The sequence below is a fragment of the Candoia aspera genome, chromosome 2, assembly GCF_035149785.1.
Source record: "Candoia aspera isolate rCanAsp1 chromosome 2, rCanAsp1.hap2, whole genome shotgun sequence".
Lineage (NCBI taxonomy): Eukaryota > Metazoa > Chordata > Lepidosauria > Squamata > Boidae > Candoia > Candoia aspera.
Window position 1 is genome coordinate 233,140,164 of NC_086154.1, and position 60,948 is coordinate 233,201,111.

The following is a 60,948-nucleotide window of genomic DNA, read 5'->3' on the forward strand; positions in this document are numbered from 1 at the left end:
TAAGCCTTTCAGTCAAAGAAAACAAAGGCAAAGAGATTAAAAAGTGTCACAGAAAAAAGTACTGAAATTATTGCTTGGCCTCTTTAATTAAAAGCAATGGGCCTAATTTATTACAAATGGCATACACATTCGTGTTTTAAAATGCTTTTAAACCACTTTGGTATACTTAAGAAGAAACAGCAAACTCTCCAGCTGTTGCACAGATTTAACATTTATATAAATGAAGTAAATAGCATGTTTTTTCATCTGTTTTGATGTGGTCGGTTGTGTATGTGAGGTGGACATTATATAGATTGGGTTTTTTTCCACTCTTAAAATGATTAGAGACTCTCAGACTTATAATATTTTGAATAATAGGTCCTCTCTAAATGGCCTTCAGTATAATAGGTGGGATTGGGTGATGAAAGGGATTGTTTCCAACAGTAGCTTTTGCTGATGGTATTGCTACTAGCATCAGACCTAATAGCCTTTAAGATACCTATTTCACCTCTTAAGCCCCCAAATCCCCCAAAGTCTGGACCAAAATTCTTAGACCTGCTTATTTCAAGTTCCACAAGAGCCATAAAAGTGGTACTAAACTGGATACACATGGTCTGTAGGTTGCCATGGAATTAGAACAGTATTTCTCAGCCTTAGCAGCTTGAAGATGTATGGACTTCAATTCCCAAAATTCCCCAGCCAGCCATTCTGGAAGTTAAAATCCACACATCTTCGAGCTGCCAAGGTTGAGAAATACTGAATTGGAGGATCTGCATAGGGCACTGATGATTCTCTCTGTCCTCTTCTAGCTAAATCATTAATTCGCATGTTAACGCCATTACACCCTGCAGAAAAAAACCTACAGAACAAAGACCTCTTCACCAAGTTTCAGCAGGAGGACAGCTGCAGCTAGCAAGACACCCTGCAGCAAGAAAAATGAAGGAGCATTTTTTTCTCCTATCCTACTTAACTGCCACCCATTATATAGCTACTTTTATTCAGCCTCACGATCTAAATTATATCTTACTCAGTTCCTCTTTGTCCTTGAAACTGTGGATGCTTTATTGAGTTTCAGAGATCTCAGCAATGTCTAGCATGATCTACAAGAGCTCAAAGCATTTCTGGCAATTCCTTTGACCTCATCAAAGTTCAAGTATTGAGGCAGAAGAGTTTCATCTCTCTGTTTAATCTGTATATTCATTGTTAAAAAACATGTTAAAAGCAACTTACAAACCATTACATTACAAACAACGATGTTCAATAAAAACTATTTAAAAACCCACAGATTTAATACCATTAACAAAAATCTAAAAATGTGTTAGTATGAGCCATCAGTAAGAAAACAGAACAGAAGGGATAGAAGCAGAAATAAATGAAAAACCTTGGTGAAGGGATAAATCTTCAACAGACTCAACAGGAAGTGAATTCCAAAACCAGGTGTTTCTATCAAGCAGGCCTCCTCTTGGGGTACTGCCTAGCAGATCCCTAGCAAATATTTTATAGCACCTTCCCAGTGGGCATTCCCACTAGTTCTGAGCTAACAATCAACTACATATGACCAGGAATCCAGATATTAATATAAGGACCTTGAACTTGGCTTATTAACACACTGGTAGTCAGTGCATTACCTTCAAAAAAGGTGTAATGTGTTCACAATAGATTTTATTGAGCCATCTAGCTCAGCATTAGCAAATGTTTTCCAGGATTTCAGATAAGTGTCTTTCTCAGAGAATAAACATAAGACCATTAATGCTCTACCATTGACTGTCATGCTCCCCTTGGGATCACTTCCGAAGAAGCCAGAGCAGAAGCTGGAGAAAGAGATATACAAGTCTGATTCTGAAAAACCAGGACTTAACTCAGAAATCTTGATAGAACTACCGTACCTTTCTATCTTTCCCTGATTTTGCAGAATTGGGCTCTGATGCTGATGCACTGACACAGCTTTCATGTGCAAGTGTCAGCACCACCACACTGAAGTAGCCAAATGATTTGGGTCACCATAAACAATACAAAGACACTCTTCAGACCTCTTGCTATATTCCCTACAGCAAGGCTGGAAGTTAAGAGGGAGGCATGCAAAACCAGGAATGCTAGAAGTAGGTGTGTGCTAAATACTGTACATCTAAATCAGTGTTTTTCAAACTTGGCAACTTTAAGATGTGGGGACTTCAGCTCTCAGAATTGTGGGAATTGAAATCCAAACATCTTAAGTTGCCAGGTTTGAAAAACACTGATCTAAATGTTCAAGCTGAATGACTGACTAAAGCTACAGTCAGATTGTAGATTGTTATAAATAATAAGGGCAAACAGTGTAAACATGATATAGTCCTGTAAGTGTCTACTGGAAAGTAAGCCACACTTAATTAAATGAAACTTATTGCCAAGGAAGCATTTAGAGGATCGCTGCATTTAAATGAAAATTAACTTTTAAAGATAACAAAGTTAAAGTTTTCTCAAGGCTACTTCCAACCAATCAATATTTTATTTCATCAGTAAAATATCTTTTTCCTAATACAAATAGTAAAAACCATATCAAATTAAAATATCCAGCCTAGTTCAAAACTAAAAAATCCAGCAACAGTTATTACTTAAGTCATGTCCATCTGGCAACAACCCAACAGCAGAACAATATATGTTTAAGGTTCTCCTAAAGGCCTAGCCAGTTTGGTATAGTGGTTAAGACATCACGCTAGAAACCAGGAGACCATGAATTCTAGTCCCGCCTTAGGCACAAAGACAGCTGGGTGGCCTTGGTCCAGTCCCTCTCTCTCAGCCCTAGGAAGCAGGCAATGGCAAACCACTTCTGAAAAATCTTGCCAAGAAAGCTGCAGGAACTTGTCCTGGTGGTCCCCAGGAGTCAATACTGACTCAAAGGCACCAAAAAACAAAAAAAGGCCTACCAAAGCAGGACCCAATGCTATCCAAGAAACAGTACATTCTACTCGATATGCCTCACCTGTGGGATAATATATTTGTTCATAAATATTCCTTTACATTCTCAAAATAATAATTTTTTATCCTAAAAACTGATTTTCAACTTAGACTGCTGTTCCTTCTAAGAAGCAGAAAAACCTAATGTCACTCCCAAGGGACTTTTCACCCTCATCCCTGGTTAAATATCCAATTCCCAGGAGGCAGTAACGTTTGCCTCCCCTTGTTTGAGCTTAGAAGTTAGCAGGGTCAGTCCTAATTAGTATGTGGATGGGAGAACATCAGGAAATACAAGAGCAGTAGCTGAACTGGGAAGCTGAAAATGATATCCTAGCAGACTGGAGCAAATCATGCCTCTACCATTGCCAAGTAAACAGCATGGATGTATCCATGTAGTCACAAAGAATAACACTGAACTTGAGAGTGTCTTTATCTTTTAAGGTACTCTAGAGCAGTGTTTCTCAACCTTGGCAGGTTGAAGATGTGTGGACTTCAACTCCCAGAATTCCCCAGCCAGCAATGACAAAACATGTATTGTATCACCAGTCATGTGATTAAGTAATTGTATTTGATGATGGGATGCAAGTAAAAGGTTGGTGTTTCATCATTTCATCCGTTGCAGTTTGTACTGGACACCTATGGCTACTGTTCAGGTTGACAGACGCAGGAGGATTTGGGGCAGAAGTGCAAACCCCAATTAGCAAAAAGAACAGCAGGAACCATAAACACAAAACAAAATACAGCAGAGCTAGCCATACACTGAAGAAAGAAAAGCAATACTTCACCATCTGAAGAGAAGCGACTCCTATAAAACCATTACATACAGAGTCTTGGATTACCTAATAGTATGCACCACTTTAGACAAGGCTGGGTTAGATGAACTAATGATCTGACTGAGTGCTACTTCCCATGCTATTTCAGTCACATTGTAGCTGCCTGTTCAGCTGTGGGAATACCAACGTGCTCACAAAGTTGGTCTGTCCAAACAGCTTCTCTGTTTAATTCCAGGTGCCTCCCTGGACATGCATTCTTGTGCAGATGGAATATGAATCTCTGCATTGCATTAAGGCCTGCACAGAGAGCAGCTCATATGAAAATTAAAATTATAGGAAATTTTGGAATATGCTAAACTTTATGGGGCATCTTAGAGAAAGGGACAAGCACATATTTACCCAGAGTTATTGTGCATGCTCCAATGATGCTTAGACAAATGAATCTCTGTTGTCAATTCTCTGCATTTCCACACTACATGGTCTAGAAACATAAGTTCATTCAAACAGAAGTTTAGTCAGGGCTGTTGCTAGCAAAGGTAAGAAATGTATAACAAATGCTCTAACTCAGTGTTTCTCAACCTTGGCAACTTTAAGATGTGTGGACTTCAACTGCCAGAATTCCCCAGCCAGCATGGGGAATGCATGGCTGGCTGGGGAATTCTGGGAGCTGAAGTCCATACATCTTAAAGGTGCCAAAGTTGAGAAACACTGCTCTAATCTCACTCTCACCAGAAAGGCAATTTCCAGCAGCTTTCCCATGTTAGACTTCAAGTATACCCCAGCTCTTATCTTGTAGACAAACTGCAACACAGCATACATTGGACACAGATGTGCTAAAAGCTGCCTTAGAATAACAACTGTGCAGTAAGCAGAACCAAGCTTGCCAGCTTTTTGTTTTTATAACAGCCAAATCATCAGACTAGATTGTTTCCTTGCTTTTTGAATAATGCTGCATTCTGGCTACCCTGAAATGCAATCAGGAGCATAGAACCAAACACAAGCATTACATCACCAGACTGATCTCTCATTGGATGGCCAATGATGCAGCAACTTCTGTTACCTAGCAACGTCTTAGGGTTGTTAACTCCTTTTGCAGGTCTATCTCTCACAGCACAGTTAGCCACTTTCTAGGTATCTTTCAAATGGGCTGCTTTCAGAAATTCCTACAGTATGTAGTCCAAGTCTTTAAAGATGTAGGCATTGCTCCCTATTTCCCAGTTCACCAGCAGAACACATTTTTTCCATGTGAAAGGTCCAGGCTCAACCTCCAGGTAATGGAATATTTGAACTTTGGGTCTCACCAAGCTCAGGGCAGTTGGAAGAAATCCAATAGGCTATATTAGCAGATAGAAAGAAGGCAGCTTTTTATACTCCTATGAGGCTTGCTTTTCAGTAGTGCCTTAACAGGATTATTACTTTTGTTCATTCTCAATCAAGAGCAAAAGAAACATGGGCATTCTAATGCTCTAGAGCAGTGTTTCTCAACCTTGGCAGCCATACAATGTGTGGACTTCAAAACCCTAGAATTCCCCAGCCAGCATGCCTACTGTAGGATAAGATCTCCAACAGAAGGTGACAACTGGCCAAAATTACTTTTTTTCAACATTCTCACTGCATTTATGATTTCATGTTCAAATTTTACTTGTCACTAGCATTTCTAGTGTTTGTTTCAATTCCACTTTTTGCTATCATTCCCCTACAAACCTCCAAAGTACTCTTTCCAGCATTGCCTCACATCAGTAATTTTTTCTTCTATATTTATTAGACAATGTATATCTCTAATCCTAATTTTGCAAAGATAAATTATACATTTACTGATATAAACTTGGGGTTAAATTGGGTCAATGCCAAGGGAAGTAGTAATCAAGAAATCAAATGACATATCGCGCTGGGAAAATCTGCCATCAAAGTCCTATCTAAAGTTTTCAGAAGTAAAGATGCCAATTTAAAAACAAAGGTGTGTCTGACTCATGCCATGGTTTTCTCAATTGCCACATACGCCTGTGAAAGTTGGACATTAAAGAAGGAACACAGAAAAAGAATTGATGCATTTAAATTGTGGTGTTGGCGAAGATTATTGAAAATACCATGGACTGCCAGAAGAACAAACAAATCCGTTTTAGAAGAAATACAACCAAAATGTTCCCTAGAGGCGAAGATAACTAGGCTTAGACTCTCATACTTTGGGCACATCGTCAGGAAAGACCAATCACTTGAAAAGGACATCGTTGTTTGGTAAAGTCGAGGGCCAGCAGAAAAGAGGAAGACCTTCAATGCGATGGATTGATACAATTACAGCAACAATGGATGCAAACATTGGAACAGTCAGGCATATGGCGCAAGACCAAATAGCATTTCGTTGTTATATATAGGGTCGCCATGAGTCATAAACGACTTGACAGCAACTAACAACAACACAACAATCTCATGGTCAGGAGCCCCTTTTTTAAAAAAAAGTATTTTTGGTACCCAAGAGCACCAGACAGCGTGTCAGTTTGGTCTAGTGGTTAAGGTGCTGGCCTAGAAACCAGGAGTCTCTATGAGTTCTAGTCCCGCCTCAGGCATGAAAGCCGGCTGGGTGACCTTGGGCCAGTCACTCTCTCTCAGCCCAACCCACCTCACAGGGTTGCTGTTGTGGGGAAAACAGGAGGAGGAAGGAGTATTAGGTATGTTCGCCACCTTGAATTATTTATAAAAATAATAAAGGCGGGATAAAAATTAAATAAATAAATAAATAATGTGTAATGCAAATATTGTACCTCTTAAACATATTAATATATCCTTCTCAGGCAAAAATAGGATTTCTGACACTGCAGAACAAGGACAGACTTAGAATCTGTCTAGTGACAAATGTAGACTAGCCAAAATCTTGAAGAGAAAGCAATATGCTTCAGAATAATAAATGAAAAAGAATCTTTGCTATAGAATGTGTATATTTTGAGGTGTAAAATAGATACAAACCTTTAGAACTGCATTAGTTCTACCTGGGCTAGGCTCCAACTTTAAGCATTTCATCTTTTCATTTCTATCCATTTTTTCCCTCTAACTGCTAGATCCATCAAGTATGTGATCTTAATAGAGTATTCATAATAACAGAGCACTAGGCCAATATTTTAATTGGATGTGATGGGGAGACTGGTACAAAGCACTTAATATATTATTAAAATGTATTTCAATGATAATGTAATGGATAGTTTTTTTGAACCAGTGTTTCACTGTATTACCAAAAATGTAAAAATAGAGAATACATATTTATGTTCATATAAACTTTAGACTATCATTTATTCAATAGCCTCCTGGAAGTTCAAAGAACTTATCAGTTAACTGAAAGGGAGGCTAAACAGAGCCATGGAAATCTTTTCAACAGATTATCAATTGCTGCTGGATTTTCAAATATTCCCTACAACTACTTCAGTCTGCCATTATTTGGGCTAATCAGAATATTGAGAGAGAGAGAGAGAGATACTGTGGATGAATGGATGGATAGATAGTGTAATGATTGCCTATCCTAACAGAACCAGACTCACAAGCAGGAACTTAATGAAATCTGATTTATTAAAGAATAGTGTGCAAATACAGAGAAAGCTGAGAATGAGCAAAAGCGCGCCAAATACAAACTAAAAACCCTCGGCACATTCCCCACCCCAGGTGCTGGTAACAATTTCTGCTGATGTCCTGGGAAGAAAACCTTGAACACACAAAATAACCCAAACACATTCCAATCCTGCTGAATACAGATAACATCCCAGGAGACAGAATCCTTCTCCCCTCCCAACCGAAACACACATCAGCCAAATGACATGCGAAACGTTACGATGCACCTTTAACATTGAAACGATGAACATGACAGATAGGATATATTAACTCCAACAAGTTACATAAAGGCCACATGAAAATTCTAGAATTGCATTGTTTCCTCTCTTGTCTCTACTCCCATTGTTATTCTTCAGTTCTCCTCCTGTATTTCAAGTTTAGATTGTCCCTATGCCTTCAAATATATCAGTTATTTCTTTTCATGCAAAACAGATATTGTCAGCTGTGGATAAGTTATTTCAGGCTTTTTGTGAGTTACCTAAGTGATAATAGTAGTGGTTTGATTTTTCACAAATTGCATGTAAATATTGTTTGCATCTAACTAATAAGGAAATCTCTGTAGTTATTAATGTAAATAAAACAATTCCCTTCCTTTTCCTCCAAATACCAGAGGTATCATTATGCTCTTCAAGCATTTTCTCAGGATGCCACATATGTTGAGGAGGAAGAAACTATTTTTGAACAGTCTTATCAGACACACAAAATGCCATTAGTGCCAGCCACCTGTCCATTTGATAAGGACTTAATGGCCTGTCTGGTTTCAGTAGGCTGACCATATGTCCTGTTTTGAATGGGACAGTTCCATTTTTTTAAATTTTCCAGAGCATCCCGTCATTTTAATATAAATGTCCATTTTGTCCCATTTTCTTAAAAACCTTACTTAAAAATTTGAAAGTTCCCGCGAATCTGGCAGAACGCAGTCTGACTTTGAGTGGAAGGAGGGGGAGCTCAGCAGAAACAGGAAAAAAGCCGCAGAGCTCAACCCGGCAGGAAACCTAAAAAGAAAAAAACAGGATCAGCTGATAGGCGGTGATCAAAGGGCGAGCCGATTGGCTCCTGCCTTGAAACGGCAGGAAGAAAAGAACATAAAAGCATAGCCAGAGGAGGAATGGCTTGTCGGGGACAACCATTCACTAGACTCTCCAGCCCAGCCTTGCCTCTCACAAACAAAGGAATCCGAAGATTCCCAGCCCGAGAAAACCAGAGAAGTTCCTGCCTGCCGATCCAGCCCATCGCCCAGCCCTGGCCTGTTTTGCCATCCCAATGTCCCATTTTTGTCTCAAGGAAATATGGTCAGTCTAGATTTCAGCCATAAAAGATTCCTGAGCCCAATGCTGATTGTATCATGCTTAGGTAATTCCTGTATAACCTTTTTCTGATAAGGGAGTCAATATTCTGTTCCGCCCACCTCAGAATTGGAGTCTTATCAGTCCAGAAAACCCTATGCAAAATTTTACTCAGTTCTGTTTGCTCCTTGGTGTAGGAACCTATGGGGTAAAGGCAGTAGGGATCTCAGTTAAGGAAGCCTAGCATCAGTCAGTGAGACAAAACCAGCAGTCAGAACCACAGAGCAAGTCAGAAGTGAAGAATGAACCAGGAGGCAAATCTACATATCTGGACTGAAAAACAGCCAAATAATAGTTGAACCAGCCAGAGTCCATCTTTCTTTTTAGAAGGGGACAGATTGTATGAGAGCAAAATAGATTTTACCTCCAGGTGACCCCTGAAATCAGCCTCAAAATTAAAATTATGTCATTGGGCATATCCCTTGTGATGCTTGAGGTTTGAAGGCTGTGCCTCCACTGTTTTAAAAAATGCATGAAAGTTCCTTTTGTCCAATTTGGGGTTGTGTACCTCAATAGGAATTCATGCTCTGTGGAAGAGTGAACTCACTACCCAGAATGAGAGGCATTTCTTTTCCCTTCTGGGATCCAGAGTTTTGATGCTGCCTGGGTATATATTATTTTATTATCCTAATGCATTTTATATGAGGCTGCTCTGGGAAATTATACCGAAATAAAAGTTAGTGCAATATTCTGACAGAACTACCTTGGTCTGGCTCTTCATTGCCTGACTGAAGATACTGGTGTTGACCAGGTGCTGGTACTGAGGGAAAAAACCCTCTCTGTACCATTTTGCATATATTTCCAGATCTGACAGTTCTCTTTCTCCAGTCCTCCGTTGCATTCCCAATACAACCTTCTATAGTCTCAGTGCAGCCTTCCTTCCTCTTATTTAGTTATATTTAGTATTTTATTTTATTTGGCATGCACATTCAGGACCCAACTGAATATGCACACTAAAACTGAAAATGTTAAGTATGTTTTTGGATACAAATACTTGTGTTATATTTCCCTCACATGGATTATTTTAACGCTATATTCCAAATTAGCAGCCAAGACTCAGCATACAGGCAGGCACACTTAATTTCAACAGCAATAATAAGGATTTTGCTCTTCCAGAACAAATGGAATGTTCAGCCCTGAAATTAGATGCAGCAAAATTGTCTGCCACTTTTCAGAGACTTTTTCGGTGCCTATCTTCTGGCTCCATACTATGCGCAAAGGGGGTTCTTCCCCCTCCCCACAATCCCATTTGTCATTTTTTTGCTGGCAACAATATGGGTTTTTTTCAAAGAGAAAAAACAGCTGGTGAATTTGGACAGCCACTTCAGACGAAAGAGATGGTCCAAGGCAAGCAGCCCTCAGTAGCATCTTCCCTTGATACCTGCTGGGAATACCGTTCTTCCTGTGTGTTCTGATAAAGCTGAAAACCAGTCTAGAGACCACCTGCAGCCTTTCAGAAGTCTGCCAAGAGTCCTTGCAAAGCCAGCCCCATAGAAGGGGCAAGGACTGTTTGACTCTAATCCCTTCTCTAACAAGGCTTTCATTCAGACCTTTTCCCCAGATGAGAAGCCCTGCTTCTTCAGAAACCGTTGAGTGAAAACAAGGCATTCCTGCTTTTAGAGGTCAAGATTTGATTACAGTGAGAGATCATGTATAGGTGGCCAGAGACTGATTTTAGACTTATGTTCTGCTTTAGGTTGCTACAAATAAGGGTAACAACCAGATGGAAATCTTTCTCCCTGTCACTTTTTTTTTCCTTAGATCTTTCTCTCTGATTTTGGTGCAATTGGTCTCTATTGTTTTTCCCCAAGCTTCAAAAATATGTGTTCCAAAAAGATAAAACAGAGACCTTTGTTTGCATAGGCAAATAAATCAGTCATAGATTAATTTAAAGTATTCTGGATAACTTTACTGGAATATAAAGTAATCATACTTGCATATGAACAAACAGTAGAGGAGCAGTTTTTAAATGAAAGAAATTTCTGCATGAACAGTTCCCTTGAATCATCTTTGGCTTCCAAAGCAAGGCGTGGGAATTAAAGAAATGCTACCTGAAGGTCAGAAATAATGTAGAGTGGGCTGATGTTATTTTTGACAATGTCAGTATTCTGCAGACATTGATTCTACCATTTTGAAACAAACAGGAAAATATAGTACATGACCCTTCAAATAGGAAAAAAAAAACCCATGCCTTACTAGCTGCTGCAACAGAAATCTTTTCTCCCTCTTTACTTTCCTTTTCCTTCCCAATTCTTGGGAGCAGAACTGGTTGACAAAAAAAAATTGCTATCTAATTTATCCATCTTTTCCAGCAATTAAGCGCAGATCAGCCACTGGAAGGATATAGAATGTTTGTGAACATCCTTGTTCTCAGAAACAAAACTGTTATGAACATTTGTGGCCCAAATTGGCTGGTTTTAAACATTACACAGCTTCTGGGAGGGTCAGCTCTGCAAGCCAAGCTGCTAAGTGGAAAAAGGATATAAACTGCAGGAAGCCCAAAGAGAAGATCACTGAAGGGAAGGTGCAGAGGATGCAATTAAGGAGAGTACCAGAGCAATAGAGAATGGTAGGTGAAGGAAATTGCAGCACAGGAAACAGGGATTTAAACAAAATAGCTACTTATTTGATCTTAGACTTCCAATTGACTTGTATTCAGCCTTAGGAAGCAAGTATGTTTAGGAATTGGATAAGAACAGTTTTTGTATATACAAGGCTCCACCCACCTGCCACGGAACCCTGCTGCCAAATCAGTTAAAAGATTATCCATATCTGGCGAATCATAGCCATTACTGCTCAATTTCTCTCCAGGAACAGGCGAGCCATAGACCCCCCTTCTCATTAGTTTTGCATTTTGGTGACCCTTTTGTTTGCTTGCTTGTTTTTGTTTACAAACATAAAGATGGGAATGGGAGGGGAACTCCCCAAACCAAACAAAAATGAATTGAACATTTCTTTACTGGGAAGCACTGTCCTCCTGAAAAAAGAGGATGAGGTGCAGCACTTGGACTGCCCAGAGCAGGTGCCCAAGCTTGGGGCCGGATCCAGCATGTGCTCCCAGGAAGAGCTGCCCTTGGAAGTGGGTGAAGGTGAGGCTAGGCAAGAGCCCATTGATCCTGGCCAGGTCCCATGTGGTGGCCCACAGGAATGGATGAATGTTGTCACTGGAGCCATTGCTGTGAGTGGAAGGCCCCTGAAAGTGAGGTCCAGTGCCTAGATCCCATGCATTGCCCAGTTCAGCACCAGCAGCTTGGAGATCCACAGGGTCATAGTCATGAAGGGAGCCAAAGTAGTTTTAAATGAATCTGGTCTGTGGATTTCTTTCTATATTTTAATACAATACAGTGTTGTATTAAAATATGACACAGTGTTGAGTGTCTGATTTTTGCTTAGCAAGATGTTTGAATCTATACACAGATTTATAAAGCATGGTTTAATGCTTGGTATTACATGAGCTAGAACACTGTAGTTTAAAAACAAACCAAGGTTAAAACAAACCATGATTTAGCATGCTGTATGAAGCCCGACAGGGGATATAATATCATTTTGAATGCATTTTAAATACCAAAAAGAGGGTTACAGGTAATAGAAAATAAAGAAATGCAAGATATGCCTGCCAATTTCAACAATTATCAGATTGAAATTAGAGATTTCATTTGCTTGATGCAAATTTGCTATTATATGATTGATCATTTTGTCCAGGAGTTCACTTTATGCAAACAAAATTGCTATTATGTGATTTTACCAGCACATTCAATTTGTGCCCAACATCTGGAAGCATGCCAATACTTCTTCCTGCCAAAATCACTTGAACATTTTCCCACTAAAACCCCTTTCTGCCCTCACTCATGCATTTATCAGCTGGCTATGCAGTTGTTAGTTGTGCATTCTTGTTTCCTACTTACTTCTCTACCTGCAGTAGCTACTACTGCTACTGTGGGATCAAAATGGCCATGAACATCTTGTCCAAAAGGAAAAGGAAAAGGACCTCTCTAACACTAGAAACAAAGTTGGACATATTACATCATGCCAAAGCTGGTGAATGATCCTCTGCCCTAGGAGGAGTGTTTAACCTGGGTGAATTTACTGTACACAACATAAAGAAGAATGCTAATAGCCTTTATAGTGCCATGTTGCATTCTACCCCTTGGTCTGCCATGATAACCATGCACATTAGAAATCCAGCTGGAGAAAAGATGGAGAAAATGCTTTCCTGGTACATAGAGCATGAAACAAGGAACAAACAGCTTTGAGTAAACAAGTACTTTATGAGCACATTTGTCAATGTATTTGGGTTACAAAATTTGACACCATATCTTACAACTCCCTTTTTCCATTGGTTCAATGTCTCTATGCAAATTCACTTTAGGCAAGATTTCCGCATAATGTAATGGAAACCTATACCTGTATTGGTGTTTGTGTGCATGCATTTACAGCACTGGATACATAGTAGAATTATCTTCCGTTGTAATACAACAGAATAAAATGACATCTGAAATCAAACAATGGATTCTGTTAACATAAGGATTTAAAAAATGTTCTGGATCAGACCAACGTTTTATCTAATCCAGCATCCAGTTTCACATGAGAGGCAAGCTTCTGTGGGAAGCTGATAGATAGGACATGAAGTTAGTACTCCTCCCTTGTATTGCTCCCCAACAACTGTCTGATCCCTGAGATAACCTGAGGCCATAACAACTAGGATTAGCCACTGACAAATAAAAGACATTTGCACACTCTATATGGCAGCATACCTGCTACATGTGCATCACTGTTTGCCACAGAGCTCACTCTGAAATGAAGGCTCATTGATATTAATACCTATTTTCCTGAAACTACAGAGACAGATCAGAGGAAACCAATGTTCATCTAGTAAGCATGACAACCATGTTAAACGTGATTCTCATCCAAGATTTCTAAGAACATTAGAAAAGTTTCTCAATAGATTATTTGAGTTTCCCTTTGATAGTTCTCTCTGGCAAAAATAACAATTCATGAAATGCTGCGATATCATGGGCTTGTGCCTGGCTGAACCCAGAGGGATCATATGTAGGTGTTTAACATACGCATAGGAGGAAGGACATTTGTAAGAATTTATGTTAAACAAATTTACACTGCCCTCAGGCAGCTGTTTATTTGACTGTTCTTCTTTAGTTAAAAATAATCAAGGAAGGATAAATTAATACAGAAAGATTGCTTTAGAATGAAAATCTAGAATTATTTCCTGTCACTTAGCAACCATTCCTAATATGGCCATGTCCCTGTTATGAGCAAGCTTTTCTAACAGTAGGTTTGCTATCTGGTGTTTTGACCTAACTAAAGACATTCTTTCCAAAAGAAAATGGGACCTTCTTAGAAACATCTTTGAAAAAATCAAGCCAGAATTTTTCCCTTTCTCCTACACATTTTCAGGTGACTTGATATTTGCCAATAAGTAAATATAGAATGGTAGAAATCTTATGCAAGGTAGATTTGTATCTTTAGTATCTTCCCTCTTTATAAAGGTACTGTCACAGAAATTAAACAAAGATTTCGCCTCTTTTTTCTCTCTATCCGTGTACTAGATGAACTTTGCATAAGGAACTCTCTTTCTGTTTAACCTTCCTTGATAGGTAGGCTGACCATATTTCCTTGAGACAAAAACAGAACATTGGGATGGCAAAACGGGGCAGGGCTGGGTGATGGGCTGGATTGGCAGGCAGGAACTTTTTCGTTTTTCTTGGGCTGGGAATCTTTGGATTCCTTTGTTTGCGAGAGGCAAGGCTGGGCTGGAGAGTCTAGTGAACAGTTGTCCCCGACAAGCCATTCCTCCTCTGGCTGTGCTTTTATGTTCTTTTCTTCCTGCCATTTCAAGGCAGGAGCCAATCAGCTCACCCTTTGATCACCGCCTACTGGCTGTTCCTGTTTTTTTCTTTTTAGGTTTCCTGCCGGGTTGAGCTCTGCGGCTTTTTTCCCACCGTTTCTGCTGAGCTCCCCCTCCTTCCACTCAAAGTCAGACTGCATTCTACCAGGTTCGCGGGAACTTTCAAATTTTTAACTAATGTCTTTAAGAAAATGGGACAAAATGGACATTTATATTAAAACAACGGGAAGGTCTGGAAATGTTTAAAAAATGGGACTGTCCCATTCAAAACAAGACGTATGGTCAGCCTATTGATAGGTTATTGTGAAGATGAGTTAATCCTCCTCCCATAAATATAATTGTGAATTCCTTAGAAGAAGGACAAAATACAAGAGATAGATCAAAGTGGAGAAGCCCTAGCCTTAGCCTATGGATTAAGGCTGTGGTGCCTTAATTCTGGCCTGTAGCCTTCCTCTTTGCACCCTCCCTCTATACCTAAACTTATGCTTAGACAAAATATTCCATTTATGCATGGGAGCCCAGTTTTCCCAAACCTGATTGCCATGCTGGGGGAGGGGATTTTGGTTGCATTTAGGGAGGAAAGGTCATCTCTCCCTTACAAAGATGCTGAGATGACCTTTCCTCCCTAAATGCAACCAAATGCACATACACACACAAATTCTTCTCTTAGTAATTAGGCTGAAGGATAGATAAATATATAGTCTATGTACTGGGGTAATTAGTCTCACCAATAATATATACCTCTTGCATAGCTTTTCTGATTCTTAATCCAGTTTCCTGAGCATTTGGAATTATGCTCATTTTAGCATTTCAACCAAAGCTTAGCATCTTAAACCTCTATCCATGCATGATCTTTGCTGGGTGTTGGGTCTGATCATCATAAAATACAGAAATTTCAACAAATGCTTGCAAACACTCCTACTCTTCAGGTAGGATACAGCAGCTGGGTTAATTACTTGGTTAATATAACAGGTATTATATTATGGTTTGTATTATTATTGTTATTATTATTATTTAGATTTAATATAGCTGCCCATTCCAGTGGACTCTGGGGGGCTTACCATATATAATACTAAATTAGAACAATTAAATATAATATTAAATTTAAACAATTAAAAACATAAAACGAAATAAGACAGCCTGCCACATAGAAGCCAGCCATGACTTGTTTAGTTAAATTAAAACTATCTTCTGCACATCCTTCAAATATGTTGGATTTCAATTCCCATGATCCTCCAACTAACTAGATAGAGTTGAAGTCTAGCACATTTGAAGAGCAGGAGATGTACAATGGCTGAATTAAAGCATCACAAAAGGCAATATAGAGTCCCAGACATCTCAAAGTATCATCTAGCATACAAGAATAAAATAGCAGCTAAAGTCTGAGGACATAAGGAAAGGATTAACAAGCACCTTTGTTGAAATTTTGCCTCCTACTTTCATGGCTCCCCATCTCTTCAGAAATAAAGATAATGGTTGCTCAGGCAACTGAGCAAAGTAACATACAGAAGGGAAAAAAATCCCTAATCTAGTTTCCCAGGATTCACAAAGCACTATTATTAGCCTAACCTAAACCTGATTATATGAGATCCATAATTTGCTTAATCAAACACATGATCAGTGTTTGGTCATGCCTTGCACACATTTCTGCTCCTCAAGTTGGCTTGCACACTTGACTATAAGGTCACAACTCATTAAGGATGCTTTCCATTTGTGAATGATTATAGAAGTGACATAGAGGACAGATTGGCTTGTTGACAATTTTAGGCACTGCAGTGCAGCAAATACCATCTCATGCATTTGTTAAAAGAAAGCCTAGTTCACTTACTTGGCCCAGTTGGTGACTGCTTGTTTTGAATGCAGAAAATCTGACATTTCTCTTTAAAGGATGCCATGCTTGTCCTCTGTCCAAAAGGCTGACCAGTTCAAACAGATCAAACTGGAAAACAAAGAATCTTAAGAGAGAGCAGGAGACATTTAGCTGCCTATCAGTAGTTAGCCTCTGGGCAGGAGACTGAGCAGGGACAAACTATATCTGATCACAAGTGTAATGATATACCTTGTACAGTACTTTCTAAATTTATATCTATTCATATACTTAGAACACATCTGAAATTTAATGCAAATTAAGAATGTATTTTGTCCTCTTTTGGAGTGATGCATTTATGTCCTTATTTACAATTTTGCAGGATCCTGCCAGTCAAAATTAATACTGAACTATATGGAATAATCAACCAATTTCATGTAAGGCAGTTATAACCAAGAACTAGCCTACGTCTGCTAACACAATAGTCACAATTGTATTTAAGAAACTAAATTCTTCATTCAAGCTGCAAAATGCAGTGCCTGGGAAATCTTGTTTATATGTGTAAAATAAACAAACACAATTCCTGCAAACAGAATATGATCTTGTATTGAACGGTAAGCTGTCTGGCAACTTTCTAGATGAAGAATTAGTATCATAATGCAAAATAAATAACAACAACTGATAATTTAATGGTTGATGGGATTTTTGCAAACCAGACCTGATAGCCCAAGCCTACAGTATGTCCTTAATAACAACACCCTAGTAAGACCCAGATTCAGATTCGTCCATACAAATCAAAACTAACAGTAAACCATAAAGGTAAAGGAGTTTGATTTTTACTCTGGAAAAAGGAATTGCTGTCTTCTTTATAAATGGCCTCAGACTTTTAGACCCTTTAGTTCCCTCAGTAGTCTTAATCCAGTCAGCCACTAAGCCAGTTGAATCCTTTCATCAGTAGTTGTGGCAACACATAGTCACACTAACTGGATCCAAAAAAATCACCTAGGGTACCACCAAACGGGCATCCAAGGAAGTAAGCAAATAATGTCAAATGTGTCATCATGCAAATTAAGAATTATATATCATTTGTATCATGATGCAAATGATACAAATTACATCATTTGTATCATTTGCACAATGACCTCATGACAGATGTGATGTTATTGTGACTTCTGAACATCTATAACCACCCAGTTTCTTCAAGAAGTTCCTGATATCCCATGAGCTTATAGCAGGAGAGTACTAGCAAGGCTTCATAATGTCACTAGCCCCTTCCCCACTGGCCAAGAAGGCAGTGGTGAATGCGCTTTGGCTCTGCAGCTGATCCATGCTTTGGAAGTGTACACAAAACTGCCAGTGGTAAAAGTGAGTTTTCTAATGAAGAGGCTTCCTTATTCAGCAATCCTTTATCTCCAACTATTTTACTTGCAGGACTAGAATTAGGCAAAACTAGTCAATTGATTGGGTTTGGGGGTTCCTACCATGTAACTGACTGGGTGGAGCTAGCTTAACTTTGTACATGATGGGGTCAGTTCGGATTAACAATTTGAAGATTAATCACCTGATTTGGTTAAACCTTTTTTGTGTTCCCACGACATTTAATCCCTGCTGATGCACTTAAGCTTATTGAGGGAACAACAATAATTTACTTGAATTACAGTACTTACATGTATAAACTGTTTACAGCCTTTAATTGGCTTTTTCTCATAGAAAACTCACTTCCCAGCAAACAGCTGCTTCTGCTCTTTTTGGAATCTTCCTTGCCATATGAAATATTGGCTCTGCCTTTTCCCAGTTCCTGATTATGAATATGTCTTACTATATGATCCACACATTCTAAAGAAATGACAAAAATGGACTGCTGCATCAGAAAGACACTCTTTGGTTGGAACCTGGCTAGGACAAGGGTTGGAGCAGGGCTAGAGAAGGGGAGATAGGAGACCCAGAAACAGGATTCACTCGCTACAGTGGGAATGGTTAGAAATGTGGAGAACTCCCAAAGTAGGTAACATTGTCTAAAAACAAGCAGAGCTGTGCATTTCTACGTTGCAGAAATTCAAATGGACCCATTTTCCAAATGCTATGGAAACTGTGCTTTTTAGCAAGATCAAATACCTGCCTATAAAATGAATTCTATGACATTCTGTAAGAGACAGCAATGTAGACATCTATATACTACTAAAATTCTTGTGTCTGTCTGTTTGTAACCTTCAATAGGGCGAAATGTTGCATCATAGGGCAACAATTTTTGAACCATGATACTTCAAATGGGCTAACTTACAGAATGCATCCAAAATCCAGGATCCATTACTCCCATGGAATTGAAATTCCAAAGTTGTGGCTGCTTCAGCACCACACCTTCCAAGTACACTTCCCAGAAAACTATACATTGCATGGAGCAAGGGAAGATGGGAGGGGTGTATCCCAGCCCTCTTTCCTGCCTCCCTCTGGCCCCTGCACCCAATTGGCTGGCAGCAAGGCCCAACAGGTGAGCAGCAATTGGCTGCTTTGGAACGAAGGCCAAAATTTCAAATCTCTTAACAGCGGTGGGTGGCAAGGAAAGGACCAGGGAGCAATCCGGATGCCTGCTGGCAAGGTAGGGCTTGCTGGGGGCACTGGCAGTTGACAGGTGAGCCCTCTTCTTCCCTGGAGGGAGGGGGCCTTTGGGGACACACCAGGATGGAGAGTGAGGCTGCAGTTTTCCTTGAGGTCCACAGCTCCCTTCGTTCCCCCTCCACCCAGCAAAGTGGCAGGCAGTTCTATGCGGGTACCGAGGAGGAGGAAGACTGATTTCTGATGCTCCCTGCCAGCTTCCCACAAGCAAAGTCAGTGGGGAAACTAGCAGGAAGTCAGAAGTTACTCCTTCTCCCATGTTTTTTTGCTTGCCTATGGTTATTCTGTTTCTCTGTTTAGGTAAGGAAATATCTCTCAAAGGATGACCAAACAGGTCACGGCTTGTATAGGAAACAAATATTCTCAAAATGGTATCCCATGCTAGGTGCCATTAAATTTATGAACTAAATGGCCCTGTTGCATTTCCTACCTATCGCACACTCTGCCATGCTCTTTTTAGACAGCAACGTATATTCTTTTATCATGTCAAAATGTGGTGAACCTATCCTATTATTGCTTGTGGAGGTTTCCTCACTCTTCTGAGGAAAGACCTAATGTAATGCGATATGGGAATGGCTTTGGGAAACAGGTAGAAAAGCCACAGACTAAACAACGTTCAGACAAGCTTAGCCCACAGAAGGAATGTGGGCATGGCAAATGACTCAGAAGGGACCCTCCCTAATTTCTTGGACTGTAAAGGTGAGGGGGAAGAGATGTACTTTCAGACTTGCAAGATTCTGTTAATGCAGTGCTTCCCAAAGCCGGGTAAATTATCCAAAATTGGGTACAAGTGGTTTTTCTTTGGGTAACAAACAAACCCATTACCCAATTACAACAGGGACATTTAAATTGACTTAAAGTGTTTTACCTACAATAGTTAAAAAGGACTTTCTGATAAGCAGTTTTAGGTAATGATAGTAAAAGTTTGGGAAGCACTATGTCAATGTAACCTTACAATAAAGTTAGAACTAGTACTTCTGGGTGTGTTTATCATCTGAACTACCTCTGACACCTGGATTGCTCCTCCAAAATCTAGCTCAGAGGGCACACATGATTCTACTGAGTCATAATAAATGGAGTCACACTCAAATCATTATTATTCAACAAAACCATTTCACTGGGATGCCTAAATAACTGCAGTAGGATGTTTCTGCAGACCTACAGTTCTGTAAAACACTGCTGGAGCCAGTATGATAAAAAGTGTGTAACTCAGAGATAAAGGGAAAATTTCCTTCAAATTAAGTTAGACTTCTTGTAAGTTCATGGATTCATCCATATTGTTTTCTTGACAACTAGAGCATAGGGGAGTCAATATGGCAGCCACAACCCCATGATCAAAGCCCTACCTCTTTTACATGTGTTACAAGGCACATTAAAAGGGGCAGGGCTTCAATCTCATGGCCACTGTCTTGATTTTTTTTACCTGTTGGCAAGGGGGGAGGGTGTTTACATTCCTGTCTACCCTGCAACTCAAGTTCTACTGGTTTCCCATCCATATATGGAGCTGATCCCACTTAGCTTTTAAATATGAGCCAAGGAGGGGCCTTCTGTGTGGCACTGGGCTGGTAATATGCCTTCAACCTAACTTCAAGGTTATTCTAAGCAAAAAACAGAAAGCCTGAACACACTGAGACTTAGAATAAATAGGGCTGTCATATAAGCCTTCATGGAGTAAACATCCTTTAGCTATTGATTTACCATTTGAACGACTCTTATGCTGTCCATTCGTTTGTTTTTTAAGGAGGAGTTAAAATTCAGCAGCCCCTTTTCCATTTTTTAAATTTATTATTTAAAGAATTTAAATTTAAAATTATTTATTAAGAGTACTAAGAGTAGAAAATTGTTTTCTGGCATATCCATACATATCACCTCAGAAGGAGGGAATTTATCGTGGAAAAAAAACAGGACAAACTTTGGGCCACATAGAACTAATTTATATCTACTGGTACAAATTTAGAAATAAGTATTACAATTTAATTAGACGTGCAGAACATCTTACCAAGGTAATGTGGCATACTATGACTAGATAATTTATGTGCCTGCTCAATCTGTTCAAGTGCTGTTGATGGGTGACTTCAAGGTACTTGTTCTCCATTCATAAGACTCTTTATCTTTAAACTGGATATGGATGGGGTAGCTCTCTAGATAGAGGATGCCTTCAAAGGGAAGCCTGTCCTCGGACAGCCCTTCTAATGTGTCCTCTGAAAGCAAAACACATCACTCATTCCAGTTCTTCAGAAATCACACTCATTTATCTTCACCTTTCTGAGGAACAGCACGAACAGATAAAATTTGCAATCTGTATAAACTGTTCATTGTCCTGAAACCCATTGGTGGGTGGAGAAGGCATAAGTACCCCCATAGAAAAAGTTGTATTTATTGAACACTATCTCCATGAATGGCCTTGGCTTCTTTTGACAAGAGATAGCTTTTGTTCTATAAGGCTTGAGCTGAAGTGTCAAAAAAAACCCTAGAAAAAAAATAGAACATGTTGCTATAGTTTGTATTATGAGAGCTTTTAAAATATTTCTAGGGTATAATAAACAAAGATGTCATCTAAAGCATCTTTTTCAAATTATTCGTAAGTGTAATAGGACAATCATAAATCTATAAAGCTGGCATTAAATACTGGGCTTTTAAAAATTAAAACCAATTAAAAATTATGAAAAGCACATTTTATAGATTATCTTGAGTTTTTTAAACTGTATGAATATCATACAAACTGTGATATCTTTATTATGCTATTGTTTTAAATGACTGTACATTTAAATTCTGTTCTTGGCTTGTAAGGTTTGCTTTCGTGATGCAACTATTTTAAAATCTTAAAATGCCTATTTTTTGCCTTACTTTTTATTTTCTCTAATAGTGTTGTCTCAAAACACACTGGGATTTCAAAGCTCTGGGAATAAAGAATGGAACTGGATAAACACATTCATTATTGGATTTTCTTTAGTGGGAATTATTCTCTGGCTTTGCTTTCTTCTCTCTATTAAAGAAAGGTGCTGATGATGTCCAAATGCAGCTTGCATTGTGATCTTCAAGATTTAATTCATTCAGCACACCCAACTTCTGTAAGCTATATTATGCACGTGCATACTTTGAACTACTTATGTCACATAGACTGTCATTCATGTGAATTTCTGCTTGCTAAATTAGTAAATCAAACTAGACGTTTTCTGGGTACTATTTTTCACTCTTCCAGTTTAATACCAGTGCAGTGTGTTTAAAAGTCGCTAACGTATTTTACTCAAAATGTGGGAAACTGCCATGTTTAATGGCCTGTGTAGTTGGAGAAGAGAGCTCAGTTCTACAGTCCCAAATTTGAAGAGCCTTGGTTTCTCTTTCATCTTCTTCTAATAAATAACCCCACACCATCATATACCATTGACAATTACACTGTCCATCATAGATGAGCTAATTGAATCACATTACCTGTCAATTTCTCCCACCTTCTCTTTGGTCCTGAATACTGGACACTTGAAAGGATGGTTTTGGCCACTGCTGTTCTGCGCTTACGTTATATATTATGAACTCAATTGTTTATTTCTAAAACTTTGCAGAGCACCATTCATCTGGTTTACTACAGCTTTCTGTTCTTTCATCTCTTAATCCCCAATCCACACTTACCAGTATACAAATGCAGATTAAAAATTCTGCAAAAAAGCAAATCCAAATATTGCATTAAAATGTGTTTCTGCATGTTTATCCAACAAATGTGAATGCTTAGATGAACTGAATAAAACACGGAAATGATCTTTATGTGGTACTACAGCTGCAAAAGCTACAGTAGTTGTTATGCTTATTTAAGGATCAATGGGCAAAAGGTATATATAACCCAGGTGTGTGCGTGTGTGTAATCCTATGTATTGTCTGAAAATTTTTGCAGCTTTGTGTTACTGAGCATGTATAGATCATACAGTATGCTTTTTTTCCCCTTTTGCTTTGATGTTGTATGCTGCCCAGAATCCTTCAGTACTGGGACAGGTTACAAGTACTGTAAGAATGCATGCTTTCATACATATAAAAATAATAAAAATGCAAATGAATTAAGTTCTAAATCTGTTAGATTTCTTGTATTTCTTGTAGGAGCTCAAGACTGGAAGAATGCTATGTACATTTTTTCCCCTCAAGTTATGCAGGGAACTAAAGCCAGGTTCTCTCTGGTCCATAACCACTTCACACTGATTTCAATGCATCTATCCTCAGCATTGCTCAATCTAGATTCATGTGTATTTATCATGGAAAAGGGAAAGAGACCACTCTTTTCACTTTACCCCTCAGGAATAATTCTGCAAGATTTAACTTGCATAATTTCCTTCTCAAGTAATATCAGTCTCTAAGCCACGCTTCAAGAGTTGAGGGTAGTAGATTTAAAAATGCTTGCCCATAGAATCATTTTAAAGCTCCTGTCATCTTAGCTGTTGAACTTTCAAAGCTGGTTCACAGTTAAGAGTGACAGACTGGAACAAAGGGGAGCATTCCAAGTGTAACCGAAGCAGATATTTAGAAAACAATCTAGACTGAACTGATTTTGAGATGCCCTTTTTATTAAGACAGGACTTATAAACTGATCCAAACCTTTGTATTGTTTTTGGTTAGAAAATAAAAACTTCAGAGGGACTTGCTTATTTAAGAGAAAATCTCTAATAATTTATTGACCTTCAGTTTCACATTGTGAAAAAAATGCAATTTTACAAAACCTCAAAATGTAGTAGCATACAAAGAGAACATAGACATTTTACTTCACTTTTTTTTGTACATGAACCACATCTTCAGTTGCCAGACAAGGGACACTATTCAGCTCTAATCACTCTTATTCAGACAGGTGTCAGGCATAAAGAAAAGGGGCTACACAATTATACCAGAAGTGGTAGGTTGTCCTTTGTTTAACGTTTCCACAGCAACTGGCGCACAAAATACGAAGAACTTTCTCGTCTTATGCCAAGGTTTTTGTGTGCACTCTTATGTGAACTGCATTTGTCTCAGAAGTGTGGGCTGTTTTTCAGATTGGAAATCACCAAGTAGCGAATCAAGATTCCCATGTCGATTCAAAGAGTAAAAGCCCAAAATATTCGCCTGCAGGGCTAGAGGCCCACCCTGATTTTCAGTTCCCTTCTGCCTATACCCATGAATTAAATCCAAGGACTTGAAAGCAAGCTACTGCTTTGAAATGCAACTGCAAAAACTTCAGACACTTTAGGAAACTGGATGGTATTACAAAACAGATTTGTATTATAAGCTCAACGATTCCATGGAGAAGTGAGCAGACGGAATTCTGTCACTTCTCACAACAAAGTATGTTTTGACCCTTCTATGCAAAAAAAAAAGCCATTAATGCCTATATAAAATGAATGCAAAAATATATATAGTGCTGGTGCTTATAATGGTTTTATTTGCATGTAAATTATAAGAGCAAAAATATCTCCAATCCAAATATAAGTTAAGAGACATTTGGATAGAATTTGCACAGATAGGGTTTCATAGTAACTGGATTTAATTATTGTAGCTTTGTAAATTTGATGGTGACGGCTTTTTCTAGTTTTCCCAATTTGCCTTGCAAAAGCACCAATCAATACCATCGAGTCCTTCTAGGATAAACAGTGACCACCAACAAATTGTATCTTTAGCCTTCCATAAGTTAATGCAGCTGTACTATGTGCATTAGCTTGCATAGTGGTGTACTGACTATCAAACTCCCCAGTGATATGAACATTCATATCACTTTACCCTTGGATATCTGAATCACAGAAGTACAGTCATTCTTAAATGAAGGCAACTGACCAATCTTTTTTGGTCAGACTGACCAGAAAAATCAGACTTTGGTCAATAATATGTAAATCAATAGAGGCTCACAAGACAATGTTTATGAGTTATATAATTCAGACTTTCTTTCAATCCTCTCTGCTACCCATGCTAAGAACCACAACTAACAATTTGAGAACCTTCACATACATTCATTTCTTACTTAAGGTAACACATAAGAAATGCATATATATTGAGAATCAGAGGGAAAAAAACCTATGGCAACATGAGAAAGTTTTCTAAAGCCAACTGTTACAATCCTTAACATGTTTACTGTGGCGTAAGCCCAAATTAACACAATACAACTTACTTCTGAGTGAACACATACAGGATTGTGCCATGACCACAAAGTGTTGGTCCTTACAGTAAAAACTGTCAAGAATTGAGCTACATTATCAAAATGTAAGCAGACATGATCATATAACTTTTTAAGCATGCATGCATGCATTTCAAAATAATTTGCTTACACAACATTAAGACAAGACAACCAACCACAATGGAGGACTGGTAGCAGTATATCGTTTGGGCTGTAGCAATTCTTATGAAAAGCACAACTAGAAAGTTGGACAAAGGAACTATAGGTTAAGTACACCAGGAGGGAATGAGGTGGTTTACTTTTATATTCAAGCCAAAAAATAAGATGATGCTGGAGGACATTTAAAAATCCTTTAATTGATCAGGATCCTATGTGATACTTCCAGCTACTATGCCTCTGAAAGCTCAATTTGCTAATTAATGCAAAAGAATATTAAATGAATTTAGCAACTTCATGCTCCCCTTTGATCATTCTAATTATTATATCTAAACTTGTAAGAAACAGATGGGAGACAATGTATGTTAATACCATTTTAATCCAAGAAGATAAACCAAGTAAATTAGCATTAATTTAAACAGAAACTAACCTTTCCCCCCAGGTTTCACATCTTTTTCAAGAGAAAAAAATTCCCCTGGTCATATAAATGGCACATTAAACATCCCATCAGCTATAAATAAATAAATAAACAAAACTGGATGGTATCACAAATTGGAAAGACTCTACAGAAAAATGGTTCTGTACAATTTCCCTCCAATCCCCTTTCCAGTTAATGATGAGGCTGCACAAAAAGAAAGCTATGAAAGCTATTTTCTCTCTTTCTGGATGTTGTCATTCAAAAGGCATGACTTGGCAAATAAAGTGTAACAGAAATACTATCAGCAGGCCACATATGTAATTTAGGGAGTCAGCGGCCTGAGAAAACAACCTCCATGGCTTCTTCCTTCAGTACATATGTAATTTAAGATGCTATCTTGTAATACTTCCATTTCTGACCCCTACCTAATTCTCTTCTCAAATATTATTTAGCCTTTTTCTTGTGCAGCAGAGCAAGTCCGAGATCACAGAATGTGCAAAACATAAGATTCCCATAAGCCCTTATAACTTGAAAATGACTCCAGGCATTGTTTCAGCATGCAAGCACTGAACAATAAATAGCTGTATCTACAAGTAACAATTTAGAAGGACAGTCATAATTAATAAATACAAGAAAAAATAAATTGTGTGTATGCAGAGAAGAGTTGTCTTTCCCACAGATGCTGAAAAAAAAATTTTCAATAATTGAGCTGCTGCTCTTTAGAAAGTAATTTAGAGCCACAATGCAGCTCAACCATTTAAACTGATGCTCCTGGCACTGCCTAGGACAAAGCTTTTCCCCATGGAAGGGACAGAGCTGCATCTTCATTCACAAAGAAATATGTCTTGCTGATCCAGGATTGCTGATCCGGGCCTTGTCCGCTTCCTTTGCAGCTGCTGTTGACACTTCAAATTGTCACAAAGGGAGGTGACAACCATTTCAAATTTTGCACACAAAAAGCTAAGTCCATGAAAATTGAGGGCTGTGCTGTGTTATGCAGCTCTGAAAAGTTCATCCCCCCTTACCTCCCCCTACTTTGAAAGGATTATTAAACTTGACATTAATCCACAATTACTAACACAAGGACCAGATCATGGGTTCATTCATTCATAGTTAAACCATGTGCTGATATACTGAAAACAATATTCCCACTCCCATTCCTTCATTTCCAACTTTCTAAGAATTTAGAAGGTGCAGAATATCTTCTTCAAATTCCAAAAAGAAATTTCTTCATTAAAACCACTTCTCCGCAGTTGGTTCCAAGGTTTATTCAGCATATAATGTAATAAACTAAAGAAAAGAAAGTAAAACATTGTAAACATTTCAGTGGAACAATATAAAGTTTATACATGTTTTAAAGGTCTATGAAACAGATGCTTGTTCATTATGTATCTGAATATAAGATGCTGTAACCTCAATTATCACATTTTATTCTTCTAATATAAGTAGCAAGTCTCTCATTTAATAACATTAATAACTTGGCGGACAACAGAGAGAACAGTGCCTGAATATGATAGATCAATTCAATAAATGAACAGACAGTTGGCTGAGTGTTATGGGGAAAAATAACGTAATGCAACATCCTTGTCATAAAAATGAAAGCTGGCTAGCATAGGACAGACACTTTGGTCATGGGCCAAATCCAAGTAGCAAAGAAACAGAAGGAAAGGCAGCCTGTGGTAGAAGAGAATCACCACCAATCACTGCCCTATTAACCATGGAGGATCCTGAATAGAACTGATTCAGAATATGAAAGGCAGACATATTAATCCCCTTATTTAAAACATTTCTGCTATTCATTATGTCAGAACTCTTTTGCGGGGCTTTGTCATGTAACAATGCAGTACGCGTCGTTGCCTCCCCATAGAAGCCTTTTCTATATGTCAATTATTCAGTGCAAAATATTAGCTTTGGATGCCAGCATTTGGCTTATGTACTCCACCTTCTCACTCCATTATGCTCAGAGCCAGTTTTCAAACCAGGCACCATGCTGGTTTTTAAAGGAGCAATTAATAGCTCTGCCAGAATGCATGAAGCAAAGTTTGATGGGATTTCCGCAGTGCAATTGTAAAAATTTGCTGGTTAACTTAGTGCGACTGATTTGAAGGTGCACGTGCTTCATAGCCTAAAAGCACTGTACAAGATCACAGGTGTGTACATGCAATTTACAAAATAATGCTATGGTCGTAACTTGCCATCTCTTGCATATAAAAGACCAGAACCACTCGATTATTTTCTTTAAATAATTTTCACTGAAGGACAATCAGCTACACATTCCTGAGACTAGTATGAAGCATATTATCCTTCATATAATGCAGTGTTTCTCAACCTTGGCAACTTTAAGATGTGTGGATTTCAACTCCCATAATTCCCCAGCCAGCATGCTCCACTCAAATTATATACAATAGATTATTGGCAGGTATTGGGAGTGGAGCAACAAGTTGAAGAAAGCCTGCAAGCCTGGTGGAAGAAGCAAAGCAGCTTTAATACTTTTTTTCTTCAACTGTTGTCAGGTTGGGTCACAATCAGAAGCAATTTTCTCCTGGTCCTTTCCTCCCACTTACACAGAAGCAGGAGTCACCAAAAATCTATCACTGGATGCAGCCCAAACTGCAGGTTGCAGTTATGTATATTCAGTTATCCAAACACATTGCCCAAGTAGAACAGCTTGGGAGGGGAGAGAAAACAGCTTGGGAGTAAATTTATCCTGTTACTTGCTTATCCTGAAAAGACAGCCTTTCATATATAGATATGTAATACGTGTTCATTTTGAAAAGAACATTTTTGGATATAATGAAAAAAATATCAGTAACTTCTCAGCCCAATGACTGTTAAAACATTTTACTATTTAAATGGAAGAATGGTCATTTAAATTACCACACATGAAACTATCTGAAGATATAATTACCTCTCTCATTATCCGACTTCAAGAAGTTTGATATTTTATTTGAAACATAAAAATTACAATTAGACATGCAAAATATTCTGACATTCAAGTGTCTGCCAATCTAAGATGGAAATTAGGCCTTTCCTTTAATATAAAGTAACTTATTTTAAAAGTTTGAGTCCATGCACCCAGTAGAAAGAATACCACCACCTTATAGCAGCCCTTCCTATCTAGGGTCTTCCAGGACAACTGATAGAATTTCTAGAACAGCTGCCTTACAAGTTAATTGTTAGATAAATAATACATGTCAAACTTTAAGATACTATAAAAACATTAAATACTAGTACTGATAGAGGGAAAAAATGATGAGATAAGGAGTTACAGGTACTTTGCTGTTCATCAGAAAAATAAAACTGATGTTACAGATACTTCTCTGGAAGTGTACCTAAATCCAATCTAGACCAAAAAATTTCAGTTGCAGAAATAAAGTCCCTCTGTGACAATTGTGCATCAGTAAGTGATTTGGAGACCTTCCAATTCTCTAGTCTTGATTCAAGAGCTGAACAATGCCTTGATACCTCTGGATCAAGCTTTGATTGAGAAAAACATGTCACCGGTGTAAAGAGGGTAAAAAATATGCAAGGTAGCTGTTCTTTAGAATTAAGATTGCAGTCCTGCAACTATACTGATATATGTATCTGCATTTTGATAGATCAATTTACAATATCCTTATGGGGGTCTCATTGTTTTCCCTCTATACAAAGAAAACTGTCCTGATTTTATTTCAAGTGCTACTTAGTTCTTTTTAATCTTCCCACCAAAGTTCAATTTCAAAAGAGAATAATGTAAAGAAATATTTACAACAACTGGATCTATGGATACATTACAAGGCTTCCAGATGACAGGATAAATTACAGATATGGTCTACTTAAACTGCAGTCCCTGAAATATTTGTACTGGAGCACATATACTGCTTGTTAATATGTAAAGTTTCGAAGTCCTTTCAGCTTTTTTTTCCCAAGCAGCAATTAACAATGAATACAATTGGGCTGCATGCATTCTAGGAAAGCAAAATTTGCATCAGAGTCCAGGCATGCTATTATTTGTTTATTTTATTTATTTTATATTTATTTATTTATTTGCCACCCATCTCGCATATGACAACTCTGGACGGTTTACAAATAATAAAAATAGCAAATCACCAAAACAGTTCAATATAAATACCTAAAAATACAAATACAAATACGAAATCTACAATAGAAAATAGAAAATATAAAATTCCAGATGGGAAGACCTTGACCTTGACACCCTCACAGGGCCAACCACCCCCAGGAATAACCATTCCCCCCTCCCATCCCAGGCCAGGCGGCATAACCAAGTTTTCACTCCCTTCCAAAAGGCCAGGAGAGTGTGGTTGTCTTACCCCCAGGAGTAGCTTGTTCCAAAGGCCACCTGTATCCCACTTTTATTACTTTTATAAATAACTCAAAGCAGCGAAAATACCAAATATGAACTTAATGGTTCCTCCTTTCCTAACTGAAGGCCTCAAGCCTCTTGCAATTCCAGAAGAATAAAAAAAGAGATGGAAAGGCAGACTTACCTTACAGTAACAACGGGCCACTCTTTAAAAGAAAAGGATATATTGCAAGGAAGATTTACTGGCATTTTCAAAATGAAAAATCAGAAGGCAAATCAAGAAAAAAAGGAAATACAGCAAAAAGGAAGCAAACTGTACAAGTACCTGCCTGAACTAGTTCAAATGGAGTTGCTTATAAGCAGATACCATTCCACTGACATCACCAGCACTGCACCGGTCCACATTAGGTACAAATTTGGACCATTGCACTAAACTTTAAAGTTGAATTTATGGGCTTTGAAACATTGAGTTGAAACCAATTATTACTTGAGCCAAATGGCATGTCTTTTAAACATAAGGCCAGAATGATTCACTGTCACACACAAGAACTCCCTCTTCTGCTTCCACCCCACCCTGGGGAAGCAGATTTTTATTGCTTCAATTATTAATAGTCCTGATTCCATAAAGTCCAAAACATACAAGCTTATAGTATTTCATATAATGTGTCCTTTCCTAAGGTAATCCATACAAGCAGTTTAAATTGTTGCCTATAAGCACATCAAAACCAGCAACAATCCTGCTTGCTCCACAGTCATAAATATATTTAGTAGTAAACAGTTCCAATAATTTCAGCCTAGTATTTTATTTCCACTTATCTTAAAAGTTATTGTTAGAAGAATCACATAAGAGATTTTGGCCTTATCTATGGTAAGAAAACTAAAGTTAATTTTAAATAACTCAATTTTCTCCTAGATGGCACTTTATCAAGATCATTTGAAGTATGCAGTCATGGATACAGAAATCACTATTAGGGATATCTGTGGATGGCCAATTAATGATCTATTCAACAGGGGGCAATTGGAATAATTCTTATATATGAACAAAGCATCTTATGAAATAGATTTTACATTTACTCATGCACTGGCTGAATCATACTAGCTTTTTGCTTCCTGTTTGCTCACATGAATCTCTGCAGTTTATATTTGTAAAAAGGTAAACTTAGCCATTTATACTTGAGTAAGTGGTTTCTCACCTGTATAGGCCCACATGCAGTTAAGAAGGGAGATGCTTCCATGTGCTCACAAATGCAGTTGGAATTAGTGAATAGGGCACCGTGGTTATGCTGTTCCACACATCAAGCGTGGGGTCATAGCAATCTAGTGTTTTGCATCTCTGGATCCCAAAGTAGCCCCCCACAACATATAATTTGTTTCCAGATGCAACAGCATGGCAACTCATTCTCTTAGCTGTCACGTCTCCCACTTTAGTCCACTGATAGGTTTCGCTGTTGAATTTGTAAGCTGAGCAAGCAGAGAATTCAGTATCTCCACCCATAATAAAAATCTGGTTACCCAGAACAGCTGCAGCTGTGTATCGCCATGGCTGAGGACAAGTGGCTGGCACAGTCCACCTGTTTTCACTCAGGTCATAACACTGTACCTTTGGAAGCTTATCATGACTGACACTGGTACCACCAAAAGCAAATAGTTTTAACTTTGCACTAACTACAGCAGCATTGCTTACTCCTTCTCGAAGTGGGGCAACCATTGTCCACTTGTTTGTCACAGGATCATACTGTTCTACTTGCTTTAAAGATACTGAAGGAGAAGCTGGAAGACAACCAGTGGCTGCTGTGTGACCTCCTACAACGTACAGACAGTGTTTGAGTTCAGCAGAACCATGGCCAAACCGAGCAACTAGCATTGGAGCTGCTTTGGACCATTCTTCATGAAGTGTATCATATACCCAAACATCTTTAGAGACTCCGTTTTCAGATCCCCGACCACCAGTAATATAGACTTTACAGCCAATTGCACATGCACTGAACTCCTTCCTTGGACTTGGGATGTCAGCTTTTGGAATGATCTCCTTTGCTTTTTGGTCAACAAGATATAATTTGTCACACATAAAAGTTTGGCCTCCCAGAAGAAATAAGGCATGCCCAGTTTTTCGAGGCCTAGCACATAAACTAGTAACTACACCGTCATTCTGCAGAATCTTCAATTTGCACCTGATTGCTTCTTCTACAATCTCTTTGCTTTTCCTTTGCTTGGTGATAAGCTCTTCAGTAGCTACATTTTCCATTAGATAGATGGCTGGCAAAAGAGCCAATCGCACAGTCTGCAGTAGTTCTGGCAGATAACAGTGGCGTTTATTTAGATCATAGTTAATCCAGTTCATGGCAGACTCATAAACTAATCGTTCATCTTCAGTCTCTAATTCTTCACTAGAGAGCAACTGAACAACCATGTCTTTTGGAAGCTGGAGAAAATCTTCACTTTTGCTGATGGTCTGGAAGTTGCTAAGGCACATCCTCCAAGAGAGCTCATAAAGTTTGGTGCACTGGTGAGCATCCGACAGAAGCAGCATGCCAAGACAATTAGTATGATGAAGGTTCTTCTCTAAGAATTCTGCACAAGCATCCCTAATGTCTTGAAATTCCAACATATCACCTGCCTCTAAAAGGGACTCTGCATTTTCTTCATTGATGATGACTCTTGAAGAGTAAGCATAGTCCAGGAGTAGTTCTAGAACCTCTGGATGGATGGAATTGTGGAAATTGACTTCACTGGCTTGGCTTTCTTTAAGACCACCACTGAACATGGCTTCAAAATAGCGACTGCAAGCAGCTAGGACAGCTCTATGGCAAGGGAATGACTTGTTCCCAGCGTGGAGAAGCACATCTGTAAATAAACGCTGTTGACGCAGAAGGTTCAGATGAGTGAGAACACTATCAGCATAAGATGATTTGTGAAATAAATATATGTTTATAGAGCCAGTGCTGGCTCTAGACTTCCGATTCTCATGCATGCTGACTGACATTTTCTTCCACACCTAAATGTTGAAAAAAAAAATATGATTAAGTCTTAAAAAACATGAAATGTTTTAAAAAGTAACCATCACCTATACATATCTACTCAGAAGTCCATCCACTGACTTCAACAGAGCTTATTTCCAAGATTTAAAACCGTAGTTTAAAAAAACCAGCTGCAAACACAGGAATATGCTAAGCAACATCAAACAGGAGCTGAGGACAACCCACCTTCTACCTATTTTTCCTAATATATATTCTTTAACTGGCATAGTCTAAAAATAATTGCTCAAGACAGCAGGATTATCTTGGCAAACCAGACCTCCCACTTTCGTAACAACATAAGTGGCAGTTTCAGAATGGGTGAAAAAAAAGGACAGGTCTGATTTTTTCCCACACCTTTCCAGCTTACAGCAGCTGATTTATGTTCTGACACACATATTTAAGAACATGTTTCTGCCTTGAATCATAGTAGGAAAAGCAACAAGGACGTTACAGTCAGGAATTTAAAAATACTTCAAGGAACACAAATATCCACAAATTAACCTCATTAAGATAATTTCCCGATAAGACCAATTCCACCCACACCATGAAAAATATGTAAAGGTAAGACACAGCTAGATCATTCCCAGCATATTTTACTTTAATTACTATAATGTTAGGGGTAGATTTTTATCTAAAAGCTACACATCTCTCCAGCAACAGATATTTTAAGATGGCACACATGTGGTTTAACTATATGCTGAAAGAGTCTCTTGCAGCCTGGTATATTCCAGGTTTCTTGAATCTTTATTCCCTCAATTTAGCACAGGGCCAAGAATTATGGAAGGAGCAAGGTGCTGATTGGAAACAAAAATCCTAATTAGGAATTTCCTCCACTGCTGAGGGGAAGAGGAGGATGAATCCCCATTAACCTCAACATGCAATAAGCTTACATAAACCATACAGGGTCAAAGTTTTCTCCAAGTAAAATCATTAGGATAAATTCAGTGGAGAACAGAATTTAAAATCTACTGAAAAGTTGTAAGGTTAAACATCACTTAGGATCGTAAGACACAATTTCTGAACTAATCCATCACACTAAGCCATAAATGAGAGTACCTGGATTCATATAACACACTAAATGAAAGGAAACAACATTCTGACTTAGAATGTTGTGTGAACCAGCCATTTTGCTGGATCCAATTTCAATTCTGCCAGTGGAAACAACCTGGAGCATTCATAACAATCCTGCTGATATTGAGAGAATCTGCCAACATATTCTTTACTTTTCCAGCTGTGCCATCCCAGAAGAGGAAAGAATCAACAAAAATAATCTTTCTATCCCTTTCCAGGCGTGGCCATCCATCCTGCTTCAAATAAGAAGCCTCCCACATATGGAATGAGCCACTCTACGTGATCAGAGGCTTATACTAGTTCAAACCTCAAATGATTTGATAAAATACAAAGATACAAGCTATGGCAAGAGACTTGCAAACTGTAATTACTGGTCTTAAGTACAAATTCAAGAATGTTACCTAATTTGGAAAACACAAGTAACGTGCAGGTTTGGTGGGAAATGGCAAGCAGATAATCAGGGAAGACATAATGCTGTTGTCTCTAATGGATAGCTCTTTGATTCGTAACAGAATCTGAAGTCCACTGGAGATGTACCTACCAGCTGCACAGGTCCAACCTGTTCAGGTATCATAGAAACCAGCACTGCCCACAGAAAAAGACTATCTCCACAGCCAAGGTAGGAGTGAAGAAAGATGAAAAATATAATCTGGCATGACCTCCACAAAACTTTCCCACAAGATTGCCTGTCACCAGACCAGAAAGAGTCAACAGAACCTAGCAAAAAGCCAAACTACAGTACTTCTTAACCTGCTATTCAGTGATGAGTCAGATATGACACCTGAGAGGACTTAGTCAGGACTTAGAAATGAGGAACAGACTAAAAGCTCAGGACAGAAAGCCTCTGTCCTGTTCAACACAATGCCTCACTTTCCTAGAAAAGATAAGCAAGCAGGGAAGGTAAGAATTCAGAGAATGGGACCTATCCTCATGGTGCCTGTGATTCCTCAAAATTTTCCTATTTAGTATCACTTTGTGAATGTTTTGTCACTTGTAAAGGTGCTGCCCGCTGCTAAGTATGTGTGGAAGTTGCTGAGACCAGAAGTGTTTTAGGTTTTCCAGTCCAATCCTAATATTTATTCAAAACCAATATAAGTTGGGGAAATATGTTTTGCTTTTGCAAGTTTTATGTCCACTACTTATCCTTTTCATGTTTTTAATCCTATGTCAGCTGCCCAGAGCTGCAATTTGTGAGCTGGGCAGCCATATAAATTACATAAATAAAAAAAACTTTTGTATGAGAAATCTGTAACAATTAAGCAGCATTTATTATACAGCAATATAATATACTTTGATGGCCAATTCTTTTCATTTTTTGACTTATTGGTCACTTAGTTACTACCATACAGGATTTTTTTTTTCTAGTCTTTTCTTTTCAAAAACAGTCATGTAGTTTATATTCTTGGAGGAAAACGTATGGTATGTTGTTGTCTCAACACCTGCTATACCTACTCAAAAGCTAAATGGTATTATCCATCCATCACATGGAATCATGAGGTGAAAACTTTTGGCTTGAACCAGGCATGTATTCTAAAACTAAAATTTACTTCCTGTTTCAGTTCCTATTTAGACAGAAATGTCCTGGCTCTTCCAGATCAACCACTGAGCTGCTGAGCTTGCCGCTCAGAAAGTCGGCGGTTCGAATCCGCATGACAGGGTGAGCTCCCGTTGCTAGTCCCAGCTCCTGCCAACCTAGCAGTTCGAAAACATGCAAATGTGAGTAGAGTAATAGGTACCGCTTCAGCGGGCAGGTAACAGCGTTCCATGTAGTCATGCCAGCCACATGACCACAGAAGTGTCTATGGACAAACGCCGGCTCTTCAGCTTTGAAACAGAGATGAGCACCGCCCCCTAGAGTCGGACGCGACTGGACTTAATGTCAAGGGAAACCTTTACCTTTACCAGAAGAAACTAATTCCTACCACATAAAATCAGTTTCATCTGGAATTACCCTAATATTACAAGCAGAGATCAGTAATGAAGAGAGGCTAGTGTTTCTGAAATTATCTGTAAACAAGGAAATCAAATTAATCCCAAAACTCAAATATGTTAATAAACAAGTTCCTCAGACTTGACATAATTTTGCCATGAACTCCGCAGAGAATTCAGGCATGTGAAACACACTCTAGATAAACATAGAAAAGCATGCTCATATATGTATTATAAGATCAAATCTTCCTCAATATATTTTTGGGCATGAAGAAAAAGCATACGGCTTAACAAATTTTATTTATTTATCTATCTATCAAATTTATTCCCCGCCCATCTCATTCAGAGAGCAACTGAATGAGATGGGCAGGTTACATAAAACAGAAGTAAAACATTAATTAAAATACAATAAAATCAATATTGATAAATAATGAATTCCATATATACAGAGTAGCACTAGGTTAAATATATAACAGGCTTGTATGCTAGTTGTTTAATCAAGGATCCTATAATTGTAACTGTATTTCAGGCATATCATAGCTGGGCTGCAAAATGCACATAACCATTAGATGGCAGCAAAAAGGTACAAATGCTCTTTGCTGCCATCTAATGGTTATCTCAATTTCTGCAGCACAGCCATGATATGGCTACTGTACCTGGCTTAACATATAAATTAAAATCTTAAAATAATTTCCTAAGAGTTAAAAGATTCCTCTGACTAAGCCAGCTTTTGCCAATCTGGCACCCCTTTATATTTGTAAGGACCAAAACACCCAAATTCCAAACAGCATGGCCATTTACAGAGAAGAACCTCAGCCATGTGAACTGCTTAAATTCACCTGGCTATGTTATTCTCATTTAAAAAAAAAAGATTTGAAATACTGTAAAACTAGTCTTAAGTTTCTTTTCTGAACAACCCCCTCACACACACACACTTTCTAGGTAAGATTCTTAGCAAAGTATGAGGTTGTAGATGCTAATCCAAACATACCTTCTCTTAAAATAAGGCTGCAAATTCAGAAATATTCAGGCCTAGGTGATGACCTGGATTAAAAGTTTTATCTTTTGCATTCTTCTAACACAAGATGAAAATACACTCTTAACACAGATAAATCATTAATTATGTAGTAATCTCTTCAAAAATCTGTATCTTTCCCAATATGTGCTCAGGCAATTTTATCCAAATGGCTCAAAGACTATGGCAAAAACTATTATTAAGACTTTTAATTGTACAATTGACTGACTGCCTCCCATTTAGTTGTATGCTAATAACACCCTTTACATAAACTCATTATTCAGACATTTTTGGGTCCCACAACCCATCAAATACAGTTCATTCTAAACTTTCTGCTATCACTGCAAACTGTGTAAATATGGACTAGATGATCTGAACAGCCACTTCCAGTGCTGTAATGCTAGGCCATAATTACAACACCAAACAAGCCATCAAATAAAGGCAATGCCATTCAGATAATTTACCTTATAAAACTAACACCTAAACTGTATATCTAGAATACACTGGAATTAACAGTTCAGCCATATACCCAGGGAAGTAAGTGGGATTTATTCACTGAGGTAAAGGTACATACATAAGGACTGCAGTCTGAAATACTGCATTACTAGGAATTCAGTAGGAAGCACACTGGACCAATTACAGAACTGATGGATCCTGCTCTGAATATAGTATTTTCTTTCCACACATCTTAGAACAGAAGAAATGGCTTGGTGAGACCTTATCCTCAACCTGTTTCCAACATCTATCTATCAAAAGCTTTGCACAAGTCTATCCTTCATTATTTGTTCTTCAACATCTGGAATTCCAATCTATACCACTGATGAATTTGGAAGCTTTACTTTGTTCGCAAACTAAACGGACAGTTTGGCCAAGTCAATGGAAATAACCAAAAAACTGACTATAACCATCATTTCTTTGTTCGAGGAGAGACATAAAAACGTATTACTGGAATGTTATCTTCCACTATTCCGAATTCAGATGGCTGTTCTGAAAATTATTCAGGAATATACATGCACATACACAGGTGTAAGCACAATCAAACTTGTAAATTTCATAGTTCTTGTATCTTAAAAATCTTTTTGGCAGCTAGTCCAAAAAATTGTATCTTTTTAGTATTTTTCTGTTTTTCAATGCAGTAATACGCTACTAAATTATGAAAAAACACCTCGGGAGTAAATCTTTTACTTCCTTTGTGTAGTCGGCTCTGACTTCAAAAGAGCTATATGAGGGGTGGACTCAGTTACTAAGCAAATGCTGATAAGCTTATCATACTTTACCACACATATAGTTAGGCAAAGAATCTGCTGTTTATTTTGCTAATTTTGGTTTATGCAGTGATCTTCTTTCCATTACTATAATTAATGGATTTCTATTTACTAGAAACAGTTGGATGAGCAATAGTCCATTAACATAAACCTAAGTTTTTTTTAAAAAAAAAAGAAAGAAAATTACTATCTTCTGATGTCCCCTAGTTTCCTTTATTCCATAACATTATACAGATATTAGATCCCACCTTCTCTCATTTTTATTTCTTTTTTAAGCTGGTAAATTTAAGCTTCCATTTTTTTTAATTTTAGAGAAGAAAGGAGTAAATGTGTGTTCAAAGGAAGACAGAATTTCCCTTCACGTTTCAACACATCTCGTTTTAAATTCTGCCGTTCTGCGGACCAAACGGTGCTCGAGCTGAAGCCTGAGATTTTGAACAGGCATAGCCCGGACCCCCTTTTTTTTCCTCTGCTTTTCGCGCACATTCTGCAACTACGCGGAAGAGCAGCGACCCACGTGCGCCCCTCTCCTCAAAATACAAAAGCTCCGTCAACGGCTGCCTCACGCTTCCCTTTGCTTTGAAGTGGAGGGAAAAAAAGTCAGTCAGCCCCGAGAAAGGAAGGAAGCAATCAGCACACCCTCTGACCCTCCCTCTTCCTGTGGGGAAAGGAGCAAATGTGCCCTGGCCGGAGGTGCTCCGACCCAGCTCTCTAGGCGGCAACAGTACTAAAACTCGCGAGGGAGCTTTCTCGCAACACACACACAGCGTAAAAAACCGGAGGCCAAGGTCGACCTGAGAGTTCAGGAAATCAAGCAGGCTTAGAAGTTGCGCCTTCTGACCCCGCACCTCTTGGCGGAAAATAGTTTCGGTGCCTCGCTCAGCGTTAAACTCCGTGCAGGGTCCAAACCGTCCCTGCGCGACCCGTTACAGATCTCGGGACTGAAAACAAAACCGCTTTCAGTCCTCACGCTACAACCCTCTCCTCGGTAACACAGTAGAGTAAGTCGCGCTGAATTCAGCAGCAATTACTTCGCAGCCAAAACGCAGCCAGCCGAGGCGCGACTCGAGCAGCAGACGAGACAGCGTCCTCCTCCCCCCACCCCACCCCACCCCACCCCACCCCACCCCACCCGCAAAGAACGGCAACCGTCGCCCACCGAGCCGGCTGAGGCTTCCCCCGCCATGGCGTAAGCCGGCTCACGCGGCAACAAGTCGGCGCGCGAGGGTTCAACTTACAGCCGCCGCTTCCTCCGGCGCTCGCGTCCTGCCTCCGGGGAGCCGTGCAGTTCACGGCATGGGAGCCGAGCCCGGTCTTTCGCCGCTAGCGTTTCAGCGGGCGCCTCTCCGTGCCCTTCGCCCGTCTCCTGCGGAAACCGAGAGTGTCCGCCTCCCCTCTCAGCGGCAAGAGGCGCCGCGCGGTCCTGCCTCGGCGGCTGCCCGCTCACCTCCGCACGCTTGCACGAAGTGGAGCGACGGCGGTGGCGCGGCTACTGCTGCAAAGAAGGCGGGCAGAGCCGAGGAGGAGGGGCGCCGCTCCTCCTCTGGCCTCGGCGAGCGCGAGGCAGAGAGTATATGGGCCTGCCGGCGGGGCGGGTCAAAGATGCAAAGAGTGAATGACACGCGGGAGGCGGGGAGGAAGCCGGGCGGGGCCGGGCTGCTGAAAGGCTGGCTGAACGTCGGCCGGGAATCACCCGGGGGAGAGGAAGGGGGAAGAGGCGCTTCCTTTCCTGTCGCTCGGAAGCGGCGTCGGTGTGGGGGAGCCTCCGGGCTCTGGGTCTTCACACCGGCCCGCGGGCGTTCTACAGATTTCTGTGTGGGAGACGGATGGGCAGAAGCGCCCAGGTTCTTTCGCGCAGGTGAGTCTGTTGCAGTTAAGCACGCAGACATTATTGGACGCGTTCCCCGACGTGGTATCTTTTAGATGCATTAAACTACATCCTAGCTGGGGGTGATGGTAGTTGTAGACCAACACACAATTGGAGGGCACCAGCTTTGGAAAGAATCGTACAGAATGATAGTGAAAAAGATGCACACACACACACACTACTTTCAGTTAGGTTCCATAGCAAAGCAAAAAAGAAAGAAATGCAATACAATTAAAAAATAACTTAAGAAAGGCAATCCCAAAGTTGAAATTAGGCACCGATCACTGGAAAAGCCAATTCCAGCTGCCAGAAAAGGGAGGTAAAGATTACTATTGTGAGTGTATCTATATGTTACTGTATTCATGCAAAGACCATTATAGCTTCCAGTGAATTTAACTTTTAGAAAGAATAGGTCAAAAATAAAAATAGGGGACTCTAGAACTCCTGCTGCTTCTAAGCAAGCAACATACTGTCTGCAAATGATAGGAACTGGAGATTTCCTACTCTTGTTCTTCAACAAGATGTTGGCCATTCAGTCCTCATCAGGTTCCCTATAAGCTATTCATAAAGAAAGGGCAGCGGGAATTAGAGTAAACTTGGCATAAGAAACAGCACCTGGAGGGTATCACATGTCATGTTAAACCATGTTTCCTTTAACCATGTTTTTAACAAGCCCTAATCAGCTCCACATAGAATGCTAAGCCACAAACCATGCCTTCCAAATCATAGTGACAGTAAACCAAAAGTAGCCAGCCAACATTACAGCTTAGTGAAAGAGTGCACAAACTTTAGAGCATAGAGGCCACATGTTTTCACTGTGCCATACTCAAGAACCACAAAGAGTATGGCCAGTGACATGACTTTACTGGAGTAGGATGGCTGAAATTTTTGTATCTGATTTTTATTTTGTGTTCTATAGGATTGGGGAAGTTCTAAAGGCAAAATGGATGCTTTAAGATTTGTAAAACAGTATAATTAGTTACTTTTTTCCATTGGTGGCTATAAAACTGACAGCTAACACAACATTTGAAGCTCAAACAAACCACATCATTATAATTACCCCGTTGGTAAGGGAATTCCACTTGGCAGGGTCCAGAAGGCGAGCCTTCTCTGTAGTGGCGCCCGCCCTTTGGAACATTCTACCCCCTGAGGTGAGGCAGGCCCCTTCGCTCCCGACCTTCCGGAAGGGTTTGAAGACCTGGTTCTGCTGCCTCACCTGGGATGGGAAGGGCAATAGCTCTTCCTGGGGGTGGCTGGTGTCATAAAGTCCTCCCTACCAAATGTAAACTTTGCCACTTGGATTTTATATTTATATTTATTATTTTTATTATGTCAGTTGTTTGTTTTGTAATTTATGCACTGATGGATTTAAATGGTCAATTTTATTGTAAACTGCCCAGAGTCCCCCTTTTTGGGGGGAGATGGGCAGTGATAGAAATTTGAATAATAAATAAATAAATAAATAGTTGTTGTTGTCATTGCTAGTACTATTAAATTATATATATTGCCAATTATCAAGACCTAGAGCACAGTGTGAACCCAACCATTGGGTCTTGTAAACTATGGTTTATAGCTTAGCAAGTTCTGTGTTCTAGGTGATTCTGGTTTATTCAATAAGCAGTGATTAAAACCATGACTATTGTGTGAACTCAGGCATAGAGAAGAATAAGTAAGATGATCAGGGGAAGTGTATATTTTTGTGCACTTACCATATTTTAGCATGTTATACCATATTATTCCAAACTTCTAAAAGAATAATTGGTCAAAAGAATCAAGCTGTTTTAGGTGACAGATGACCCAGACTTTTGCTAATAGCTGAATGTGCTTTCTGGATTATCAATAATCTAAACATATGGTTGGATTAGATCCTATCAGTCCTTTCCCACCCTCTTACCAAATTGACACATGGGAGTTCAGCACATCTTTCAAGCTAGAGTTTTGATAAAAGAGAAAAGTCCCAATATACTTATATTGGCCCATCAGCAATCTACATCCTACACAGTTTTCAAGAAAGCTGTTGCTTTGTAGTCCGTGATTGACAAAACACTGCTAAAGTACTTAGGGTGTTGGATGCAGATGCTTTCCCTTCTCCCTTATGTCTGCTGGGAGACTGTGAATCGCCTGGAGTTTAAAAATAGCCCTACAGGAAGCAAAAGGAGACTGTCTAAATTTCTCCCAAGAGGAAGTTCATAATTTCACTTGGCTGTTTGGCAAGACTTTCCTTTTCTTACTAAGAAAAGGAAACCTTACTGGATCATAAAACTAGAGAGGAAAATAGTATCTATGACCCTTGAGTTCTCTTTTTTTTCCAGCTACAATTTAAAATATAGAAACCACAACAGGAGTTTGGATCAACTAGGAGATCCAAAGACTTAGTATACTTTGTGGGGGCGGGGGGGAGAAAGAATTCCTATAATTAATAAACTATAATATATTAAATAAGTTGACTGACCCAAGTAGTAAAAAAAAAAGACAAGAAAAGATGTATTGCCTTAAAGAGGAAAGAGAGAGATAACAATGTTACATTACAGAGCCTGCACACTTTTAAAAAAATGAGTATGGAAATCTAATATTAAAACGTTCCATTGATGTGTTCAAATTCACTTCAGTTGCCATGGTAATAAATAATCTCAAATCAATCTCAGTTATGGATCTGGCTGCTGGGTGTACTATAATAGTAGGAACCAGAACATTATCAAAATCTCTAGATACTCCTCTGTGCTAAAGCTCTATTACATTCAACTTAAATTAGACCATGTTTGTGGCTTTCCTGGGCAGTGATGAAAAACCAATCCCTAATTTAGATAGTGCTGCTTGGTACAGATGTCTTCAATTTAGCACCATAAATATTCCCATTGTTTTAAATGGTAGGATTTGTAAAAGGGTAATCATCAGTCGTCTTTTGCACAGGACATTTGAAGGAGTGCCAGAAAACAACCCCGTTTAGAAATTTCTGCTGTTCGAAGGGCCGTGCAGTCCTGATTCAAACAAAAAGAATCATAAGAATTGAGAGTGTGGGCTTCAAAGCTACCCATAAACAGTTGGCACCTCTATCGAGCAGGGACACAGGTTACCTCTTTAATAAGAGAACTGTAATAAAGGATTGCTCTAATTTGCCATTTTTAAAAGCAAGAATTGTCCTTGTATATCAAGATACACTAAAGCAAATAAACACATAAATGAAATCCATATGTATTCTTAGTGGAACTTTTTTCCAAATAACTTAAGAGTACTTCTATATATCATTTTAAAAATGTAATGTATTGAAATCAAATGTATTTTTTATCAAATCAGTCCAGCAGTACTATGCTGCTCACTCCACTCACCAGCATCACGCAAATGAAGTTGAATATTATTGCTTGCTTGTTTTCCTTTCCTTTTGCTTTCCGACATATCTACCAGTAATAGATAGTGAAAGGCTTTCGGGAAGTTCTGAATATATTGTGCATTTATCTTACAAAAGCTTTCTTTAAAGCTGGACACTTCTGATTTACATGTACAGTTCTATATAGACTGGGTAGACCTGCAATCCTTAGGACAAGCAAACTAATCAGTCCTTGTCTCTGTAACAAATGCATCAAAGTAATATGGCACAACATAGCTTATGTTTTCAATGCCACTGAGTATGTTCTGCGGTTTTTTTCATATTCAAATACTTTAACAGTGTTACATTGTGAAATTGCAAAATAAAATGAGTTTATTAAGAACCTTCAAATATAAGTTTGTTTCTTGCAAAAGTTTGAAGTAAAATCTAGAATAGATCTTAAAGCATATTTTCTCAAACTTGAACAGATCTCACAAGAGATAAGGGGAAAAAATTAAATAACTTTAATATATAAATTTGCATAAATAAATTACAACAAGCACAAGTTTAATTTTACTGCCAGTTTTCTATCTCTAGAGCTTTGCTTCTTGATTAAGGATTCCAGGAAATTGGGTATTTTTTATTATTTTTTAACCAACAACTTATTTTTTTAACCAACAAGTTCCATGGCCTGAACAATTTTGAAAATCCCTACCTTAGATCATCAGAAGCACCCAAGGGGATTCAACTCAACACACCACAAAGCCCAACACCCTCCTTTCCTATTTATATATCTCAGTAAATTCTTTTAGACTGCTTCAGTGGCATCCACAGGCTCTTACTGTTTTTGTCAGAATGATAAAAGCAACATTGCATAGCAAGCTCTGCCCCTTTTGGGTGTGCATGCAACACTGGGACACACACAGAGGGCATGGGACTTACACCGCAATACTATGACACACTTGCGTCTCTTTGACTCCCTTGTCCCCCACCTCCAGGAACAGTATGGACCGTTTCCATGCCATGGTTGTGATTGAACATTTATTTATTTTATTTATTACAATTCTTTGCCACCCATTTTGCATACAATGACTCTGGGCGGCTTTAGGCTTCATGTTAAATATAGTCAGAATGTTGAGAGTTCATATAATAGGCGCTTCTAGCAATGCAGACTTCTAGAGCTTATTTTAGGTAAATGCACTTAGAGTTGATTTGAAGACTAATCTACTCTGCCTCTGCCAAGGTAAAACTTACATAGTGGAAGAGTTTACAGAAGGTTTTGGTTCTTTCACCAGAAGCATTAACTGGATATGGATAAGAAATGGAAGGAAATGTAAGTACTCCACCTCCAAGTTGCAGGGTGAAATTGTCCAGAACACAAGAAAGAATAAGCCCACAAGGACTTCTTGTGAGAAAGTGATGTTAGCAGTTGATTTTATTTTGACCATACTGGAGACAGGCTTCTTTCAGAGCTATATTTGTCTGAGACCTAGGCCATCTTGCATGTGCCTACCCATTGTTCCTTTGTTCCTGGAACTAATCCTTTTCTCTCAGCCTAACACCTACCCATGTTTTCTTTGCTGTTGTATGTTCTCAGTAAATTCTAAATGCTACACTAAACACTAAATGCTACACTAAACAGACATTTTCTTCCATACACTCACTACTTGTTCTCTGAAGCCATGTTGAAATCTTCAGAAGTTTGTTTGTTTTTGCTGCACAGTTGACCTTTTTAGCCCTAAATATGTAAAGTACTCACGACGATTAGACATCTGAAAATATACTATAACTCTAGAGAGGGAGCAGGGTTTGATTACAGACCCGGTCATACCAAAATGCAGTCTCTTGTAAACATGAATTTGTTTTTATAATGTGCAGAAAGGCCCCTTTGCATCCTTAAACTGTACTCTTGTCTCATGACAATAAGCTTATAGAAATTTAACAATTAAAGATTTCTAAACAATTGAAATATTCCTTAGATGCCTGAGTCTTACAATAATCAGGCAACGTTATCGCAGTCTGGCTCTGGATAAAACCAATAATGACAAGTTACAGGACTGAATCAGTGCAGGGCAGACATGATTCAGAAGTATGATTCTACAGTCTGGGAATTGTCTAGCTAATTCAGTGGAAAGCGTTTCTGCTAGCTTTTTCTCTTCCCTTCTCTTTTTTCATTTCTTTCAAACTGCTTTGTAGCGTTGTCCTACCAATTCAGGTATCAAGTGGTGAATATGATAATATCATCATACCAGATCACTAATCCAACTTGACTTGAGGCCTAAGAGATCAAGCGATGCTGCATATCTATTATCAAAAAGGAAAAAAAAATGAGATCTTTATTAATGGAAGCTTGTTTTTTAAAAGCCAGGTATCTCTGCCTGAGATCTTGTGAGATTTGCTGTCACTATTCAAAAGCAGTTTTAAAGAACAAGCAACACATTCAGCAAGTTGGTAGCTCAACACAGAGAATATATTGATGCTGTTAAGGTATGAGAGACAAGAGATTTAGATGACATGGTCTCTGAAAAAAATTATTAGCCCTTTGAAATTGCCAGGTAGTAGGGACAGCTGATATGAGAGACGAAGCACCATAGTAATCTGGAATATTGATCCCAAGGACAATAATAGTAGAACTTACGTCCTAAATATATATGTATAAATGCCTGGTTCACATGGTAATTTTAGTGTAATAAGCAGAAATAAATTTTGGTACACCTCCACTGATGGTGCCAGAACCTTGGAAAAACATCAGCAATCTACTATTCATCAAAAACTCTGGCAAAACTTGCTGAGCCATCTAACTTTTCTATGTATTAGATGTGAACTTTCCAGAGAAAGTGTTTGGAAAAAGAATTAAAGATTTTGCAATTTTAAAAAGTCAATAAAGTTTTCAAATAACTTAACCTTTTATAAAATGTTTGGAGCCAGCTTTATTCATTCTTTAAAAAAAAAAAGCAAGCATTGTGTTTGTCATGACACTTCTGTAAGGATCCTTGCCAGAGGACAAGGATGAACTGTTGAATAAGATGCATTCCATGACAATATTACAAGTAGACCAGGGACTCAAGGCAGGGGGAAAGAAGCTGAAGTGTGCCAAGCCCTAAGACCCCCAAATGCAATGCATGCCTAAATAATAGGTCTCCCTGGGAGTAAGGACTTATTGTAGAATAAAAGCACAGTGCTCTTCATCCATTTTTAAAATGACTTGTCTTCCTTTTTTTACATGCTGCATTTAGCAACTTTAGGAAATTATGCATTTGAGGGCAAAAGCCATACTACTAAGAACTTCAATAATGTGTTCAGTCAAGAGAATAGCACCATCTATAAATGTTGCTGTCAATTACACATAATACACCCACCAAAATTTGGGTTATTGGCATAGATTAAATGGCTGGCATATTTTATCAGCCAGAAATAAGATGTAAAGTTGGTACCTCACATGTCCATTTCTCACTGTTCATTTTCATTTATTAGTAACAATTTGAAACTGCTGACTCATAAGAATATTCATTATTGGTTGTAGCTAAATAGTTTTACAGTTTTGACCATCATAGTTGTGTTTTAAGTTTTTATTAGAAGTAGCAAATTTAAGTCTCTTAACTGCTTCGCACATTTAGCTACTGGGGCTTTGAAAGGCTTTGTAATATAATCAATAAAACACATCTATACTGTCTATTGATCTGAATCTATGAAACTCTGTGACCTTCATAGAACTGAAAGTTTGGTTTGGTTTTGGAAACCAGATTGTTGATTTTAGTTTAATGTACAAATCCAATGGCCACTAAAACAAAGTGTTGCTATTTTACATTTGTATACATTTGGTAATATGCAGACCTTCAGAGCATGTCCAGACTTGTCCACACCTGAAAGAAAAGATCTGTAGGGAGCAAATGTGTGCATACTGGTGTAATTAAAGGACTCAATTCAAAGCTGTTTGGGAAATGACAACAGTACAGCCTGCTCTTTATAATGGGGAAGGTATTTGATCACTGAAGAGGTGATACTTAAATACAGACAGAAAGCAATGGTTACATAAGACCGTGTGAAAATCTGTGTTTAGATAGATGTCCTATTATTGTCTCCCATTACATAAAATGATAGGTTTTGTTGTCTGGAGTCAGTCATAAACCATTTATTGAAATCCAGGATTTGCATGTGTACAAAACCCATCGCCAGACTTTTTCCTTAAGGGCCAAGTGAAGTTACATATACGAAACATATGACATTACTGTGCATATATAAAACATTGATTCAGCTAGGAGGGAGGGATGGAGCAAGGAAGGATCACTTGGTTCGGTTCGTGTTCAAAATTGGGGTGCTAAGCACATTTTTCTTCATCAGTAAACTGTGTGTGTGTGTGTATAAATAAATAAAATATCCAGTGAGAGCAAAAGAGCTATAATGGTAATCTGGAAAATGAAAGCAGGAAAAGTGTTATATACCTTTGCTCATTTGTCCTTCCATTCTCAACTGCAGTCTCACAATTATATATATTTTCTTTTTTCTTTTCTTTTTTTTTAAAAAGAAACAATGCTACATAGACATTGTATTCTTCCACCTCTAGCGGGTAGACTCTACATATAGATCTTTTTGGACAAATATATCCTAGATATGATTTCTATTTCACCATTACACAAGGAATGTTTTCTCATAAAGCATTTATTATGTGATTACTCTGCCTCAAATACTAAATTTTACAAATGTTCCAGAGAATATTGTCTTTCTTTTGCCATCCTGCCATGTTTTTCCCAGTATGAAAGGCAGAAAAGCTTTCTGCATTTTGAGTGACACCTCTAAGATCAACCATCTGTAATAGAGATAGGGAATGGTGGTATCCATTTTCTGAATGGGCAAGCCTTTCCATAGCAAAATATTGTTTGAGTACCTCCGACATGCTTTTAAACATTCAAATATGCCTATAAATATTGCAGACCTCTCTCTGAGTGGCAGGAGGGTTTGAGGTTCCAATCAGACATTTGCTATCTAATCCTTCTGCCTGTAGATGGTGAGGTTTGAGCTTGGCCTTTTATCTGAACAATATGGTAGCACAAACAAAAAATAAGTCATTCCAAACTTATCCACTAGTTTCAGGCACTGGTGATTCTCCATCTTGCACACAGTTTATGACAGCAGGAACTGAACTAGTCCATTTTGAGTGACACGTAGAGCACTGCTATCAGGCCTAGAAAATACAGATTAAAATCCATACTTAATTTGCTAGTGAGTCTTTAAAGAAACAGAAGCATATTTCTAGGTCAAAATACCACTAGTAAAATTAGGTTGTATCACTGAGCTATTATGAGAATGAAAGAAATTTATTGGGAAAAACCTTTGTACAATAAAAACATGATAAAAGTGATTTTTAATACATCTCCATGAGAGTATTAGCTTGAATATTATCTATGCACATTTACTGTAGAACAACAATTCTTTACACCATTACAATAATACTTATTGTAAGCAATAACACCAATGATGTTACCTAGTTGGGTAATGAAATATCTGCAAGCAAACAGCCGAGCTCAGAGGGCACCAAGAACTCCACAATAATACTTTTGCCCTTGTGTTCCTTCATCATAAACAAGTTATAAAATGAGTTATGGCCCAGCCATGCATTATTACGAATATGCATTAAAATACGCATTTGGGATTCAGGTAAGGCTTCCTTCCCTTCCTTCCTCACAGATTCTGAACATAAAGAAGAGAAATATTTATTCTTCTCATTTTACAAAATACGTCATGAAGTATAAATACTCTCCCAATATCCAAGTGTGAGAACTAACGTAGGACATCTTACTGTCTAAGGCAGTGCTTCTCAACTTAAGCAAACAGCGGTCTAAAACCGCTGTTTAATGTTTAATGATGTATATGGAGCTTGTGGATAAGCTGGGATGGCAGGAAGGTGGCGTAGCTTGGTGACACAGATGGGAGGAGGGAATAATTAGCAGTCAGTGACTCAGCATGTGAATATAGAGGTGCTGCTGGAGAAACTTACTGAATGAGCTGACTGAAGCCACAAGGTTTAATTAAAATCTTAAATGGCTGTAGATGCCTCTTGAACTCTCATCCCATTCGCATCCAAAATCAACTGAGTTCAGTATCAGCTTAAAATTAAGGCTTAATTTAGGTGACAGGGAGAAGGCCATGGAGACAAAGAGTCCTGTCCTCCTATTGCTTGCTGCCAATTATTGACTGCTACATGAGACAGCCTGTTCTGCCTAATGTTCTGCCTAACCCAGTCTTGCCAAACATGAGAAATGGTTAAAACAGTTTTGTACCTTGCACCTCAGCTGTTTTCAAAATTCAGAGTAGAATTATTATCAGAAAGAAGGTGTAAAACTAATTTCCAGTGGATGTATAGATGCTTGCTAAGGACAGATTGATTAGTTGATTACAGTGTGTGCCATCAACTCATTTTCAACTCCTAGGGATCACATAGATAAATTTTGTCCATGATGATCCATCCCTAAGCCTGTTCTTTCAAGTCTCCCAACTCATCACCACCATAACTGGGACCATCCACCTTGCTGCTGGTCATCTCTTCTTCTCTTTCCTTCCACCTTTCCCAGCATTAGAGCCTTCTCCAGAGAGGTGGGTCTTCGCACAATGTGTCCAAAGTAGGATAATTTGAGCCTGGTCATTTGTATCTTGAGTGAGAATGCTGGGTTGATTTGTTCAATGACCCATCGATTTGTTTTCTTGGCCGTCCACAGTATTCTCAGGAGTCTTCTCCAACACCAAAGTTCAAAGGCATCAATACTTTTCCTATCCTGTAAAGACAGAGAGATGCCTTTAAATTATGACATAATCATCATCATCATCATCACACCAGGTGCCATACCAAAAAGCCTTGGATGACACTTAGAAGATCTGTGCATTGACAAAATTTCCATCTCAATTACAAAAGGCCACACTGCTTGGATCTGCACATATACTATGCCAATACAACATCCTAGGTTCTTGGGAAAAACTTGATGCAAATGAAGGCCAACACCAGCTAAAGAACTGGCAGTTGTGATTTCACATTGTTGTATATTTAGTAATAATAAATAATAATAATAATATATTAAATTTTTATGCTGCCTGACTCCCAATGACTCTGGGAGGCTTACTGTCATTGAAACATTTAAAAACAAGAACAATTAAAAAAAACCAGACACACACACACATGAAAAACAGCACAAGGCAGAACAGCAATGGCAAAGAAAATAAACCCAGAAGGGAACAGAAAAAAAGAAAGGGGCATCAGTCATCCTCTCCAAGGGCCTAAGCAAAGAACCAGGTGTTTATGGCCCTTCAAAACACCAGCAGGATGGGAGCCATTCAAATCTCAGGGGGAACTTCATTCCAGAGGGCAGGTGCTGCTACAGGGACGCATATATGTAATCTAAGTAAGCAGAGAACACAGTTGTGTTTATTTTTTGGCCTTGCAGCAATGTTACTAAAAATATAAGGCTGTACTTCAGATTTTTTTTTTTACAAAACAAGAGCGCCCTCTAGTGCTTTTAAAGTGGATTAAAAACAGCAAGTATGAGTGGCAATATAGAATTGTCCTTGTCCCTAATCAAAATATTTAGCAGTCAGACAAAGATTCAGGAATTGGTGCAAAGTGACATGCAGTTTCAGGTAATAATCACAGAGAATTTGAGGTTGTATATTATTCTTATTTATACCAATGCTACAAATTCCATCAGCATGTCTCTTCCGCTGGGGAGCACAGGCACCGATGAAATAAATTTCTGCATGAAGTGGACTAAAGTTTCTGAACCAGGTCCCTATTGCTGCCGCCAGTAATTAGCAGGTTATTCTAGTGATATCCTAAAAGGCATAATCAGCTGTGTTATGAGTGTCAAACCTCTGTTTATAAAATATCAGCCAGAGAGTTACTTGTTTTTTAGATCAGGGTTCCACAACTTTTACCACAGCCAGGTAAATTTGGCCTTTCAAAAAAAGCTGCACTCAAACAAGTCAGGATAAAGAAGTGCAGACTCAGAACAAAAGCTACATTTAATTCAATTCAGTTAATTAAGTATAATTAAGAGGATTAACCACAATGAATGATTTTTGCCCCTTTCATCATATTTAAAATTATGATTTAGCAGAAATATTTAGAGCAGTGTCCAAAAGCTCATTGTCATTATGATATATCACTACAGGGATGGCTGAATGATCACCCTATAAACTGTTAGTATGAAAATACTTAATAGGGTAGTTTGGGATACAAATTAAACCTGTCATACTTCCATCATCATTCTTCCTTTGTGTCCTTTCACCTTTATTCTGAATTAACAGGGATGTTGTCTTGCAATATCATCCAGGATTCATCTGAACCTGAAGACAATGAAATGGACAGAGCTCTGTGGGATGAACATTATCATGTGTGGGCTGGATCCCTACCTCTCCTGGCTCATTTGTGCAGAGAAGGGATAAGGGGCTACTTCTGAGAAGTGGTGAACAGTGCTTGAGAGAGGGAGTGGCTTGCCTTGAAAGAGACAGTGGAGCGCCCCTTTCTTCAAAGGCCATCACATGAACCAGTCAACACAGAAGTCATCTTCACCTACATTCCCTTTTTAAGAAAAGTGTTGCATATGGTGCCACAGAACTACAAGGATCCCTGGATGAAGCAGATTATCTTGATTCCTTTTAGTCAGGATTCAAGCCTGAGCATGAAATTGCATTGGTTGCTTTTGTGGATGACGTTACAGAACTTAGAATCATAAGATCACAGAGTTGGAAGGGACATTGCAGGTCTCTAGTACAACCCCCTGCCCAGGGCAGGAGTCCTCATACCATTCCAGACATGGCTGTCGAAACATTTGAAAACCTCCATTGATGGAGGACTTCCAGGGGAGGTATGGTGAACTGAAGATGGCTCTGCAAAAGCAGAGCCAAGGACCATGGCAAAGATCAAGGAACCAGTGAATAGACCAGTTCCTTGGAACCTCTTCGGATAAAGAGAGGACAAGAAATCTCCATGTGTTCCAGATGGCTGCTTCTCACGAGGAGACCACAGGACAGCAGTTTTCCATGGGTTTGAGCACGGTAGATGATGGGATCAGCCAGCTTGTTCATAACCATGGCAGAGACTTTTGAGGACACGTAAGTTTGCAAATCTCACTTTCTAATCACTTTCAGAAATCACTCATTAACTACTGCTAAGCTATTGGAGATCTTTGGAACAACAAGTTTGAAAACACTGTGTGAGTCTGCCTTCAATTCTGAATGAAATAAAATTTAAATCATAAGCTTAAGAATTTAAAGAATCTGAAAAAGCCAAATAATATTTTGATCTTAGAAGGTTATAAATGGACGAAGGGTCCAGATAAAATTGTAATATTGAAACTTTTATAATAAGATTTTGGAATTAATTATAAAGAACAAACAGCTTCTCGTGGGAAACAGATTCTGTTTTGGTTTTTACAAGATAAGCAATTTCATGATTTCAAAAACTGGACATTAGAGGGGACTAAAGTTTTTGGATAGAGGAAAGATTTACGAACCTGTAAAATGTTGCAGAATGTTATAACAATGAAAATACTGAAGAAGACTTTTAAGAATGGAATGAGAAAATAGTAGCCACAATATCAACAATATTAGTAATGATGTCTGCTTCTATGGACAAACCATGTCCAAAAGGTGTTATTGAAGAAATGACAGATGTAAAACAAATTTTATCTGATAAGATAGGGATGGTATTGAAAGTGGATTTATACCTGACAGGCTAAAAGAATGGCTTAGAAAATGATGTTTCACTGGATCCACAAAAGAAATGGGCTGAGTCTTTAAAATTTAAAAGGGAAATATAAATGACAAATCAAGAGAATAACCTGGATAATTTTTTCCTACTGGATTTACAAAAGAGGCTTGTTAAAGTCTTGAAGAACTCTTTGTGATGGGACAAAGAAGAAATGAAGATAAATCAAATCTGATAACATATTTGAATGAACTAAAAATTAAAACTCTGACAAAAATAGAAAGCAATTAACCATATCTTGGTTGTTAATATGAGAGTGGAGAACAGCAGTCAAAAATTAAGACCTTCAGAGTGGCTCTTTAAATGTTCTATTCACAAAGCCCTATGGAGATCTTTAAAGTAGAGATTTTGCAGGTCTTTGTGCAAAGTTCTTATCTTGAGGATAAAATGAGAAAGACTGAAAAAAAATAAATATGAAGATGTAATTATTTTATACAGCAGTAAATATAACAGAACACAGGCCTATCCTGGGCATGAACCCTATACAGTTAAAAGTAGGTGGGGATTAGCTTTACTGGAATAGTCCATGAAAATATATAAACTCCATTCACTCAACTTTGCCAGCTCACCATAAACGTAGAGTTAAATTTTGCCAATTCTCTCCTAGCAGACAGATTCGTTGTTCGAAGATTTATATGTGACATACTGACATCTTCTAATTACTCCATTCTGAGTTATTAAAATATACCTTACATTTTAGCTGCAATAAAATGTATGAGTGAACATGCCTCTTTTCTTCATAATACAAAATACCACATCTGGTCCATAAAAATGTGGATTACAGAGCATTTGTATGGATGCCAGACATTCCTAACAGAGTGCTGTTTTCTCCATGTAACCTAGTTTTCCAGATATTTTATTGCTTGTGGCTGAGCAATTGATTAAAGTTCATTTATTTGAAGAAATTAGGGGTAAGCTTATGCTACAGGAAACAGTTAACTGTTGTATGATGAAGACACTCATTTAATTTATTCACATTGTATTAATTGCTTATAAATTCAGAACCATTGGTTGCAGATAACATTTCCAGATTGCTTGCTTCTCAGAAAAATGTAACTCTTGTACCTGTAATAATTTATATTTAGGAATAGTAAGTTTTAGGATCTTTATGTGAGCTTATAACTGAACTTGGTTTATGTAATCCTTTTCCTATTCATCTCAGTTTAGTGCAACATTCATACAGTATATACACAGGTAGTCCTTGGGTTACAACCATTCATTCAGTGACTGTTCATAGTTCCAACTGTTGCAGCATCCCCACAGTCACATGATCATGATCTGGGTGCTTGGCACCCAGCTCACGATTATCACATCACAGCAAGCTGCAGTCATGTGATCATGATTCCCAATGTTCCCTGCCAGCTTCCCACAAGAAAAGTCAATGGGGAAGCCAGCAGGGAGTCGTGGTCACATGAGGTCCTCACTTAACCACTCACCTCTCTTCTTGTTACTTGATCTTTTACTCCTCTGATGCCTCTAACTGTAATTACCCTAATTAGAGCTTCCTCAGCCCTCTCCAACAGCCAGTTTAATGTAGTGGTTAAGGCATCAGGCTGGAAACCTGGATACCATGAATTTTAATCCAGCCTTAGTCACGAAGCCAGTTGAGTGACTTTAGGCCAGTGTCATAATGACCGTTGCGATGCTTGTGACATTGCAACGGCTCGCATGACAATACAGGGAAATGGGTCCCTGGCGGATTAAGGCAAAAGGCAACCATGAAACAAAAAGAAAGCAACAGGTGCTGGAAACTAAGTAACAACCAAAGCCGGCGGCGCGGAAGACAAAGATACAAAGTTGCCAAAAGGTAATTGACAAGACAACAGGAGAGGCGCACCCAAGCTGTCAAAAGGGATTAAGAGCCTGATCGCCCAGCAATGAATCATTACCGTTCAGGAAGGCGATCGAGGCGATGCCCGGGGCACAGGGGGGCTGAACAACCTCTCACCTGACAAGGACGAAACCGGTGGGACTTGTGGGATGCACCTGGAATAAGGTAGGGTGGAGCGCTGACCGGCGCGGGCTATTTAAATCCCATTCCGGCGCGCTCCCCTCACTCTCAGCTTTCTAAGGGCATGCATTCTATTCCCAAATAAAACCAGAACCTAAAGTCTACTCTAGCGTCTGTTTTTATTGGGTCTCAGGCAGAGCCTGACAGCCAGTCACTCTCTCTCAGCCCTAGGAAGGAGGCAGTGGCAAACCACTGGAAAATCTTACCAAGAAAACTGCAGGGACCAGTCCAGGCAGTTGCCAGGAGTCACAGTGACTCAAAGGCTAAACAGACAAACTGCCCTCTCTCTATATTGAAAACTGCCCCACATATGTACAGTAGAAAGCAATTAAAAATAATATCACCCTTGTTCTACCCCAAAGTCATTCCTCCACAAGACAATCCTGCTTGCTTGTCTTTAAGTGCTGAGGGTTTGTTGTTGTTCCTTTAAGTCAGTGTGGACTCCAGGCAATTGTCTGAACTAGTCCCTGAAGTTTTCTTGACTAAATATCAGAGGCGGTTTGCCATTGCCTCCTTCTTAGGGCTGAGCGAGAGCGACTGGCCCAAGGTCACCCCACTGGCTTCATGCCCAAGGCAGGACTAGAACTTCCAGTCTCCCCATTCCTAGCCTGGTGCCTTAACCACTAGGCCAAACTGGCTCTCTGAAGTTGATACAGAGACTGAATTTCCCACATTTGAAGCCATAGCCAGGACTAGCAAACAAAATCACATTTTACTTGTTCCAAGTAAATCAGAATGCAAGAGTTTTTGTCCTGTAGAAGTTTAAAGGAATTTTTCAGCAAATTTAAAGTAAATGCTTGTAGAGCAGCTTTCCCTAACAAGGCATCCTCCAAATGTGTTTGGCTGTAATTTCTATGGCTATACTGGCAGAGGATGGTGGGATATGTAGTTCACAGATATGGAGGGCATCCAGGAGGGGGAGACTGCTATAAAGCAATTTTATTCCATAGCAGTAAGTTACTTCCAGCACTTTCCCAAATATGGCTGTTAGAAGCGTTGGCCACAAAGTGTGGTAAAACATATAAGCCCAAAGCTCAATCCAATAAGACTCTGGACACGAGAAAACTTTTCTCCATTTTACTTGGTACCAAGTGAAATGGGATTCCTCTCCCAAAAGAGGAACCCCGAACTTCTCAAAAACCAAGCATTTTATACTTTTTCAAGAAGGAGTGGTTACAAGCAACAAGCAATAATTGGATAATTTTTGCTGCAGTGGTCTCAGGTATCTCTGTTATGCATACATTTGTGTTTTTACCTAATATAGTTAAATTTTTTACTTCCTAAGAATCATCTCCACCTTAAGGCAGGAAATTACCGAATGGAGTGCATGCTTCTTACCATGCTAATGACCTGTCCGGCTACTTTCGGACAAGATATTTCTTATATGCGCATGCTTGCATTCTTTCCCATATCTCTACTGGCTCTATTTTATTTCACCCTTGCTATCTCCCCTCCCACATTATCTCTGCTGCCCACATTATCTCTACTGTCATCATAAATCAGCATTCTTCTACAGGTTTCACAATTGCAACTCTCATTTCTCTGTTCACCGCTCTCAGAAGGACAGAAGATTCTTAACTGTGCTTCTCCAGATGTGATGCAATTTGGAAATTGCACCCGCAGAAGACAACCTGGCATCATGTTAAGCTTATTTCAGGCATGCCCTGCCCACAGTCACTCATGCCTTAGTCACCTCTCATATGGATTACTATAACACACTCTACATGGGGCTGCCCCTGAAAACTATTCTGAAGCTGCAACTGGTGCAAATGTGGCTGTGCCAGCTGTCATGTGCACTCCATGATCAACAGACTTTATACCTCTGTTCTGTGAGTTGCAATGGTTACCGGTCTACTTCCTGGTTCAATTCAACATGCTGGTAATGACCTATCAGTTCTACATGACATGAGACCAGGCTATTTAAGGGACTGCCTCTCCCCAGTCACATCTATCTGTTCCATCAGATCCAGCAGGAGGGGTATGGTTCGGGTCCCATGAGCCAGGGAGTGTCATCTGGCAGGGCTGAGAAAGGTAGACTTTTCTGTTGTATCACCTGTCTTGTGGAACATCCATCATCCTCCTGGCCCTGGCCCTGCTGGCCTTCTGAAGGGCCCTGAAAACATGGTTTTGCCAACGGGCATGGGGACCTGGGAATGTGGTGGAGCTGGCACAGTAGTTGTACTGAGTGTTATTGGTAGATGTGATTACCTCAGCTGTGAATTTTATGAATTTTTTATGATAGTTTTTATGATGTCATGCTTTTGTATTGTTTTAAATTGTTGTATTGTTTGTTTTCTATTGTTTTAACTGTCTGTAAGCTACCCAAAGTCATATATATAGTATGAGATGAACAGCTATATAAATTGGACAAATAAATAAATCCATAATATTCGTTCATGCACTTAGCCTACTTTGTTATGTTCCCAAGACTCAGAGCAGACATAAGCTTGTCTCAGCCCTGTCTTCAGTATAACTTTTTGCCTGCTTTACATTATCACACCGTAGCAAAGCAAATAGCCAACCACAGCTGTGTTTTGTGTGACTCTAGGAAATTCGTCTGTGTACAGCAGCAAGAAGGTTCATTTGCAAAGCAGAAAACAGACAGCAAACAATCATCTATTTATTTATGTATTTATTAAATTTATATGACTCCATCCCAATTCTGGGTAATGTACAACATAAAACAATTAAAATTAGAATACTACAGGGGCCATACAAAACAAACATCTGGAGGAAAATGCCGTCACAACTGAAGGAAGCATCCCACAAGGGGTCCACCAACCTGGCTTGGGGAAAGAGCCAGGTTTTAAGGGCTTGTTGAAATAAGGTCAGGGAGGGGGCTTTATGAAACTCTGTTGGGGGACATTATTCCTGAGGCAGGCATTGCAGTAGGGAAGGCTTGTACACCAGAGGAGTTTCTATACTCTTGTACAAACCCTTGTGTTCGGGTCTTTGTGAGAGCAAACACTTCCTTCTCTCTGAATCTTATTTATTTGTGAGAAGCACCATGATGTGGTTTTTGCCTGACAAACATGATGGATGAGTAGCAAGATTAACTTGTGGCTTGAAGGGTTTTGCCTGAAAATCTGTTGGATGAGCAGGGTCAGTTCACAGCAAAAGGAGATGAGTGATCCTTAGAGAGACAGTTAGAACATGTTGCAGTTTGATGTTGTGAAGTTATTGAAGCCTACATTCCATTATGGTTGTAGAAGTACTGTTTAAGAGTAGTGGAACTTACATCATGGCATGTACCTTCATATAAATATTTTTCCACAAATTGAAAAATAGATGTCAGCATGAATGCTCTCCTTTAGACTTTTCCCTACAAGCTCTTTTTCTAGGGGAGGAGTATATATGGAGGGGAATTTCTGCCACTGGTATGCTTCAAGTTCAAGAATCATGCTAAATGCAACTTCTATTTCATTTTTTTAATTCCATGCTTGGAATTGGGCACATCTTTATTTAAAGGACAGGGCAGCTGCAGAGTCAACTGAATTGGGATTACAATGTGAGATGGAAAATCTATTTCTTCTCATTGTGCTGTTTGTCCACTGAAAAACTAGTCCCTCAAAAGTTGCTATTGTCTCAATTTTAAATCGGGCTGATTTTTAGAGAGGGAAAAAAGGCACAATTAAATTCTCCCTTCCATAATCTCAGTGCTTTGAAGTAGTCTCAACAGGAAGGGGGTAAAGAGAGGAGAGAAAAAAAGAGATAATACATTCTGCAGTTGGGTACATAAATATCTGGGGTTGAGCTCCATTAAACTCAATGTTTAGCTCACTTCTGAGCAGAAGACGTGCAATATAATGGACAATATAATGCATCATTTACTGGAAATGGGAAATGTTTTATAAATTCTCCAGACTCATTATCCCAGTTATTATATCATAAACAAAACTTATGATTTGGGGAGAGGAAATTTCATACCCTAGAAACCATTACAAGGAAGATCCATTCATTCCCAGACAGTTGAACTGCTATAAAGTCTCAGCCTTTAGGAAGCCTGAAAGCTTAACCTTCTCCACTCTTCTCCAGTCTCCTGGCGAGATGCAGAGCAATGTTCCTGCTTACTTCAGCAGGTAAAAGAGGAAAGTGGCTGAAGGAGTGAAGACAGAAAATGTACCAATTCAATATACTGTATATATAGGTACATAGAGAACAAACAAAATAAGTTTGTAGTATTGCTTCAGGACAGTCTCTAGAAATACTAGTTATATTAACCACCCAGAAGAGAGTACACAGTACATTCCATGCTTACCAGGAATTCTCAGGCATACATACTTAGATCTTTCCTACAGAGAACCCTCAATTAGGAATTGAACTCAAGGACCATAGCACTTTTGATTATTATAGAATGTACATTAACTTTAGGAGCAATCCAGGTCCTGGTGCTCAGCAGTGTTGCAGGAAGGAATATGTAGAATCTATCAGAATGGTACATGGAGGAGGTAAGCTTCCATTCAGATAGAAATGCTAGGACTGTTCCACCTGAAGCAATGGTAGGAATCTTCCACCTGAAGCAATCCAGCATTTCACTGCATCCTATCAACATCTTTTCATATCATTAGCATTCCATATTCCTGAGATGGGCAGCCATTTAAATCATTTTTGAATGAATGAATGAATTTTATTGTCATATCTTGTCTTTTTAAAGGAGACTTCTTCGTGCATTCTGAAAAAGTGCAGCATCAATGCCCAGAAGGGATTGGCGTTTTATTTTCTGAACCAGTGTCTGTAGAGATCATTCTATATCTCCATACAAAACTGCAATCAACCTGTAGCACTCAGGAACTGCCAGCATCTCAGTTGCCTCTACTGTTTAATTCTATGCCCTTTTCAGTTATCTGAGAAGGACTTGATAAGTCTTCCTTACATGGAATGGATAGGTTTATAAATTAAAAGTGCTAACAATATATGTCAGTGTTGTTGAGACAAATTATGTATTTGGCCATATATAATAGAGGGGCAGAATTGGATATCACTTTAAAAAGGACATAATATATTCTTCCATAATCTGCTGTTATGTACTCATTAAAAACATGTGCCTACTTTGGTTGTGAAACATGTGTTGTAAAGAAGAAAGGGGTGATTATTTAGTCGCAATATGAAAAAAAATAAAAATCAGAAACCCATTAGCTCTGGTATTCAAGATGTACAATGGTGATGGGTACCCCTTTGGATGACATGAAGGACCAGACTGGGGACAGATTGTCCTAAAGAAAATCTATCTATGTGGTTGCTAGGAGTTGACCCCAACCAGATGGCACATAATCTATCACTACAAGAATAAAAACAAATAATTGAAGCATCAGATATTATTTATACAGCACAACTTGATGCATGTACATTTTATAATCTATTACTTGGTACTATAAAATCAATATAAAAGGGAGCAATATGATTGATGGAATGTGCAGGCATTCACAAAATGGGCTTCTTGGTCTGTGCTAATTCAACAGTCCTTCTGCCTTTGTTTTAATAAGCAGTACTAAAGATGTCATATGCTTTTTTTTTTTTATCGTATAGCATAGCGGTTCAGTGTTCATGCTGCTTTTTCTTGCTGGGAAATCCATGTGAGGTCCAGCAGCCAGATGTGTAGACTATTTAGCTGTGACAAGCCATGTTACCCGGGGTGCACCACGAGGAGGCTAGTCTACATTGCACCAAGTTGGGCTGAGAGCGAGTGACTGGCCCAAGGTCACCCAGCCAGCTTTCATGCCTAAGGCGGGACTAGAACTCACAGTCTCCTGGTTTCTAGCCCAGCACCTTAACCACTAGACCAAACTGGCTCTCATGTCATATGCTGATGAG

At 38.9% G+C, this 60,948-nt stretch overlaps 1 protein-coding gene across 1 annotated transcript; it reads right to left on the bottom strand.

Moving 5' to 3' along the window:
* Positions 1-23,530: 23,530 nt before the first annotated feature.
* ENC1 (ectodermal-neural cortex 1) lies at positions 23,531-39,744 on the bottom strand. Its single transcript, XM_063295514.1, has 3 exons — positions 39,440-39,744; positions 31,098-32,899; positions 23,531-26,891 (listed from the first exon to the last, which is right to left on the bottom strand). Exon 2 carries the CDS (start codon positions 32,885-32,887, stop codon positions 31,118-31,120), a length of 1,770 nt encoding a protein of 589 aa, XP_063151584.1. The 5' UTR covers positions 32,888-32,899; positions 39,440-39,744; the 3' UTR covers positions 23,531-26,891; positions 31,098-31,117.
* Between the last annotated feature and the right edge of the window lie 21,204 nt (positions 39,745-60,948).

Coding starts and splice junctions, on each gene's coding strand:
- ENC1 (XM_063295514.1), bottom strand. CDS start 32,887: ATGTCAGTCAGCATGCATGAGAATCGGAAGTCTAGAGCCAGCACTGGC.